General features: G+C 40.4%; 1 protein-coding gene across 1 annotated transcript; it reads left to right on the forward strand.

Annotated features, from left to right (window-relative positions):
• Nucleotides 1-38,997: 38,997 nt before the first annotated feature.
• On the forward strand, nt 38,998-47,784 carry LOC137291202 (ceramide kinase-like). Its single transcript, XM_067822491.1, has 10 exons — nt 38,998-39,166; nt 40,782-40,982; nt 42,125-42,253; nt 43,503-43,566; nt 44,260-44,405; nt 44,677-44,751; nt 44,982-45,128; nt 45,412-45,671; nt 46,254-46,420; nt 46,894-47,784. The coding sequence occupies exons 1-10, from the start codon at nt 39,061-39,063 to the stop codon at nt 46,952-46,954; spliced, it is 1,356 nt and encodes a 451-aa protein (XP_067678592.1). The 5' UTR covers nt 38,998-39,060; the 3' UTR covers nt 46,955-47,784.
• Nucleotides 47,785-72,089: the final 24,305 nt, after the last annotated feature.

Raw genomic sequence — 72,089 nt, forward strand, 5'->3', positions numbered from 1 at the left:
CAGGCAGTGGTCAAGTATTGCCAAACAGTGTCAGGCATGTGATATCATGATAATGCCAACTGGGTGAGTGCCGGGGGATATCAGTGAGGAGGCGGGATATGCTTCCCCATTTCGTGAACACCTGGTGTCATATTCGTTCGTAATATTTGTTACTATTTCACCGTTAGTCTGTCTCGCCATCCCTCAGCCACTACTTCTCCTTATGCCGAGCCTTGCTAGCTAACTAAATAAAGCAAGGCTAGCTTTCCTTAGGATGTGAAGCTCAGGTGTCCCTAGTTTTGCTTTTCAATTCATATGGGTTTGTTTCTTACCATCAAAATTGTTCTCTTGTCTATTTGATATAATCTATATACTTTCATCAAGTTCATATAGCCACAACACGTTCTCAGGGCTGGCCCAAATGAAAACATCAGCTCAACTTGCAGGGTGTGGTGACCGCTTAACTTTGTATCAAAGCCCCCAGCGGTCCCCGCCATGTTGGACCCACGATAACCCCGCCTCCCTTTTCGTTTTCTGTCAGACAACAAAAGTTGACCTGTTACACTGGTATTCTTGGGGTACGAGGTGTTGGTTTCAGCACACACATGGTACCTCCCAACGTTGTTGCACCGAGGGGGTGGCGAGATAAAGATCAAACAACGAAGAAGCTGCTACGAAGGAGGTCGCCCTGGATAATCCCCCGCCACACAAAGTAGCAAGGGTATCGCATTACGGCCATATTTAGCATTTATATTGGGTAATTTAATTATGGGGATATTCAAAAGGTCAAGCATGATATCCGTGGCTCTGCATTACTAGCACATACTCTTTTATGATTTGGGTTAGAGGGCGACCGAGGGAGGAAGGTGCCCGTCAAAATTATCGTTGTTTTAAGACATATGAGTGTCTTCGACTGCCAGCTTCTTTTGGTTGAATTGTAATGATTAACGTGTCAGAGATGGTATGTAATAGGTAGATAGTCTCCACTTCAGACAGGGTTGTGTGGTAGCCATTTGGTCTGGGCTTTGGCTCGTCGCGCCCATGACCTGTGTTCGAGCCCTATCATGAGTACAGTATGTGTAACCCATTAATGGTGGGCACGGGTCATTTGAATTAAATTATTAAATTAATTTCCATCGATTACTAACACTACTAATCGAATTCAGATGAAAGGACTAACATTTTTCCGAGCCGGTGTCATTGCAAAAGACGTAGTTTAAAATACACTAAAGGTAACTTTGACAGTATGTCCCCGGTTATACAACGGCGTCTTTGCTCCAAGACCGTCGAGTTCCACGATGAAGGGTCTGTAATGTGGTTTGGAATCGCTGCACATGCGAGTGTCTGTGATGACGCTCCATTGAGTCCCCTTGTTGTTATAGACTTAGTCTGTCTCACAGTCCCTCGACCACATTATGTTCCCCACAGCCTAGCCATGCAGCGCTACGTTCCTGAAAAAAGCAAGTCTAGAATTCCTCAAGTTCAGGCTGAAACTTGCGTCTCACCGGGGTTCCTTTTCAATGTTACAATCACAATTACATACTAGTATTCGTTAGTCTATTATACACTAAACGTATGCACATTGTGATAATGGTGAAGTGAAATATCAGAACAAAATACCCAATATTCAACCTAATATTGACATTTCAACGTCACGCACACAACATATGGTGCTCACCCACTTGGGATAAGGACACTGTTTGGGCGGATGGCATCGTCAGTATGAATCAGTCAGTATGAACATACTGCCCCATGTAAGGAGGTGTTGTGGGCACATTGTGCTTGTCAGTAAAGTGTAGGTCACTCACATACTCATGCACTGACACAATGCTTTTCACTAAACTGTTGAAAACGTTACGAGGATGTGTCACGACAGCTGCTCTTCTGTGTTTACGTGGAAGAATTTCACTACGAGATGATGGTGCGGATAGAACTAGCGACTACATCTTGGGCCTGTACGAATTATGCCATTGATGAAGGTGGACATATATAATTGAAAATATATAAATATTATTCCCTCAAAGTGCGTTTTTGAGAAGATCTGAGACAACACGACAATTTACGCCGTGATGAGAAGAGACACAGACAATTTACTTTGGAATGTATGAGGTACCCTGACTATTTACTTCAGCAGGTATAAGGTACCCTCACCATTTACTTCAGAAGATATGACAATTTACTTCAGAAAATATGAGGTGCCCTGACAATTTACTTCAGAAAGTATGGGGTGCCCTGACAATTTACTTCAGAGGGTATGAAGTGCCCTGACAATTTACTTCGGAAGACACGAGATACCCTGACAATTTACCTCAGAAAGTACGAAATACCCCGACAATTTACTTCTGAAGGTATGAGGTACCCTGATAATTTTCGTCAGAACGTGTGCGACATCATGACAATTTACTTCAAAACGTATACGATATCATGACTATTTTGTTTAGAAACTATGTGACATCATGACTATTTACTTTAGAACATATGCCACATCATGACAATTAACTTGAGAAAGTATGCGATGTCATGACAATTTACTGGAAGTTTGGAATGAAGTTTATATACTCCTGACAGTTGCCTTTAACAGGCATTTGATTCTCTGACAAAAGATGTCAGCACTTGAGGCACTTGACTTCAGAAGGTATATATGGGCTGCTTTGAGTATTGTCTTCATGAGATTGTGACAATTAACTTAAGAACATAACCTGCCAACTGTATAAAACTATACTAGCAGTAAATATGATACGAGACGTGATAGAAATTGACCAGGGCTCGTGTTCTCCGCGAGCTACATGACACAATCATGAACCATTGCTATACTGAACAGCAAAAGAAACGCAAGTTTAAAAAAACACCCAAACAAATCTCTTAAAAGTAAGCGTTCATGTGTACGTCTTCTATTTAAAAGCAAGAGTTGCGCTTCTTTTACTGCTCAGTATATTTTCACTGTGAACAATGGGTTCAGAATAAGCCACTATAGTACCTGCCATTGCACGGCCAGCATTACAGCACAGAACACTCCGGGGTATCATCTACACGACAGTACGCGTCCTTCACCCCAGGGTCGGTCTGGACTCCCTCACCCCAGGCCCTCACCCCTACCCATCTCACTCTTGCTGCGGCTTCCAGCTGTCAAACACGGCAGTCTTCCCTTGTAATGAAATATTTTGACACGGTGAGCTCTTCTCTTTGAAAGATGTTTTAAAAGGAATTAACAACCCTTACAGCGAAACTAGAATTCTGAATAAAATTGTAAATTGGTGTTGGGTTTCTACCTGATTTACATCTTTTATTGTAGTTACCTAACAAAGTGCGCAGGTGTGAATCGCTTTGTTACTGTGCTTAGACACACTTTGACAAGCTTTTATTGTGTTCCATAAACTCACTACCCGATTCTGTATCATTCCTAATTTTACAACAACCGGACTCCTCGCCGAGTCACGTGACTGTAACAAAAGCAAAGATCATGGTTCAGAAGGTTTCACACAGAAAAGTGTAAGATGTCTTTTGTATTCCTGCTCGTGTTGGAGATGAAGACGGGTTCTGTGAAATGACCATGTTTAGATGTTTGCAGCGCCAGTGAATTAGGGTGTTAAAGCTCCGAATAGGTAGAACGCTCCACCAGATTTCAACACAGATTTGCATCAGACAAAGTACTTAGATGCTTTCGTGGATCGTTTCCAGAATTGCTGAAGTTAACTTGAAACACAATACATATTCTTAAGTGTATATTAGCTGGGTTAAAACCTGAATTTGGGCCTGTATGTATCTACAAAGGACGCTCAACGCTGTGAGCACTGACAACAATTGCATCCATTTTTTCGCTAAATCTTAGTTGACGTTTATCTCCTCTCAATCTGAAACCTGTCGCGGATATCGTTTCTCATGCACGCGTTTTTATTCCAAAAAGGCATTTTTAAAAAAACCCAGCTTGTTGATTGAAAACGACCGAATGTCAGAGGACGTATACAAGTGTAGGAAATCCTTGGTGTAATTGTACTGTGAAAATAAGGCAGTTATTGTTCGGTTACACGTTCATCTATAAAAAAGAAAAGTAGCTTCATTCATGTTGCATGATTTATGTTCTTAACGTGTACATTTAGCCATTAAGGTGATGTATGTGCACTTACCGTGATTTTGATAACAGGAAATCTTGCATACCAGGTCATGCTGAACGTAATATGTCATAATTGCTTGACGTTTGCTTTTCTTATGTTATTTGATTTTCCAAGAAAAAAATCTAGAAAATTAAAGAAATATGGCCTTTTTAGCGAAACATAATAAAACTTTTCTTCTGGAATCCATGACAAAAAACGTATGTCTATAAAATAAACTATGCAATCACAACGTCTTTAGATAAACTACTGGCACGTTGTCATCTCAGATTGTTCTTCAGATTGTATGCGATTGTTTGTTGGTTTAGCCCTCAGATTGTCTTCAGTTGTTTCTTGTTTTCATCTTCAGATTGTTCTTCTAGTCTTCAGATCCTATTTCGACGTTTGTTGTTTAACATCTTCAGATTATATTCGGTTGTTTAACATCTTCAGATTGTATTTGGTTGTTTAACATCTTCAGATTGTATTCGGTTGTTTGTTGTTTAAGATGCGGGTTCGAATCCCAGATGGGACTCAACCAAAACAGTACTAGAATTTGTACTTTACTAAGAAAGTGAAATCCCAAATATGACATATGTTGCATTTTACCACTTTGTAAATGGCATCGTGTAATCACTGCACATTTTACACAATCCCACTGCTGGGTAATTTTTCGAAAAATCCGCTTGAATGCAAGGTTGCTGTCAAATTTCATAATGACCAGAAATTCAGCCTCCCAGTGATGGCCATGTGCTGTCCGTTCAGCTGACAACGACATGCCATGTGAAGCTATGTCGCCGCAAATCGCCCGTCGCCGTCCATACTCTTTTCACATACTCGACTTCTCCTTGAAATGGCTTGGTGGATGCAGCTGTGTTTTTCTGTGGATTTTAGTGTAATCAGGTTAAGGTGTAAGACTGTCACTCCCAAGAACCAGGTTCGATTCCCGACTTACGTACACTGTGAATAGTACCAACTGTTTCACGCGGTGTAGTTCTCTCACCCATGCTACTGGAAGTTGCCATTGAACGTAACAACAAACATGACTTATCAAGACTATCCCATCAGACCAAGACACGGGTTCGATTCCCCACTTAGGTAAAATGTGTGAAGTCCATTTCTGGTGTCCCCCGCCGTCATGTTGCTGGAATATTGCTAAAAGCGGCGTAAAACCAAACTCACTCACTCACTGACTATCGCACAATGGCTGTGTAAGACTGAGGACGAATGTGTAGTTTGAATGTCGTGGCTATACTGATATGAGTGTGTGATGTATTGAGTGAGTAGAATTTGATGCTACTTGGAGCAATCTTTCAACAATATGATATACTGCAACCATCACTTGTGTAGCAAACCGAGCCTTGGCCTTAGCATAATGAGCGAACACTTTAACTGCTGTGCTACCCCATCACCCAAGTGTTAGATAACACTTGAGAAAAAATATGTACGAGCCCAGTCGTCGTCAGCTCAGTGTGTCGCTTGTATCAGAGTCGGAAACGAGAGAGTGAGTTACGTTTTACGCCGCACTCAGCAATATTTCAGCTATCTGGCGGAGAGTCGGATACGCCCAAGGCTATTCAGTGTCAGTTAATGCTCTTTTGTTTCTTCACTAACCCATGCTTGTCATACGAGGTGACTAACGGCATCTAGTCCCCAGGCTCGCTGATGTGGTTGACACATGTGATCGTATCCCAACTGAGTAGACCGATGCTCATGCTGACAATCAGTGGAATCTGTGGTCCGGAACTCATTACTAACAGGCCGCCGCCAGATTGCTGTAGCATTGATGAGCGCGGCGTGAAACTAAATTCACTCTGTTTCTGTTTCCTTTTGAGATTCGGAAATCCGGAGCTGGCTGAAATGGAGACATTGTGTTTACGTTGAGCGACGTGTTTTTCGGAGACACATGTCCAATGTGTCACGTCTTAGTTTGATTAAAACGTCAACGAATGCTGTTTAGCAAATGTCGCTAGAAACTAAGGAAATGCTGTTGCGATGATTTGTCAATACAGCGTTCACGTTTGGGAGGATATACTGCCCAGGTAATTGTCTCTCCATCTCTACTGGCATCAGATGTCAGTGATGGGCCGAGGTGACATGTGATGATAAACTCCAGCGTCCATTGATGTGGTCACGCGCCCGGTGTAAACGGTCCTGGTTGCGTGTTGGCTCAAGGAGGGGTGGTGCACAACCTGACCTCAGATGACACTCGGAGGTCAGAGGTTACAGCTTGGGCTGACCCTCTTTGGGTCATGTTTTGACAGGAAGTGTCAATTTTGGTTGCACGCAACGTAGGTCAGCTTGACATTTGCCATTTATCTTTGTCAGTAACGTTAAAGTGATGCTGCTGTATCGGAGACGTTGCACTGTGTTGTACTGCTATTGCTGCTGTTACTACTCCACTGCTTCAGCTTGTCACCACTCCATTGCTTCAACTGCTGTTACTACTCCACTGCTACAGCTGCTGTCGCTACTCCACTGCTACAGCTGCCGTTACAACCCCACTGCTGCAGCTGCTGTTCCCAGCCCACTGCTACAGCTGCTGTCACTACTCCACTGCTACAGCTGCTGTTACTACTCCACTGCTTCAGCTTGTCACCACTCCACTGCTTCAACTGCTGTTACTACTCCACTGCTACAGCTGCTGTTACTACTCCACTGCTTCATCTTGTCACCACTCCACTGCTTCAACTGCTGTTACTACTCCACTGCTACAGCTGCTGTGGCTACTCCACTGCTACAGCTGCCGTTACAACCCCACTGCTGCAGCTGCTGTTACCTGCCCACTGCTACAGCTGCTGTCACTACTCCACTGCTACAGCTGCTGTCACTTTCCATTACTACAGCTGCTGTTACTACTACTAATGCTAGGCTTGTGTAATTGTACGTCTCCATCAGCAGCACAGAACGTAGAGTTGATTGTATCTTAGAGTTGATTGTATCTGCCTTGTTGCTCACAGTGTTGACCATTGTATTGTCAAACCTAGATATTTAGGGGCCAAGATTTATGAGATAAGATATTGCCCTCTTCTATCAACGGCACCAATGTCATGTTGTAAAGCTATATAAAATACTTTAAGCGGTGTCTTTTGTGATTGTTCTGGTATCAGCTTTAGTCTTATCTTTGTGAAAGCACACTTCGTCACAATGACATAGCAAATTAGCAGTTGAGATTTCACGAGGTAAGAAAATACATAAACCCGAATTAGGGTAAAGCGTTTAGAATTAGTAAACGCCTAGGTTTTGATCGGTCCCGAAGATCTTCAAACGACATCTATACAATTAATTGTTAATTAAACTTACGACAAGGATATGGTGAATGAGTGAGTGAGTTAGGTTTACGCCGCAATCAGCAATATTCCGGCTATATATGGCGGCAGTCGGTAAATAACTGAACCTGGACCAGACAATCCAGTGAGCAAACTAAAACCTACGAGCACGGGTATAATAGTGAAACGTTCGAGCACGGATATGACAGTAAATCCCGCAAGCATAGATATGATGGTGAAACCAAGGAGCACGGATATGATGGTGAAACCAAGAAACACGGGTATGATGGTGAGACCAAGGAGCATGGGTATAATGGTGAAACCAAGGAGTACGGGTATGATGGTGAAACCAAGGGGCATGCGTATAATGGTGAAATCAAGGAGAACGGGTATGATGGTGAGACCAAGGAGCATGGGTATAATGGTGAAACCATGGAGTACGGGTATGATGGTGAAACCAAGGGGCATGCGTATAATGGTGAAATCAAGGAGAACGGACATGGTGGTGAAACCAAGGAGCATGGGTATAATGGTGAAACCAAGGAGCATGGGTATAATGGTGAAACCAAGGAGCATGGGTATAATGGTGAAACCATGGAGTACGGGTATGATGGTGAAACCAAGGGGCATGCGTGTAATGGTGAAACCATGGAGTACGGGTTACCGTATAATGTTAACATCTACGGATATGGCCCATGACCACGAATATGTTGGAAGTGCAGGGTTCATAGTCAGGACGAATCCGGATTCGAAGACATCCACCACATCCTGGTTCATGCTAACGGAAGGACACGTGACCTAAAGAAAGGATTTTATGGGGGAAACAATGGTCGGGTAGTGCAGTAACTTTCTCGGTGCTGCTTGACCTCGTAACACTACAGCCGTCCAAGTAGGTACAAGTAATAAACACAGTTCAAAAAGTGTGATTAAAGTACTGTATACTATACTTATTAAAACTGCCATCAATCTAATGCAGGGGGTATAAATTTGATCAATGGGGGAAAAGATTTATAAACGCTGTCCAAAGGGCAATTATAAGTAAACAGAGCAGATTATAAACACTTTACTTTGTGAAACATCTGAATTTATGGCAGGTCCCTTAATATAGTTTTGGGGATTATGGTCACTTAGAAAGAAAGATTAAATTATTATCTGGCTTGTCATAAATCATTCAGTAAGAACTGAATACAAGCCCTAAGTGCAAACCAATACTGATTTAATTTAACACGACAATGCTTCTATACGGACATGCACGGACCTTTACAAAGGTCGTGCTTTTAAATACGTACTTATTATTGAACAGATTTTTGTGAAGTGTTCATTTTAAAAGAGGAAGTCGTGGGGTTAAGAACTACCACAAATACCTACAGTAGAGATACATATCAAGCGACACTGGTACTTTATGTGTCATACAAATAAAGACTGGGAGTCATCCTAAATCTATTTGGTTTAAACTTGCCATATATGTTAAAATAGGAAACACTCATTTCATATGTGAACCGTAAATCAGTACATTATTTATTCGAAAGTGCTTAGCAATGAATTCTTCTAAGCCTCTTAAAACCCTCATTTAGGAGATAAACGCACTGTGTTGGGATATTAGCTTGAGGTTTCAACTGATTATTTTAGAGACTATAAATTCTGCATAACATTTATCTATTTTCCCAACATAGTACGCATATCCCCTAATTCTACCATAACCGATTTAAAATCTACCTCCTTCCTACCGCGTCAATTAGCGGTGAAACGGTATAAAAACAGATGAGCGTCAATCCAAAATTGATACCGTCTGATTTTTCTGAACAACCAATCAGAATCTAGTATTTTCTTGAGTCATGGTAGAATACTAAATAGAATAATTCTAATGATTGATTTCAACATACATAGTTTTCGCTATGCTTTATTGTGTTCTAAATAGATTGAACAATAGCGATATACAAGATATCATCCTGAAGGACATTCTTTTTAAAAGTTTAAAAGTCAAAGACTCCTTCAGAAATTGTCTGTCATGCAAGCCCTGAATCAACATATCCAATGCAGCCCATGCTACTCTTGAATATGTGGCAAGTAGATTATATGTAGATTATCTCAGAATCATTTTCTGAAAATAAAGTCTCTAAACTTCTTTTATTATATTTTAGGATTATAATATAAAAAAAAAACTCTGTCTGTAAAATATGTTCAACATCAAAGACTACATGTTAGTCTGCCTCAGAAGAGCATGTAAAGAATAGCAAGACGTGTTTCTGTAAATATTTCCCTCAACTGTATTCACAATATATTCCAAACAAATGCGCTACAAAGAATTTTTCAGTGTGTAATTTTGTATACTGCATTAACTTAAACCCTCTACTCCATATTAAACAGATTGTCGTTATATTCCCAACTTACAGGAGTAAATAAACGATGAACAAACAAAGATCATGAATGCAGATTTGTTCACTGTCTCCTGTTTACCAGATAGTTCGCACTTCTGTCATGTGAAAATATATGCAAACTTTGCTGACAGAGGATTGAATAGATATGAAGACATATGAACAAGCAGCGATTGTTGCGTGAACCCTGTCTGAAACCCGCTGTCTGAACAGCCTGTTTATACCAGTGCTCCTTAGATAATGTCGTAGATACCCTCTTGTCAGAACGGAAACAGTTAAGGAGAGACTACTTTTTACATTCTACAGCTCTTGAAAACTTTCCTGTAAACATAAAACCTCTTTTATCCCCACACACGATGATGCGAGATCCGTCGCGTATTTGACATGAGTTGGAGAAAGAAAAACATAAAATATCTACCTTACTTGTAATAAAATCTCTTCTTGATAAACACCGCAGCGAAGACTGAATAAACCTGTTTGCTGACAATTTGCATTTTAATAAGTAAACACTACAATCACTTTCAGCGTCAAATTTGACAAGGCTCGTGTCGCTTTTATAACCACGTTTAAAGACGCGATGAGATTGAATCTTGCCACTTGTAACCTGATTTAGTGCATCAAAATCTGATTGTAAGCCTGATTGTATGCAGATCATGAGTCATGAAGGGAGCATTGTTGTAAGTACAGCTAATAAATATTTGGAGGTAATACGATCCCCAGCTACTGCCTCGCTTGTATAATTTGCGAGCCCATGGCATGTACATCCGATACGGTATACCGCGATGGCAGATGGGTATTTTCAGTAAACACTTTCAAACTTACAGATAAATCTTTGTCTTGCAATTGGACTATTATTTCTTCGCCATATCTTCACTTACAGTAGATGGGCAAATTAGCATATTGAGTCACATGAATTGTGACACAGAAGTGATAAAGCACAACTTTAGCGGATATATAAGGAAACAGATAATGGGGAAAAAAATAAACTGTCTGTCGTTTTATTGAGTTCGGTGGGTACGGTGCTTACTTCCTCTATCCATGGAGACGCCAGCGTTGACAACGTTGTCTCCGACAAGATTCAAGGATACAGTAGTGCGGATGAACCCAACGCTTGACAAGATTCGCTGATTCAATCTTGGACAGTAGAACCCGGGAGTCCAGGGTTACTGTAGACCAGCAGCACCCAGTGCTTGACGGGATTGCTGGGTTACTGTAGGGCAATAGCACCCGAGTCTTGACTGGACTCCAGTGTTAATATAGACAAGTGGTACCCAAAGCTTGACGGGACTCTGGGGTAACTATATGCCAATAGCACCCGACGCTTGACGGGATTCTGAGGTTACACAGTAGCGGGACGGGATTCCGGAGTTACTGTCGGGCAGTAGCACCCAACTCTTGACGAGATTGCTGGGTTACCGTAGAGTAGTAGTACCCAACACTTGGTGGGGTTGTTGGGTTACTGTAGGGCAATAGCGCCAAACGCTTGATGGGATTGCTGTTATATTTGTAGGGCAGTAGTGCCCAACGCTTGATGACATTGCTGGGTTACTATAGGGCAGTAGTACCAACGCTTGACGGGATTGCTGGGTTACCATTCAGCAGTAGTACCCATCACTTGATGGGTCTGCTGGGTTACCGTTCAGCAGTAGCACCCAACGCCTGATGGAACCCCCATGGACAAAACGGTGGAGGGTTGAATTATGATGACAGGCATCAACTTAGTTGAGTCGAAGACCTTCACTTCAGTTGATATCCTCTAACGACAAGCGCATACGTTGTTGAAGACCAGCCCTAAACCAGATTCTTGGTCCACAATGCATTCACTTGCACTGACCTTGCACTGATTTCAGAGGCAACCTGGTGGTATTTTTTCACAAAATATTTAAACAGATATTTATTTGCAGAATATTTTGTAGGCTGAAATAGATAGTATGTATACTATATGTTCACAAGTGCTTGCGTGCAGGCGTATGTAATACATATTAGCTTCTCATCACTCGGTGTAGTCACTCAAGTGTGATACCAATACCACCACGTGTAAGTGATTTGTAGTCGTGGTATCGGTATAGGTGCGCATTGCAGATCAGTTACACCTACAGAAGCTGCAGTAGTAGCAGTAGGAGTAGTAGTGGTAGTAGTAGTAGTAGCAGCAGCAGCAGCAGCAGTAGTAGTAGAACAGACACACGCTCGCGCACGTACACACACTAAACCGTAGTTTAAAAACAATGCAAAATATATCACATTAGCTGTTGCCGTGCCGGTTGCACTGGCAATGATGCAGTAGTTGGGCCATCGTGTTAGCTGACGTAGTTCTTGCGGGTTACACACGCAGGGGGAGCCGTACTACACGTTCCACACAACACCTGTCAATGAATCAACAGTCAAAAGTCAGACATCCCACACGTGTTACTCGTCCTGACACAAGGTGTGCCCATCATTTGATAGATGGTGCAACTCATCACTAGATACAGGTGAAGCACAACAAGCCCTGTACAGCCAGGTAATCCTTTGTCTCCCACCCGAGCAGGAAGACATTGATGCAACAAATGTGTTTCATTCATCACAACCTTGGTCGTAACAGACGGCGACGTTTGATTGTTTCGCCCCCGAGTGGGTGTAAATTTGACAAATCGTTCGTGCACGGTCGGCTACTTGAAGTCCCCCTCCAGACATATCTCCATCGTGTTGGGATTGTGTTAAGCACAGGGATGAGAATGGAAATTTTCATTTACAGCTGAAAACTAGTCGGGGGTCTGGGGGCCACCGGCCCCCAGCCAGGTCCAGGGCGAAGCCCCCCGGAAGCTCCTGGGATTTTGGCATTTTACACACTAAATATGGCTTCTAAAATCAATATTAACACTGTATATATATTTAGACGTTTCAGAAAAATGACCCTGGGGATGTAAAAAAACGCGGATTTCCGCGGATCCGCGGAAATTTCTCATCCCTGTAAGCATCGGGGAGTGATCTTTCTTCTTTATTCAGAATGTTGTGTTGGGGTGTTCTAGTCTGTCATACAGACTCTGAAATAAACACATCCATGAAAACCCATGCAAGTCTAGATTGCATGGCAAGTCTAGATTTCCACAGCTTCAGGAAATTGAAGAAAGTCTCAGGGCTCCTGTTTATTATGTTGTATATTTTCTTTTATTGTGAACTGTTTTCTGTAAAATATGTTCATTTCAGAGACTATGCCTGTATTTATGGAATCTAATATTATGTATGGGTGAATACGTATGTACTCCGTCACAGTGTTTTCACTCATGCAACACAGGATGCTAGCCCGTGTAAATCATGTGACGCTCTACATACCTGAATGGCTAATCATCTTTCGAGTGTATGTGTCGTGAGACCTATACCTTTAGGGTCTGACAATTGTTTTCAGGAAAACAAGTTCTTCGAAATGATACTTTGATGAAGAAAATCGCTTGCTGGATTTGCAGTTTGTCATGGAAGATTGGTCTCTCTCTATTTTTAAATTTGGGTTAGGGAGAAGACTGGGTGTGTGAGAAATTTTGGAGTAGTAAGCCAAATGCACTTTATACACCTTCCCATATATTCAAGCAGAACCGTCAATATGACAATATACCAAAACATCGATCGATAGATCGATCAATGGTATAGCCGTCCAAAAAACAGCACTCAAAGGCGCCTCATAGTCTGTCGTACAGGCCCTGAAGTAAATTGATCCAAGAAAGCCCATGCAAGTTTAGAAAATGTGGCAAGCCTAGATTCCTCTAGCGTCAGGAGTCTCTGGGTTCTATTTCCTTCTATTATTATTTTTTATTTTGAACTTTTTTTCAGTAAAATATGTTCATTTCAGAGGCTAGCTATTAGTCTAAGACGCCTAATTACAAGTAATTAAGAATGACGGCATCGCTATTTATATCCACCTATACAAGTGATACCCCTGATACCCCTTTTTGGTGCCCATATCCACGTGTCCTCATATCAGAGGACAGCATATGTCCTCACTTTCCAATGATGCAAGGAAAACAATGTCAGTCACCTACATCATTGCCTTAAGACGATCACAACGGCCAAGTCCGACCTAAATAGCCCCTGAACCAATCCAAACAGTTATGCCGTCGGTTGACCTTGTCACGGATTTGATTAAACGCTCCCGAGTCCACACACACTGTTTAGGAACGGTTTAGCAGATAAATGCTAGAATGAGTGGAGCAAAGAAAATATCTCCTTCGTCCCCGCGTTCCAAATCTTTTCTTTCATTACGCTTAATCCTTCGGTCTTTGGTTAAGATTTGATCTCTGTCTTTTAAAGGTATCAGATTCTTACCAAAACAAGTTTCCATTACAAAAGGAGCGAAATAAAAAAAATACATCGCCATTTTGAAAGTTTGTGGTCACAAAAAGATGTAATTGAGCTAAAGATGATAATCTTAAAACTGTCGTTGTGGTTGATGTGGAAATGTTGTTCCATTGAGCCGATGGTTTTACATATGCATCGTGAAGCGAAGAATGTGGATATCGCTGTCTCGTCATCTCGCCCACTGTTTTATTTTCCTATGAAGGTTCTATTTCAGTTTCGTTTTTTAAAGTCAAAACATGTGTTCCCCGCGATTTGTATAAGTGGAACTTGCGTTTGTAAGGTAAGACATTCACAATCAAGTTGTGGTTGCTGATGTTTCAACAACAAACGCAGGAAAAGCATTAAATGTCTGTTACAGGTGGACATGATATAAATAACTCACATTATGTGAAATTGGAAATTTAACAGTTTAGACCGTATGCTACCACATATGTCTTTTATAGACACCTTTTGAAGCAGCGTCATGTTGTAATTATGTGACAATTACCTCTTGCCCCCCTTTCAGAGAGCTGTCGTAGAGCTATGACCGTCGTAAGTCTATCTTACGGTATAGGAGGTACGCTAAGGTGCTTTGTGCTTTGTGAAACGGGGCCCTGGACGGTATACAAAGAGACCCTGTAAATCCGAAAACTGCCAGGCAAATCAAAATCTGTCGGAATAGCGGATCACCTGTTCTGAATATTTGTTCATATGAGTACATGTGAACAAAGGCATTGTTATTTGTATAATGTTAGCCTTGCTTCAAGGCTGTACTGGATGCTAAGCCCATGCATATTTAGTAATGCTATTCTGTAAAGAGGCATAAGTGGACACAGGGACACCCGTTTGGTATTTACATTTTTAGAAACTACAATTTAAACTGTTGATTATCACATTAGAGACTTGTGCAAGGCTAGTAAAATAACTTGTTTATAGGCACCATGCAATATAACTTATCAAAAGAAGTTCCATCAACATACATGTATTGTTCAAGAACGACATTAAACAGCAATTAAACCTGTACTGTTTATGCACACTGAACATGCTTCATTACAAATATATTTTATATAAAATTACGTTAATGTTGATATACACTGATACCTCCCCATTGGACACTCAACATTCTGAGCGGCTGTGAATGTCATGCAGTTTAAAAGTCCTATGTAACTATCAGCAATCATGTTTCATGTCATCAATTGATGTGGACGATTCTACAGGACGCCTTATTGCTTAATATCCACCTGTTAGTTGGGCGTTGACTATCAGTCTACATCCCTTTTTTTCAGTATTTAGGTACTTTTCTATTGGGAATTAAGCTGTCCAACTTGTGGCCATTCCTATAAGTGGGAACTGAACTATAGATTTAGATGTGATGATCAGAGGCTTAGTAAACGTGCTACTTGTCATATCTTCAGGCAGGGAAAGAGGGTGTCTTCTTAATGTACACTGACGCCTTGAAATACCGGAACCATTTACGTTTCATATTGTTATGTGGTTTATTTGTCTTTATTCAGGTAAGCGAGGTTTAATTGCTAAATTATGGATGTCTTGTGTTAAAATATAGACTTATAAGGGTCGTCCTGGCAGAAATATCACCACAATAGCACAAAATATATACGTTTTGTGTTTGTGAATTAACGTCAAATATAGTTCATATATGTATTTGCATTGGGCGTGGAAGAATTTCCCAGTTAATATTGGTTATTTCTATAGGAGGGTGATTCCTTAACTGCGTAGTGCATGTGAGGCTATCTGCGACTGTGTGTGGTACTACAGCATCCGTGTCTTGAAAATAACTTGATAAGACGCTCACTGCCACGATAAACTGGACAGCATGTGTGAATACAGCGTGGGTTATCGGGTTTCCGAGTAAGTGCCTTCATATAATAGTTTTATCGCGTTAGTGGTGCATGATTCGAAGCGATGCAATGTACTGACTGTCGGGGCCGTGAACTTTGGAAGACATTTCCATGTAAATATGAATGAGTGTGCTTTTACTCCTTAATAAACAATTTCACGCCATAGTAAACAATCCCGATACGTCAATCACATCTGTAGTGGTGACAGTCAATTTATTGAAAGCACATCAGTGATTCACAGCATAGCATTCACACACAGATACACAGCCAGACACAGGCAGACAGACACACACACACAAACCTCAACCAAACAAAACAAACAACAACAACAACAAAAAACCATCAACAAAAAACAAAAAACCCAAACAAACAGAAACAATAAAAAACAAACAAAAACCACAACAACAACAAAAGACACACAAAAATGAAACCGAAGTGACGCCAATGGTTTGCACCTGCAGGATGAGAAGGTGTAGCTCTGTCATTATAGAACATAAGCCTGGTTTTGTTGTCAGTGGAAATGTATGCTCAGATCCAGCTAGGGTGCAGTCGTAACGCAGTGACGTAAATGTGCCTCCCTTGCTCTTAAGAGTTTTCTTGCTTGTGTATTGGGCACTTGTGTTCTCGTATGTGTATACGTGAGCAGGTGTATGCGTGAGATACGTTGTGACGTATGCGTGCTTTCACACGTGTGAAACTGTGTGATGTGCAAGTGCTTCCAAGTTACATCATTGAATGTTAAGGTGATTAGGAAGATATAACTGCGTTTAAAACTTGAGAGTGTACTTTAGTTCGTGTGAGATATAAATGCATATGATTCATTTGCTTTGTGTGTGCGCGTACGTGCGTGAGCACCTACAAGAGACGAAAACGTGTGTATCCATTACTGTGTGTGCTTGTGTATGTGTGTCGATTGAGAGTGGGGTGGGACACGGGGGGGTGGGGGGTGGGGGGGGGAGGCGAGACGAGCTGGTATGTGTCCCTATGCCTGAGTGTAGTCGTCGTTCCTGTTTATTAACGTGTGTGTGACAGCGTGCGTGTGCGTGTGCGTGTGCGTGTGCGTATATGTGCTTGAAGGGATTACATGCAGACGTATACGATACGGCCTTGTATCTGTATCAGGAGATGAGTGTTCTCGTGTGTTCATGTGCATGTTTGAGATGCGTTTGTAAGTTGAAGTTGTACGAACCCGTTTACTGTTAACGCCCCATTACTCGATTCTCTACACCATGGCTATTATGCATATACATGTTTGTCAACAACAGGACCCCCCACAGTCTCAGCCAGACCCCTGTGATCAGTATGTAAACGTATGAGTGTCTCATTACGGTGGAAAATGCAATTCTAAATCTCATCACATACGCTTTGTGATATATAAAGCAATTTCCTTCCCTGTAATCATAACTGATCAAGTCACTTTACTCCTCTGCAACAAGATCCGGTAATTTTCCAGGGATATTCATAGCTTGAAGAAAAAACTGAAGAAGTATCGCTATAAGTTTTTTTGCTAATCCACATAATCACAAAGGTTTCTAACAAAGGATGTTGAATTAAGACACACAGGGTCTTTTCTTGTTCCTCAGCAGCGTGTCAACACAGCGGTCCTGTCTGAGTATCTCATTCTGCCTGGCATATACCCCATGGTGATCCTGTATGCGTTGTCGTAGCATCTCTTATATGTCATCAATTAGATTACAAACGAGATGAGGGGCTACAATGCCCCTCACGCCGCTGTTAGGTGAACGTTCATAGGATTCTTTATACCTGGGGATATACTGTTAGACTGGGGAGCTTTATTCAACATCGCCGCGTTGACGAAATCTGACCCCCTTCATCAGCCGTGTAGACACAGGGGCCCGGGGGTCAGGACACAAGCAGGTCGGCTCCACATCCCCGGGGGGTTGTTGGGGGTAGACGCGGTGTCAGATGTCCAGGGACGCTATATGGATCCATGGATTAAGATATTGGGCTCCGGTGTCGCTGTACAACGTGACTCATAGCGGTCACTAGGTTCGCAGGACACTCACTGGTGGTCAACCCCGGACAGTGGATAACGCTTTTCTGACGCTGGCAGAAAAACCCACGCTCAAAACATTTTAGCCTTTTTTATTAGAATATTAGTTGAATATCACAGTATTTTGATGTGGCAAGCTTACGATCTTCACCGGTTCAATACCCCCCTACCCCACCCCTCCCCAAAAAAACTACTGATTACCGTAATTTAAGATGATTTAGGAGTTTATCCCCATAAAACAATTTTTAGCAACGCACGTGATAATTAATTTTCAGTGAAGTTGTGATTACATGTTTTTCTAAAAAGCAACCATAACGATTTATAGCTGTTCTAAAATGCCTTATATCAGGTGCCATATCGTGATGATTTATGTCAATCATCGTCGATCAGTGTCTCTGGTACCAATCAGGATCTCGGAGCATATACACTTTAAGCTTACTTTTCGGTAGGAGGTAGCAGTATATTTCAGTATCAGAAACTTGAGAAACATACTGTTTGCATGAGTAGTCGGGTGGGTATGATACGGATAAACTTTTCTGTAAAATGTAGCACTATATATCACAGCCTGGTTGCCTGGGTCTGATGCGTCTGCGCTAACGCTCCGATACTGACAGAGGCAACCACTGCCGAATGGCGGCCTTCAGTGCAGAGAGACGCGCCATACATTCACTATAAGAAAACCCGAGAAAGGGTGGTTAGCATTTTCATCGATATTATGGCAAAGACTACGTCACCAGAACAACGGCCATCGTTACTTTCATTATTGGAACACGTTATTTGAGCAGTTACGAAACACGAAAATCATTGTTACATGGGCGATATGTAATCAGTGTCACACCTCTATTTTCATCACCGGCATGTACTTTAATCTTTCGTGTCAGCTCGCTATTACGACGAACTCGTACACATAAAACATGGATCTGAACGATCACACTTATTAAATATAGTTAGCATCTTCACTTGAGCACATTTGATGACGTGTAATTCGTTGATTTGGCCCCATTTTCTCCTTTATGTCTGTTGGCAACAATATGTAATAAATAATAATTAGATCTAATAATTTGAAACGCATAAATGATTCATTCAACATCGTTTTTTAATAACACTATATGTGCTTTCATATATACACTGGCCCAAAAAAAGAAACGCATAGGTGAAAATCCAATGTTATGAGAGATGATTTATTAACTTAAATTGCACAAAAAGTAATGGAACTTGAGCAATGATAATTCACACGGGTATTAACAAATGTGTGTCAAGACATATACAATCATTCACAGTGGTATTAAGCGTCTCTATTTCCCATGGCATAGTGAGAAAGTCAGTATCTGCATCGCCTGGGCATTGACTGTATAAGACGTCGTATCCGCCTTTGTGGAATTCTTCTCCACTCATCTCGCAACGCATTCACCAACTGTAGACGTGTCTGTGGCTGCGGCTGTCGACGTCGTAACCGTTTACCCAACTGGTCCCATAAATGTTCAATTGGGTTCAAATCCGGCGATTTTGAGGGCCATGGAAGAACTGTAATGTTGTTGTTGGCAAGGAAATCCGTGGTAATGCGTGCTGTGTGCGGTCTTGCATTGTCGTGCTGGAAAATTTCCCTTCTAGCGTCAATTGTAGGAACAACATGACGGTTCAGAATTTCATCCCGGTAGCGTACAGCATTGAGATTCCCTTGCACATGCACCAACTGTGTCCTGCCGTTCACAGATATGCCTCCCCACATCATTACACCTCCACCACCGTGTCTGTTGACCTCACGAACGCACTGTCGAGCATATCTCTCATTTCGACGTCTGTAAACACGCATCCTTCCATCATGTCTGTACAGCAGAAAACGTGACTCATCGCTGAACCAGATTCTCCTCCAATTCAAGAGGTTCCATGCCCGAACGTTCCTGCACCACTGAAGACGTGCACGACGGTGATGGGGATGCAGAACAGGTCCTGCATGAGGTCGCATAGGTCGAATTCCATGCTCTCTTAAGCGATTCCTGATGGTTTGTGGAGAGACTCTACGCAGCCCAGGAACGTGATCAGCGGTATACGTAGCAGTGACGGCCCGATTACGCAGATGAAGCACCCGGATGTAGCGGTCTTGTGCTGGAGTTGTCACCCTTGGTCTCCCACTCCTTGGACGGTCTCTGGTCGAGTTGTGTTGCGTGTATCGTTGCCAGAGACCGGAAATCGTGCTCTGCCTCACATTCAGACGTCTGGCAACTGATGACTGACTTTCCCCAGCTTCCAGACGTCCAATGGCTCTATTTCTGTTTTCTTCATTTAACCTTGGCATTTTTCGCGTCGCATAGAAAGAAATTCGAAGAATGAATCGCAACAGGACCTGTCCCCTTTTATAGCCATCATAATCAAGATTGAGATCCTGCATTTGCACGTGCATAATGCTTTCAGATTTTCCCACGTGCAGATTATACAAAGCGTTTTCAAGGTGCTGTGGTGTGGCGAATAATCACCAGAGGTTGTGTTTGTTTGTCTGTTTTGGTTGTATTGACTATAAAAACACTTAATATTTACATTAATTGTCATTCCATTCCATATTTTCCGAAAAAATCTACTTTAAAAATGAGATTTCAGCTATGCGTTTCTTTTTTGGGTCAGTGTATATGAATAATAATAGAAGAATGTGGCCTTTTTATTATTTGTATTCATTTGGTATGTATCATTTCAGTATATTATTGGGCTGATCATATTGATGCATTGGGCATTGATCTCAAAAGGTTTAACAACAGTCATGTCATGGTAACATCTGGGTGATGCTACCAGGAAGCTGATTACACATTCGAGTATTATATGTAGCAGTGAATATATCCCATTACCCAACCCATACATGGCCACAGGTTTGTGTATAATAGTGAAATGGACACATCATGAAATATCAAAAAAATTAAAAGGTTCTTAGCTTTTAGCTTGTTTTGTAAGAACCCATTCATAAAAGGAAGGTCGCCTTGTCTAAAAGACACTGATATATAACACTCCCAGATGGAGTTCCTGTTTGTTAAAGACGTGTTTAGTAAAACACAGTTATCAATATTTCATAATGTGTCCTGTTACATAAAAACATTGTAGTTAATCTGCGGTTGGAGATGGGTGGGGAATGGGGTACATTCAATGTTGGAACCTCTTGCTATTAAAATCAAAATAAACAGACAGTTTAATACAGACAATGTTGGAGTGCATGACACATGCATGCCATAAAGGAATTTATTCCATTTCCCTTGGCTGTTTATAATGAATATAGACATACGTTATACACTTAAGCTTCTTCTGAAAAGAACCATGGATAGTCTTGAGTGCATAGGGACAGGGAAAGTAAAATTCTTTTCCACATTTAACAGTGATTTAAACTGCTGTTAACAGAAGGAATCATACAGACAATTGATAGAACTGCATCATGATTGTTGGAGGTTGTGAAATGATCTTTGTTTCAAATGGTGAATAATTATCTTCACACCTTGTGCTAATCACACATGTTCAAATTCAAATCTAAACGGAATATTTTTAATGAGCAGCCCATGCTGTATAACACTGGCGAGTTTGCTTTCCTTTGACATCTGTGCAATGCCATAACATCCTTTTTACTGTGTGCATCAAGAGTAATTTGTGCTTTAGTCCAAGCAAGATTAGGTGTCAACATACTACCCAATATCTATATAAAATACAACTTCCAGATACACACCATAAGACTTGGATCTTTTAAAAATAAAATTACAATTGTAAACTGGTCAAGAAGTACTGAACAAATTACTCAAAATTTGAAAGCAAAATCACTGGTGGTGATTAAAATTATGTATGCATGAACTGATGTAAAGTATAATAAAGTAAAGCAAAAGTCCATAGCAGCATTTGACCAAACTGGTTAACCAATACCTGACGGAATAACTGCTGATGTCAGATTTGTAACAGATGTATTCTAATAACACCAGGGTTTTCATGCCCAAAATAATCAATGTACAACAAATGTATACACTTCAAGTCATAAAAACTACAGTTCGCAATATTGGAATGTTCATCAGTCTAGAAAGTTCTTCCCATATATGTATGCCAATAATTAATGTTTTAACATACCACGTTCTTCTGTATATTCAGTGTAGGAATATAAAGTACCAAATCTATTGTTTTTAGCTGTATAGGTGTGTGTATTTTTGTATAGTGATCATTTGATTCACCCTGTTTATTATAACTGTTGTTGTGTCTACTTCAGGACAGTCATATCCAAATATTTCTACAGACCAAAAACTATGTAGCCAGGCTATATGATATTTAGTTCAATCTTGATCTTTATCACTGCCGCAGAGTACATTGTTTTGTCAGCTACCTTGTTCCTCTTTGTCACTTCCATTAATTACTGTATATGACATTTATGGCCTTTTTTGGTCATCCCCCTTGGCTGTGTCTGTTATCACATCAACTGTAAAAGGAAGTACTATTGTTTCTCTATCTGTCCATTGTTGAATCTTTGCTTGTCCATTGTTGTTAAAAACTGTATGTATATATGTACTCACATCTATACTGAATGTGAGTGTGAGCGTGGAGTCCGGCATCCCGAATGTCTGTGTAGAGACGACCGCGAGCAGGATTATGCCGCTCGCAGCAAGGGCCCGATGCTGTCGCATATATTCTGCTCCAAACATAGCAGACCAAACGCCAAAACACTAATATGAGAAGTTAATTTAGGTTAGATATATTGGGAACCGATGACGTGTCAACCAAGACAGCGAGTCTGACCACCTGATCCCGTTAGTCGCCCCTTACGACAAGCATAGTCGCTTTTTATGGCAAGCATGGGTTGCTGAAGGCCTAGTCTACCTCGGGAAATTCACGGGTCTATAGGGCGACAGCACAGTAGTAGGATATATATATATATATTTATATATATATATCTCGATATCTCCAGGGAGGACAATCAGAAAAGATGGAAGTCTTCCCACTATGGCGAAACAAATGCAAACAGGTATGGTTCAGACAAAGCACGGATGAGAAGATCTAACATCGGATTCAAACCCAACATCACCCTGGCACGACTGACAAAATATTAAGCATGTCAAGCATACACTGATATCGATTAGAAGTCCATACCGCTCACAGGTCAAGGGAGTTATCGGATTTGAAGTTTCGTTACTTGTATACTGATGTCGTTTTTGTCGTTGTTAAATCGGAATTTTGGTTAGGTACACCGACAGTTATATTCTTGCACTGTCTTAGTAACTAAAATACCACTAGAAACATTGGATTATTGATCAAACTGTGTTTCATATACTTGGCGACAGAGGACACTTACAAAGAAAGAGCAATTATTGTAATGGAAAGAGTTTAATGCTACTGTGCCCGGAGTCAGACCACTGAGGAGATCACTGAGACCCCACTTACATGGTGTCAAGGTGACATGATACGACTTTTCAGCTGTACTTTTAGCGCTGCCCTACCAATCTAGCGACCATTCTCTCTCTGCTCCCTGCTTTCTCTGTCGCGAGGGAAGGTGGCGGGATCGATTCCCGGCCGCGTCATACCAAAGACGCTGTTTGTCCGTCTGGCTCGGCATTAATGGGTATAAAAAGGACTGATCAGCTCGAAGTCTGAGCGGAGCATTCATGCTAAACTATGGCATCTCAGTGAGCTAGGACCAAAACACAAAATCCGACGTTAAACCCAACTTCACCTAACTCTTATCTCTCTCTCTCCCCCTCTCCCCCCCTCCCCATCTGTCCCCCTCTCTCCCTCTGTCCCCCTCTCTCCCTCTCTCTGTGTCCTCCCCTCTCTCCTCTTTCTCCCTCCCTCTCTTTCCCCTCTCCCTTCTCTCTCTTCCTGTCACCTCTTTCTTTCTTTCCCTCTGCTCCCCTTCTCTCTCTCTCTCTCTCTCTCTCTCTCTCTCTCTCTCTCTCTCTGTGCGTGTGTCTCTGTCTCTCTCCCAGTTGTGTATCAACCTGTTTTGATACGTTTGATCTGGGAATACACTCGGATTAGACTCTCTATTGATTGTAGATTAGAACTGACACAATGGCAGGTGCCCCGGGGCTGCTCTTGTGGAGGTCGAACATGCATATTATTGAAACATTATAACAGAAATAATTCCCATTCGGATTTATACGTCGATAAATGAGCTACGTAGGCCTACGGCGATTCATGTTACCAACAGCAAGCACCACAGCGTGTCATCCAACATGATATACAGGGAGTCATTATGTTTTACAACAACATCGCCAGATCAACAGGGCTAATGTCTATATTCAAAAGTATCTGAACCTGTCTCAAGCCAGGCTGATTTATGCAAATCTGTATCCATATTCAGAAATAGGAGGCATGACAAACATCACGCAGGTGGTCATGGCAACAGAAGCTTTTTGATCTTGAACTTAAGTCCTGGTGATGATCAAAGTCAAGCTGTTTATGGAGCATTTCTATATACTCAGTGCAGGACTTATGTCAATCTAACAATTAATGATTACTGTTTATAAGGAGAAATATAGTAACATGTTGCAATGACTCAGGGGTTACTATTTTTGGCCAACAGTCTATATTTGTTTCACTTCTATGAGAGGCATTGTTAGAAGCTATAACGATGAAGGAATTAGAAACGCAACTTTGTTATTTTTGGTCATGTTTATTAAAGCAGAAGACAAACATGATCGCTTACTTTAATGAGATTTCATAGTTTCGAAACTTGAAGTTTTTTTCTGTTCAGTAGATATAACATTAAAGGGCTGATAATAACGGTGTGCCTTAGAGAGAAACTAGAGCTTGCCCATTCAACAGTTACCGTAGAAACAGTATATAACATGATCTGTAGGCTAAACCGATGACGTGAATATGATACGGAAGCGTTTTATACTACCGGTAGGAGGGATTAACAATAATGCTCTGCATATTTGATATAGGTAGATATATTCACGGATTATCTTTCCGACTGGGATCGTTGACCGAGCGCCGATTTCACTTGTTCCATGTAGTGACCGGTACTATCGTGTCTTAGTACGTCACAAATGGTCACGAGGGGAGGTGGGATGGTTATGTGACCCGGGTGGGATCGGTCGGGTAGTGATCGTACTGTCTGGTCCGATATATGACAGGACAGCCTGGTTGACCAGCGTGACCAGTCGTGGTGTATTGTGTAGTGTTGATCCCTGACCCTGGGAGGTGGGAGCGGATAAGCTCTAGATACAATCGTTTTGAATATAAGCACCATTTAACTTCTGTACCGAGACGTTTTTGTGTGTAAAGAGAGGATGTGAATTCATCTGTGCTTCCACCGCTGGGCGTCGTGCCAAGAGATATCGATGTCAGATTGGCCATATTATACCTGTCACTGCTACGGCTTCAAATGAATAGTTTTTCTAAAACATTTTAACACATTTTCCCCAATGAAAACCTGCGTAATTGATTTCGTGATTGGGTTTACATGGCGTCTGAAGATACGAGCGCTGGCGGTCATGCTGGCTTTTCAAACATTTAATAACTAAAAGGAACATGACTTGCAAGATTCCTATCATCACCATAACATTCTTGCGACAGATTTCGATAAGGCTAAGCATTCGTGCCATACCTTTAACACTGTTCCATCATATGATTTGATTTTAACACTATTATAACTTTGATCTTTGATCTAATATTACATGCATATGCATAGTGCCATACACAGAACATGAATACGCAATTGCAAATGTGTTAAACATTAGTGTCCATGTGAAATCAGTATCAACTCTATCCCTTTTTCAAATAATGTTTGATTAATTTGAGATTTCTTTATGAAATATTGTTTGTTTAAGGTATAGTTTGCAGGGAATTGAATTGAATTGAATTCCTTCATTAGCATATTACATATATTCTGGAACAACCATATTGGTATACGGCACAGGTATTTAGAATTTTATGTGAATTTTTTTAAAACTTAAGAAGAGCAGAAAGATTCCTTAAGTTATAGTAACAAAGAGCATCTGAGCCTCGTCTTATCAATGACATGTGATAAGAGCATTCAGTTAATCATCAGTTCTTGTTGTCTTGTTGCCAGATTTGTTAATACTGGAAAGGCGAGTCATGTTTAGTGTGTCATCTTATACACTTCATATCAACTACTGGTTTGTAATTCTCAATGATTTACTAGTCACCATTGATGATTAAGGTGAAAAAAACATCATTTTATCATTCCCCTGGCGTTCCCCTGGATATGATTATTGCCGAATGTCGGTGATACGTTATCTTGATTGTGATTACAGTCGAGCGCCGTTGTGTCGAATTCTGATAACTCGACATCTCGGGTGTCTCGATATAATATCTCAGTCCCTGCGAAATCCTTCATAACCTATCATTATTATTCAAGCTCTTTTAACTCGGATGTCTCATACGGATGTCTCGACATTTCGTATGTCTCGATATAATTTCATCGGTACACATTGCAGCGTTAGCCACCAAAACAGAATAAGTACCAGAGACAAGCAAGTGTTGGCTATTGTCCATAGCGTAAGATGTCTCTCCGGCTTCGGGCAAGCAGGCACAGTTGGGTGATATACAAGGGATTCTACTGCATTGTAAATTCAAGGATCATCAGTTGAATCGTTAATCTTAATGTCAAAACCACAATTCAGACGCGGTGTAGTATCTTTTTCGTTTTATATCTTCACTTCAATATTTCATTTTGGAGTCATATTCATGAGTTGTCAGTGTATTACTTGGATACCTTTGGTTTAAGACTGACTGACTATGGGTTTACGCCGCTCTTAGCAATATTCCAACAAGATCACATCGGGGACATACAAAATAGGTTTCATACATTGTACCCATGTGGGGAATCGAACCCGAGTGTTCAGCGTGAGAAGTCAACGTTTTAACCACTGAGCTACCCCGCGACCTCTTTAAGTTATTAACACTTCCCAAAGATTTCATCATGTCGAATAGGAAACGCGCAATTATTTTCGATATCAGATTTTGTCTTTTTTTGTTTTTATGCAATTAATAATTATAATGCAATTAATAATTATACAAAAAGACGCGCGGGAAAATATCAATGTGCACAAAATATATACTTGCATTCATACCTGCAAAAACGTCGACCTCTCTCTGAAACAGAAACAAAAGGGACGTTTTATTCCGACAATCTTACCTCGAGGGCCGCTGTTTGGTGGTAACGAAATTCATAACTTGTTCCATAGATCATATTCATATTGCAAAACCTAGTCCCTTCCTGGTATTACAGACAATTGTGTCGTCTGCAACAACCAAGGGAGACTACTCTAAATTACATGTGTAATTGCTCTCCGCTACCAAGCGCATTTGTGACCATTTAGTGCCATTCGGAGACAAGCCGAGTGGAAACTAATGCCTGTCTCGAAGGCTTCATATTCGCGAAGGAACGTAACTACTTCGAACAAGAACGATACATAATAATCGATATTACAGCAACGCACCCGTTTACGGGGTTAAAAGTAGTGAATGTCTGCCTGTATTTTGTCAACATGTGTAAGAGGTAAAGTGTGCAATAATTGTGTGGAAATTATAATTCTGGAACAAGAAGATTAAGAAATTTAACAAGAATGTGTTTTTCGGTTATTTCAAGAATGAATTAAGAGAAACAATTATGACATTGTCATTTCAGTGCTTGAAACTACAAGTTTTTAAAACACGTCTTTTTACATTTTCTTGGCCGAATTTGTGCTTTCAGGGACTATTTTAACAAAGAGTGTAAGGTTTTTATGAAGTTTGGTATTTACAAACTGTCTAGAGAAATTTATCCGTTGACAAAGCATCTTTGTATAGCAACGGATGTGAAACTTCATTTACATGTCAGTGGTACCAGGAATACTTTATATCGATAATTAATACACCAGATTGGTGCCCGACAAAATCATATTTATTATATTATAAACTAAAAGCTATCACTCGGTAAACATATCCACACTCAGTTAAGCGGACATAAGTTTTAACGGCATTTCACGCAGTAAATGATTCTATTGAATACTTTTGACATGAAAAGTGAATAATATGGATGGTCAGAAAACATTAAGCCATCTCATCCTAGTTACATGTCCAGTTACAAGTTCTAATATTTTAGTTCAACTTATGTTTATATCTAGTCTCTACTAGAACAATAGAATGAAAAACTACTATCGTAGTCGGTGACTGTCAATAACCTCTCTGCAATACAATATGATGCATTAAAAGTTGATTAAATGCGAAATAAATGTTTTGTAAAAAGTGCTGAGTTCATTACTAGCATATATTTTTCAAGTGGCGGTGTAGTATGCAAAACATCTGACCGTGAATGGCGTGTTTGGAAGCCACGTCTGGTTATAGCGCAAGTGAACGGATGCTGTAGTTGAGTGAGACGTTTCCTGAATGTGACGAAAGACACGCGTATATCAACAGTCACCTAAATACAGCCATACAACAAATGACCTTATATGATATAACACGTATCTAAAACAAACCCATTTTGAAAAAGAATAATTCTAACACTCAGGATTATGTTATTGGATTATGCCCACATTCTTTTGGTCATTCTCATTGGCCATTGCCATTAAGACGCATGACGGTCTTCGAGAGCTGCGTTGTACGGTACGGCAACATACAATTGGTGACGAATGCAGCGTAGACGTTTTGTGATTGGCTAATGATGCTCTTCAGATATCCTGGTATAGATCCATAGTTCCTGGTGTGAGACGACATAGGGTAATGTTGAAAATTTACTTATTGGGATCGCCTCACCTATTCCGTGTTTTCCAGTCGGTGTGATTATACTTGTACACACATAAATATTGCTAATTAATGTGACATTTCCGTGGTGCTCTGCATAAAGCGCTTGTTCAGAGAGTGATTCCCGGCCGCGACATACCGTGACCCATTAAGCATGGTAAACTGTGGCTTGTAGTGAATGAATGAGGGACTGGGTTTACTTTTATGCAATATTTCATTAATTACACGGAGGTTGACACCAAATGGACCTCACACATTTTCCACATGTGGGGAATCAAACTCTGGTCTTCGGCGTAATGAGCGAATGCTTTATCCACTAGACTAGCCCACCTCCCCCTTGGAATCTCAGTGTGTCAGCACTAAATAAGCGATTTCATGCCTCTTTTAACAACTGTTCGGTTACCACAACTGAGAGTATGGTTTTAGACTGCTTTTAACAATATTGCAGCGTTATAACAGCGGGGACACCACAATTTGGACTAAGGTATGTAGGGAGTCGATCCCGGGTCTTAGGTTTGAAAAGCGAACACTTAACCACTAGGCTACTTCGTCTTCTTTTGTGAATTTCAAAGTCAGTCGACTCAATATTAGAGAAGAACTGGAAGTGTTGCAGGTCTGAGACGTGGATAACAGGAAATTCAAAAGAACAGGTATGATGCCAGCGAGCCAAGAATCCTTTATTGACTGACTCTGGAAACTGAATCCAAGTGGACGCTGGTACACCTGCAGGACGCATCTCTGTACAACGAAACACGACATCTTTTCATAAAGGTAAACATTTCTCTCTAAAACTGATATGAAATGAAATGAAATATGAATAAATTAAAGAGCGTTTCTTCCGAAATCCCATGTTCCACACGATTGCTGTGCGGGTAACTGTACAGCATTAAAGGTTGATCGTGATGTGTTGATGGGGTTGATGGAATCCTTCAGGTAATCAAACAGAACCACCGAGGAAGGTCGTTGTCCTGAAGCCGAGTGTTAAGACCTGCGTAACAAAGATAGGTGGACAGTTGTTGACCCCAGTGTAGGAGACAAACATACCAACACGTGAATATAGACATTCTCACCTGTAAATGTAAACATTCTTACCTGTGAGTGTAAACATAACGGGGAGCAAACAAGCACAAAAGTCTGCTCATATACCTTTGATCAACATAGTTTAAGCTGTTGATACAAGATTAAGTATGGGATGATATGCACATGGTAAAATGTATTTGGTTTGGAGTTTCGGGAAACATTTCAGTTATAATATGATGAGATATAACTAGCAGTGGTTTAAAATGGTTTACATGAATATAGACCAAACTTACAGCGATAACAGCTTCTTTTATTCGTGAAAGCGATGTTTCTATACACATTCTTGTGCTGTTGTCACGCAGAAATGTTATCCATAAAGTTGGGTCTATATTGTAGTTCTCAACTTCTGAATGCCACTCAAAGGTTCACATGAAGGTGAGACTTCACCGAGTCTCGCCCCGTGATCAACAACATGAACATTAATCTACGTAGCTGTAATTCGATATTTGTCAACCAGGCTAGCAAGACTACCCATCCGATCCCGTTAGTCGCCTCTAAAAACTTTTTAATTTTCAAAATATTTCATGATGTGTCCATTTCACTATTATACACAAACCTGTGGCTATGTATGGGTTGGGTAATGGGGTATATTCACTGCTACATATAATACCCGAATGTGTAATCAGCTTCCTAGTAGCATCACCCAGATGTTACCATACCGTGACTATTGTTAAACCTTTTAAGATCAATGCCCATTGCATCAATATGATCAGCTCAGTGTTATATTGAAATGATACATACCAAATAAATACAAATAATAACTGGGCCATATTCTCCTATTATTATTCTATATTTGAAAGCACATACAGTGTTATAAAAAACGTTGTTTGAATGAATCACGTATGCGTTTCAAATTATTAGATCCAATTATTATTTATTACATATTGTGATAAAAATCATTTTCGAGTTACTTTTACTGGGCGTTCAGTTTGTTCCCAACACACATTAAGGGAGAAAATGGCGCCAATGAAATTTGCTCAAATGAAGAACTGATGCTAACTATTTTTAATAAGTGTGATCGTTCAGATCCATGTTTTATGTGTACGATTTCTTGGTAATAGCGAGATGACACGAAATATTAAAGCACATGTCAGTGATGAAAATAGGGGTGTGACATTGATTGCATATCGCCCACGTAACGATGATTTTCGTGTTTCGTAACTGCTTAAATAACGTGTTCCAACAATGAAAGTAACGATGGTCGTTGTTCTGGTGAGGTAGACTTTGCCATAGTATCTATGAAAATGCTATGAAAAAATTCTAACCACCCGTTCTCGGGTTTTCCTATAGTATATGTATGGCGCGTCTCCCTGCACTGAAGGTCACCATTCAGTAGTGGTTGCCTGGGTCAGTGTCGGAGCGTTAGCGCAGGCGCATGAGGCTCAGGGAACCAGGCTGGACTTTGGCTAGTAATAGTTCCATTATCTTATCATGTTGCGCGAACCAAAATGTCAGTGGGAATAAGGATGAAATATGACGAAACTGTTTCTATATATAACCACTGACCAATGATCACGCGCTGTTGCAAGTCACTCCAGGCCCATTCAGATCAATTTCAATACACATGCGGCACAAAGGATGCCGACGTTGCATCATCGATGTGTATAGAATATATTCATGTGGAGACATGGTCTTGTGACATGGAACAAGAAACTGCTGACTGGTTGGGATTTCCCATCTGCAGAGTTGTGCAATGCTGTTTCATTATCTTTGTAGACGAGTGTGTATAGATTGTTTTATGAAGCAACGATGGGACTCTTGAAATATAAACAAAATGACAGAAACAAAAATAACCATTTAATTTAAAGAGAGCCTCGGCGAGATGCGAGATTCTGTTTTGAGACATTATCATCAACCTGGGAAGAATCAGGATGGCTTCGAGTCGCTGTTTGCCAGTTCCAAATGGGCCGGGCGGAAGGAAGGATGGTGCAAATTAGAGACTGTGGGACAGACTTTAGTAACAAGTCAAAATATGACCTCGATAAACAAACAAATGTACTACGGAACGTTTCAAGAAGAACGGTGGCATTTTGGTAGCCGGTACATACATACAACGAAGTCATTGATGTGTGCGTAAAGATGCAACGTCAAAGAAACGGGCACCAAGATTTATATATGCAATATTTTGTTATCGACCAGAATATAATTCAAATGACTCCCCCTTTTTAAACAGAAAAAAAGAGATTTTTAGAGTTTCATTTTTGTAAAAAATAAATGTAATGAATGAATTATTTGAAAGCAATCTCTTCTAAAACGGTTATGCCATGTCATTCTAATGTTTATGAACATTGGACAGATCAAATATATATATGCATAGTTGCACATTTTTTCTGATCAACGTTAGGTCGGCGATATTCAGCTATGTCGTGGCAGTCTGTTAATAATCTGCAGGAACCTGTGACTGAAAGCATGAGCAACAAGACACGTACATGAGCAGTCACATCTCGGGATCTGAGTGAGTGAGTGTGGTTTTACGCCGCTTTTAGCACTATCACGGCGGCGACACCAGCAATGGGACTCGAACCTGAGTGTTCGGCGTGACGAGCGAACGCTTTAACAATCAGCCTACCCCGCAGCCAGGATGAAAACCGACATCTTTACTTTGGTCGGCTTTTGCGAGAAGTTTCAGGAATATCGCCAGAGATGAATTACGTCAGATTTCTTCTCCTGACTACGGCTTCCAGGAATGGTGACAGTGAACACTTACTCCCCACCATGTCCGTGGAGGTTGGAGGTTATATGGCTGAAATAATGCCGAGGTGGCGTTTTATTCACTTTCTCTTAACTTTTCAAGACTTTGGACTAATCCCGGGTATCAGGCAGTGAAATCGCGATGTCTCCACTGATACGACTTTAAGATGCTGAATTGGAGATGAAAGTGCGTGTTATCTGTGTTATATCCTATGTGTTTTTCTGTCCAGGTTTAGCTTTTATTTAACAGAGTGCAGTGGAGGTTTATCAACAGTCATGACGATGTAGAAGTTTTAATGAATTGTTCGCGAATATATTTGTAGGTTTGGGCTTTCTATTTGCCAACCATTTCTGTGTACACGGATTTGTTTCAGTATCCAAATTGTTCATTTGAATATACATATATATTTTTAGGTAAACAATTAAGTATTATAAAGTCATATTTACTCAAATGCCATATGTGTCAACTAGCTCGGTGAGCCTGACCACCCGATCCCGTTAGTCGCCTCTTACGACTAACATGGGTTAGTGAAGATCAATTCTAACGTGGATCTTCACGGGTTTTAGGTGTGTGAGAGAGGTGGGTAAAGTACAGGTACGGTACACATGCTGTTGGCCTCAGGATTACATCACATTTCACTAATCCCCCATTTAATGTAAGTATGTATTGTTCATGTCCCTCTCCCTTCGTTATTTATGATTAAATTTAAGCGACTCTCTTTTTCCCTGCGTCACCCCCGTTATGTGATCGGGGCCCCTCCCTGGTAAAAACTGACCAGTCCCTTGTTTGAATAATCCGCATCATTCGAAAGACTGAAAAAAGCAAGTCATCATTCTTAGCTATAAAGATCGCTCCCAAACCATTTGGTCAACACAGCTACTATATACTGGGTTATTGTGACCCACATCTATTTCCCCTCGCCGCACCTGTCTATTGCATCAGTTGGTGAAACTTACAACTGTGCGATACCACAGTCAGCATGTTCTCCGCGGAAGGCCGGCCCCTGGGATGTATGTTCTGGGATGTTCTGGTGATGATATGGTCCGAGTGAACTGACCGTGGTTATCATGTGGTGTATTTCAATCTTCTTATGAAACAACAGGGCCACTGCTTGTAGCACAAACACCTCTATCCTATCTTAACACAACTTAAGACATGCCCCGCACATATAGGACAGCGAAAATGCGGCATATAAAATCTTTACGAAACGTATTATCGACAAAAGGATTCTAACTGTAATCATGAACGTTTATGGGTCACCATCAAACAGTGATATTAAACAAGCGGTAGCGTGTACTGTTCCAGCTGTGACACACATCACAAACACATGCAAACGCATGTCAAGTGTAATCCTAACAATGCATGACACTAGTCCAAATAGGGCCAATGCCCACATAAGTTGTCATACCTCATAGATGTCCACATGCATATGGACCAGTAGCAATATCACGGTCAATATCCGGGTTAGAATTGATCTTCAGTCCAAGCTTGCATAAAGAGGCTCCTAACTGGATCGGTTGGTCAGGTTCGCTGACTTGGTTGACACATGTCACCGTATGCAATTGCGTTGATCGATGCTCATGCTGTTAATCAGTGGATTGTGTGGTCCACATTCGTTATTTACAGGCCGCCGCCATATACATGGAACACTGCTGAGTGCGGCGTAAATCTACATTCTGTCACTCACAGTAAATGCATACATGCTTACGATATCTGTATGGATAAGGTTTTTGTGTTATACGCGAATTTCATAAGCTCCCCCAAGTACAGAGTTAAGCGCTAACCATGTTCAACATGTAACGAACTCGATGGGCATGACTGCCATTGCTTTGGATATCTACCATAAAAAACACAGAAGACACCTTTAAAGTCTTACATAAATGTCTATGCGACATCTTCAACAATTACGTCTATTTATTGTAATCAAAAGTCACCACAAAAAGTACCCTATCTACATTATCACAGTCTAATCCTCCGTATACAAAAAAGTATCTGTCGCCAAAAACGACCCAGTAGGTAAAACGATGAAACACGAGCGCTGTCAAAACTCATACCAGCGAGATTAAGATGGTTTGGTGGAACGTATCAAGTTCTAACACTTGTTAAGTTTGATGGGGGTCGTATTTCAACCGCTCCGGCTATGGATATGTAAATACACAGTACATTGTGACTTCGGGTCACGGAGGGCATCTACCCGCATGCGCAGCACGTGATTGTTTACATGCCTCTCTTACTGTGGTTTCAGACTGTTAAACACAGCGTTGAGGTGATAAAAGCACATGTCCCATATCTCGAAATTCCACGTAAAAGTGATAACATCCTATTTTTAAAGTTAAAGCGCGTCCACTCTTTAAACATGGCTGAAAATATTTATAGATAACAGAAAGGGGGCTTTTCTGAACGTTTATTACAGAATATATATTTTGAAACAAATCACCTCTAAACAAGCACATAAAATACAGTTAAACAAACCGATGAACAAATTACTATACATCACGGCTGATATTTTACCATGTTTGTCATTTATTTGTAAATATTGTAACCCAGCTATTTTTTCAAAATATGCACTGGCGCTAAGTCGACATTTCAAAAAGTCACCAAAATAATTGACACTATTATACAGAACTGGTAATTGGTGTCTTAGGTTATCTTTGACACATCAAAACATACACTTTGGCATTTTATCCACAAAATTAAATTTCAAGCATGTAATGGTTCATTGGGTGCTAATTACCGTATTACCACGACGAATTAAACCAATGCATTAGTGCATGAATATTCACAAGGTCAAATTTTCTTTTTACTAAATGTTTCAGTAGAGTGTGATGGTAGACATAAACAAAGTGCAGTCCTTTTAGTTTTTAGTTACACACAAAAAGAACGCAGCATACATTCGTCTCCTCATTTAACAATGACATTTATGTGTTTTCCATTACTATCGCTAAATACCTCATACTACGACACGACATATCAATAAACACCATTTTAGATTCCAAAAGCGTTCCTGTTTTCATATTGTAATTTATCATTTGGAACAAGATATAAACCATTACATAATTCTTTCTATAACTTAGGCTGGAGGCGTAGATGTAGTGGTTCAAAACTCGTGTTCATCAGGAATAAATATCTTTATTCAGATAATATGTATAAATTACCAATTTAATAATGTATACAGAAATAAGATTCAAAACAAGGACACGTGGTTACGTCAGTGTTTACAAAATGCCGTTTCGAAATGGGACGTGTGTGGCTTGTGGGTTAAGGGCAGATAAAATTAGTTGCAATGATTCAGCAGAAATAAGTAAACACGACCACCTGAACGCCCGTCCAACTACATCGATATTTGAAACGTGGATGGCTAACATCTGCCTTCGGTGATGCTACTGTAAAGTGTTTTGTCCTCGTGGGTTGAAATGTAGTTATATAAAAGAAAAATAAACAGTTCTGAGATCTGACGAATTCACCACGTTGGCAAGTTTCAATGCACCTGTTAAAAGTGAGTACGGAATGAATTTCGTACGATTTTGAGTCACTCTCGTAACTGCGACAGATGCGTAGGAATTCGTCGTTTCCACCATGAATAAAATACTTCCGTCGTAAAGTTAGATGCCGAGATTTGATTCATATGTACTTAAACGAATTTTTCAACTCCTTTGGGAGAGTAACGTTCTTGACGTGAATGTTCTTGAATTTCTTTTCCATTGCATCATGCTAAAGACACGTTTTGTTATTATCCAATTCTTTTCAAGTCGACCCCTGAATTCAAAAAGCTTTACAGATGAATCGCTGCTTGGCACGTGAAACATGTCTCCGAGATTTGCTTATGTGATAGTATTATTTGTTTATTGTTTTTCAGTCTATAATATCTCAAGTAAGAAACAAACGACGAATATGTTGCAAGTATAACACTGTTTCTTGCACTGTTGATGTGTTTTGTTTTTCTCACACCAAGAAATCTATATTGATCATGTCGGCTTGGAGAAGGACAAGAATATCCCACAGGCATTTCTTTTGTTTACCATTAATAGATACAGGGGTCTATTTTTATCAGCGGAATCTTACATCGACTGCAGAGGCCCTACTTACACATTGTTGCGCCTAGGTCTGCAAGTAGGCACGTGCACACTCTGCTAATGGACGGGCAATGTTTCAGGTACCTGAAGAAAATGACTTCCGGTGTGAAATTATAGGATCATAGATTGTTTTTAGCCTATACATGTAGATCTGTGCAGTGTAAGAACGCTTTTATTTCGGTAGCATCTTCTGACTGTAGCCAACATTGATCTCTGACACTTATCTTTTACCATTTTACCTTAGATGGTAATTAATGTGTGCACGCGCACATCGCCATCGAAAAACAACCAACCAACCAAACAATAAAACATTGAGAAATCACGCTCAAAACTACAAATATTGGTACATATGCCATCTTATTGCACTTACGCACGTTAAACTCTCCAGTTACCTGTCAAGGTTTTGGCAGGAAATATGTAACAACCCGTATCTAGAAACTTAATTGTGCTTACCTATTCATTATCTACTTCAGTATGTTTTGCGTTGAGTTTGTGTGATCAAACTGTGTGGCTTTAATTGGCTGTCAGGTTACAAAACAATTCATTTATGCTCAGAAAGAAATTGCTCGCTTGGTTATGATCGGCGACGTATGTAATACTTTATACTTCGAAGTGTGTCGTCAAAATAAATTAATATGTTTGATAGAAATAGAAGCATGTTCATTCAACGTATACATTTAATACACCCTCAGTGTTGGTCACAGCACATTTAAAACCCTCTACTATGTCGTAAACAATATATTCGATCAACATTCATGTTTAAAATAGCACAGTCTTTACAGTCTTCTATGATCGAAAAAGCACATTCATAGATATCCCATTTACAGGTTTTAAATATCGTCTCCAAGACTAATAATAGCAACAACAAATATACCAGCTTCTTCTACAGTCGTCTTTCAAAATGCGCCAATGCTGAAGGTGCAACAATAAACACGCCGTTCACAGCATCCTCGGCAGCGTATTCCCTTTTGACGTGGGCCATTACCGCGTTACTGGATCTTTCATTGCCGTTTTAAAAAACCCTCCAAGTACATTTATACACTTACATAGTACCGACTCGTAATCCGTGTAGAGCGTGCTGTCTGGGGCTTGTGACGTTGCATACAGCAGCTTGCGCCTTACTCCGAGTGATCGTTTGTTGACCGCCAGCACAACCTGTGACGGGAGGAAACGTTAAATTAGTCAACACGGAAGTCAAGTTTAGCGTCCCCCTGCATCCAGAGCTGTTGCGCACTTAATGAAGGATGCTGGTTCTCCTACCGGAGATGTACATGCTGCTACGTGGTTTCAATACAGCGGGGAAAGCTTGCGGTTCATTCAAGGGGCTTGCTCCTGATGAGTTCATGATGAAGGAATTTAGAAACGCGGATATGTTTACGGTCGATATTATCATTGTCTCAATAAAATTGGAAAATCGGTGTAAGAAAATAGGTGTTAGAGAGTGTACGTCCTCAGAGTTTTTTTTAACATTTCGGAAATTATTACACTGGGGCACCTGAGAAAACAAGTCACACAGGCTAACCATGTGAGAATCAAACCCTTGGCTTCCGAAAATTGGTAAAATTCGGCACGAATAACACTGATTTCAAGGTTCAAAATGAAATATGAATTGAAATTGTTATGTAAAGCAATGCATGTGAGGCTGAATATCTCCAAGTCATCTTGTCAACAACATCGATATCGTAAATACTTATCTCATTTAATGAACAAAACATAAACCTGAAATTCTTATGTATAAATGTTTCATTTTGCTTCATGGTATATTTGTAATCAAATGTGTTTCGTTTCATCGATATCTTACGATGATGAAAAGAGAAAAGGGTTTCGTGTATAAAACACAACACACAATCACCGGTAAAAAGCTATTCCAACTCCAGAACACAAACACCCTCCTCAAAAAGAAAATTCACTTAAAAAAAATAACACACATGAGAACGAAAATAACAACAAACGAATGTGACGAAAGCCCCTTACACCTCCCCACCCCCCAAACCTCAAAATACCACCTCACACAGAATTCACATGCGAACGATCTAGATGCTTGCGTTGGTATGTATTACACATAGACGGGCAAGTCACGCTGCTGCCTGATCTGAATGCTGAAGTCAAATTTCTCGCCTACTAATGCTTAATCACAAAACATAATTGCATGCTTCAGTTTCCAAGCAGTGCTACTCCCGTCTCTGATGCGAATGATGCGGCGAATACAGGCCAATAATTCACATGACCAGCCCTCGTCTCACACCCGATTGTCACTGCCTACCAACTATAGGAAATACCTCACATATAATCTTGACAGATAAAACCACGTATCTGTCAACGCTCCAATTTTATTTCCGATGCGGCAACTTCCATAGCGAGTCTTGAGTCATTATCTACAGGTGTGAAGCGCTCACACCGTCTCAGCATGGCGAGTAGGCTCACCGTCTCGATAAACTCGCTTTGATTCACAAGACCCTACACGCTCGAGTTAGAACGGTTCTGATTGGCTGGAAATAATATGACCGTCGCGTCACAGCTACGTATAAAAGGTAGGAAGGGAATTCCCTGAACACATTGCACATTGCTTTAGTGCGGAGAGCGGTAAGGATTTTATTACTGAACTTGGCCAAATCTGACAAGATGGAATTGATAAAGGATGGACGTTGTGTTGAAGTGGAATTAACGGAAACAACAATGACTTACAGAAGTCGGAGGACTAGTTGTACCAGCAGTGTCGAGGAAGTTGGTAAGTCGATAATTATTTATTTAGGTGTTTGAAATAAATTAAAATATTTATCTACTCTCTGTGCAGACCTGTCGCATAGGTGTAACATTTCTTTTAAGTTTACAAATATTATTATGCTTTATAAGGGTATATTTCGTTTTAGACTTTATTTTATGATTTGCATATATTTGTTTCGTAAGCGTGAAATTAAAATGCGAATTCTATTCGAGGGTAGGTTTCATGCATGTAGGTACCATGTCAACAGATGAAAACGGCAGCAATGTTCCCTGAAACTATTTTCTGAAGTGGGTATTTCTGAGTATTATGTACTGATGCATCACTGAAGTTCTTTAACAATACTAAATTATTTATGCTCCGGTAAGGACATGAACTTGTCATTGTCTTCATGTGCGCAGAGCACCTAGCGCACTTACTCGTAGTCTGTACACGTCTATGTTTGAAACACATCAAAAGAAACGTACATACCCGCTCGACTGCAACTTGTGTTTGTATACAATGACGATATATATACACACATACATTTGATTTCTTTATGTAGAAATGTAAACACTAAAAGAAATACGAGCAGGTGATGTTTGAAATCTATACTCAATAAAAGTATGGGGTCAATAGTTTTGGAAAAGAAGTCATTGTACAGTTACATGAATCCCAGTACAAGCAATTTAGTGCCGTGACTGACAAAAGATGTCAAGCATAGTTAAGCCTGTATGCGACTATCACACATAACGGAATGTTTGTGGTGTGATCAAAGTATCGATTAATCTTGCACCGGTTCCCAGCTGATTGCAATAGTCAACTGATACATATTGTTTTCCGCACTGGGTTGTTTCGCGGATTTCTTGACAATACATTTTGGTAAATGTTTGATACGCTGAAGTGAGTTTGTAAGTTATAATTGCGGCATCTCTCGTAATGTTGCAGTCAAGTTAAATAACAGTTTGTTAGAATATGAGGATATGATGTCACGTGTTGTGCACTTCAAACAGTGTATAATTTAGTTTATAGAACGTTGATATTTATAAATGTTTTAGTCGTTAGTTACCCTGAAGGCTAATGGCTTAATGTGAATGTAGACAGATACGTGTGTTATCTGTCGCACAATACATGATGCAATAGTAACAGGTGTGTCTCCCTTAAGTATATGCAAGTCCTTTGTGTGTGTGCGTGTTTGAATAGGTGGAATAGTGTAACCTCGACAATCCCGACATCTCACTTCGTGGTCGAGTACTGTTATACGTCTTCGTCCAATAACAGAACTTGCAATTCCATTCTGAAAGTGGCCAGATATGCAACAAATGCCACTTGAAGGATCGCTCTTCCTAGCAGTTACTTGCGATGGCGATGAGCTGCCAAATTCAAAGAGTATGGGTTCGAACCCCGGACTCTTTACGTCATAAAGAAGGTGTAATCCAAATATAACATATATTGAATAGCAGAAAACTGTAGTATTTTAGCAGTACATTCGAATTGACGGCAAAAGATGGGGTTTATACAGAGCATCACTGTATCTTCACATGCGTCTGTGACGTACATCTGGTGTACCGGTGTAGGTAGAGCTGATGTGATACAAATAGGAACGGGGACAGCGGTTGATACAGTGAATGTTTTCTTACAGACGTGATGGCCTTGGACAAGATTCTGTCCCTGAAGATGGAACCGTCGGAGACAAATAACAATGCTGGACACAGGAAACAGTTTACTGTGTGCTTCGCTCGTGACGTGGACAAAACAAATATGAGAGTTGACAAGGCTACGTTCAAAGGCACGGAGAGGATTTGCGACAAAATACTAGCACAGCTTGAGCCCCTGTTGGCAGGTGAGGAGCATTAGTCAATCTCCGCTTAAAATCAAATTTGGTCATGTGATCAGCTTTCTGTGTGAAATAGTCTCCCTAGTTCTTTGGGCTTGGAAGATCAGCTCGGCTTGACGAGAAGAAGTAATGTGTTTGATGACTTAGTTTTTCAGTGTTATCTTACACCAGCGTGCATCCAGGTGCCCGGAGACGGATTGTTCTGCATTCCCGGGCTTGTTAATGTAGCTTTTACCTTTTTACAGATATAACTCAATTTTATTGACTTTCAAATTTTGAAGTGAATTTCAACCGTGGTCCCATCTTATGCATTCCTTTATTCAAATCGATTTTTACTGAAACGCCTTTGGGTGTTTCATGTTTTCTCATTAAGAACTCATTTTTTTCTGTATTCTCCGGAAAATCTGCTTTACTTCAAATGTTAGGGAGGCTCGCAATCGGCTATGTTGTCAGCACATGAACGCATGATACACCACCCATATCTTTCATCTAGATTTCATAGACGTTTCAAATTACCTTTTCAATTCATTTTTTGTCAAACATATTCACGTCAAAATGTAACACCTTATATTCAATACTGAAAAGGCACGTCGCGTTCGTTCGGTTTCTGAATGTATCGACAGGCACACTGAAGCCTCATAAGACACTGCGTCAACTCGACAACCCGTGCTCATTGCACTGACATACTGGTCTATTTCAAAGGCAACAGGGACTTCTTAATAGCTTCGAGTAATACATCTCGTGTTCATTTCACTCCTGAGGGTGTCACTGTGCGATTATTTAAGTACATGACCAGAATGTATGGTAATGCTTATGATATTGGATGTCGTTAAGCTGTAGGAAATGCGTTCCCTCAGCTTGACATAACCCAGTTCATCCTTGAGCATGCGTTTTACTATCAATCCACTAAACACTCAACACGCAAGCAACAAAAGCATGTCTTACTCCTTCATGCGGTTAACAGGATGCTGGGGATATTCAAAATTCTGAACTAGAGATTTAATGAAAAGGGGATTCGATATAGAAACTTCAAATAAATTGCTAAAGAAGATTTTACACGGCGGCGCCTAAGCTATCACAATGACAATACACTATTAAGAGCTGTGCCACACTTGAACGCGCCCCTATAGCTCCGTGTTGTGTTTCAGCGAAGAGACGACCGAAGCAGCTTTTGGTGATAGTGAACCCCAACAGCGGCCGGCGACAAGCAAAGAAAATATTTCACAGGAAGGTTGAGCCATTTTTTCAACTGGTGGGCATCACGTGCAAGGTTATAGGTCAGTCAGTGCTTTGATTTTCTTCATTTGATACACAAACTTGTATTTATATATACCATCTGAACTTTGTTTTAAATCACTAACACAAATAGTGTATATACAATGCATTTTGATAACTGCATACTGAAAAAATTGGGAAGATAAGCACAGGAATTCCGTGAGAATGGTTTTGTTAATAACTCAGTTATTATAATTCAAATATTTTTTATATTTTATATTTTTGCCTGTAAGCATGGGTTAATATATACCAATTACATATAAAAGTTGACTCATGGATGTTATTTTTTTGTTTGCTGTAAAACGCTGTCTTCAGCAATATTCCAGCTATGTGGCGTAATCCCGATGTTAATGAGTTCTGCTGATTAAGAATAGCTGACATTGCAAATAATACCGATTCATACAGACTCGTTGTTCACGATCTTCACGCACATGTTGTCTATGAAAGGCTCTTTCGTCAATTTCCCAATGACATTACATGGGCAATCATTCTACTCTATAACAACGGTAAATACCTGACAAAGGACAGACAGACATCAGTTGTTCCAATATCGTATCAGACAGGTGTATATCATTCATTAATGGATTTTTGACCCTTTTTCTACCAGTCACTCCGCTTAATTGCATTCTGATATTTATCAAAGAGTGACGTCCTTTGAAGGCGTGTAGTACCCCGATCAGGTCGTGAGGTCATTCACGGACAATAAGCATACCAGCCAAGATGGGAGATACGTTTATTTGGAGCAGATTTGATATGCGTGTATTCACGAGCCGTGACTGATACAGACGGGATAGGGATACATGATACAAGAATGTCCTGATACTGTCTTTGTATTTGGGTAGATTACTGGATGGTACACACTACCTTCTGCTAATGGTGATATACGCTGGGATTGACTTTTTGTATGTGGAAGTATTTGTACAGCTATTGTAACTGAGGGGCAATTAAACAAATATCATTCATGCACTTAGAAGTAGCTGAGAGAGAGAGAGAGAGAGAGAGAGAGAGAGAGAGAGAGAGGGGGGGGGGCACTCATGAAGGTCTTGGTGCAAGGTTACGTGTTATGATTATGAAAAAACCTTGCCTTGCACCTAAAATATGCGGAAGAATATGAATATAACATTACGTACAGTACCACAAATCTGAGAGACAATTAGCTGCTACGATTCGCCTCCCTGGGGCGTACAGCTCATGCATTGTGAATTTCATAACATGACGTGTTAATTTCATTATCTGTCATGTTGATTTCAGTTACCGAGCGACCAAAGCAGGCACAGGAAATCCTTCAGAGTCATGATCTGACAGACATCGATGGGTAAGTCGGAGCTTATTTTCCGTCACGATTTGAAAGAAAAGTTTGACATACATGTATATGGCTTTGTAAGCGATGAGAATGACGACATCGTTGCCATCGACACAAACATCTGCATGATGCGACGTGTGTTCATTGGTGCATAGAAGGAAATGAATGTCTTGTAGAATTCACACTTCATCTGACAGTTGTTACAGTCCTATAAATGTATCATTCAGTTGGAATTCGTGATATGACTCATAATTAATGGACACTGCACTCTGGTTTAATACACGTTTTAGTACAGGATCAATGCAGTATGGTTGCAAATACTAGGATCATGCTGTAAAGTGGTTTTGGCTTGTAATCTTTCTGTGACTGAACCGTTTAATCATCCTGTTTCAACTTTACTTAAATGCAGTGTAATTAAAGGATAGCCATACGTTTTTTAAACTCGAGATTATGAAATACACGAACAAGCTTACTACAATGGATTACACATCTCGCCTTAAGAAGTCGGTTTGTTTGTTTGAAGCATTAAACATACCACCACACAACAGCTACTTCTGAGTGAACATGGCCCTATTTACATTTCCGAGTAACGAGTCCTCAAACAGAAACGCCCGGGATTTGAGGTTTCCGGATTATCGGGAATTCTCTGTACATTTGATATCGTTCATGGAATTATCTACAAAACCAACGTGCTTGTCTTTGCAGAGTCGTCACTGTCGGCGGAGACGGTCTGTACTGTGAATGCCTGAGTGGTCTGGTGATGCGCGCCCAGAAAGACGCCGGCATCGATTACAACGACCCCGACGCTGAAGTCGTTCCTAGTAAAGTGCCCATCGGCATCATCCCTGCTGGTGAGAATCCTCTATCAACACAATGCCCTTGTTGAACTTGTCTTATCAACGTCCTCATCCCCATTTCATACAGTAGTTATCTATAGAGCTTTCTTTAGAATGAATGCATCTCTACACTGGCATTGATTATCCTCGGCTATTTCAGTTTGTAACTGCACCCAAATCTGCAGCTATAATGCTAATATTACCATTGAACATCTTATTCAATGTATATTCTCTGTTGAGTTAGCACTGTTATCTTTGATATTAACCACGTGTTTGTCCTGTGCAGGATCCGGGGATTATGTGGTCCAGTATCTCCACGGTACCCGTGACGTCATGACAGCTGCTATCCACATTGCACTTGGTAAGTACTGTAATCTTACAACATGTAAAAATGATACTAATATACGAGACATCTAACTTGTAGGTGAATGATATACAGCATGTGACTTCATATAAATGATTATGTTGACAGATAAATAACTTTCGTTGTTATACCCAAAGCCTAAATTATATATTGATTTAGGTTAGAGTCAAAAGTTGAATGTGTTTAGGCGATCAATTTTAATCTTTTTTAATTCTGTTTTATTTTAGGTAAAAGTGGCCCGGTAAACGCGGTCAGCGTTCACCAAGAACGACAACTCTCGGCGTATTCCGGCTTGTTGCTGGGTTTCGGCTTGTTCGGCGACATCATGAACGACTGCGAGAAATTTCGATGGATGGGGTCGTCCAGATTCAACAGTAAGTGTCCAGAACAACCCTTCTTTAGAAAATGTGTCAATTTCGGATATACCTCTGTCAGCCTCCGGAAGTGACGTCAGTATTGTCTTAATACGTAATTACCACTTATCACAAAATCTCTAAGAGAACAATGGGTTCGTACGAGGGCGAATAAATATCAAATGAATAGATATTCTGCTTAATCGATGTTTTTTTTTTTTGTAAGGCCAACTCATTCAGAAATGTGTCGTATTCCGTTATGGTCAAAGCAACATTAGTTCTACATGTCCTCCTTTTCTTCCAGTCATCCCGATGGGGACTGTGTTGCGTCGTCGGATGTTTGACGTAGAGGTAGAGTACCTCCCTGACGGCGGCTCAGAGTGGGAACAGACGGAAGGGAAGTTGTACGGGGTGGACACTTACGTCATCACGAGAAAACCGAAGCAGGAGAAGATGGTGCCGTGTTTTGGCGACACCGCCCTCACCTTGTTCTTGACCAGCAAATGCAGTCTGGCCAAACACGTCCAGCAACTCACCAAGGTCCAGGACCATAAGACGGGATGTGTAAGTACAACTATACACACTTTGCATCATGCATTTAACCCTAGATTCAGTGTTTCTGTCTATTTTCCCTTTTATCTTTCAATATTTTCCCCACCAGTCCATCGTCTTACCTCTTCTTACACGCGAAGATTCATGATAGAATCTGCGATCGTGAAACATGCTGACTTGATTAATGCATGTCGTGGAATACGCGTAAATCGATGCTAATGTCTGTCATCTGATTGTCTGGTCCAAAGTCGATTACTGACATACAGCTGGAATATTGCTGAGTGCGGTGTTGAACAACAGAAAAGCAAAATATTCTGACGCATTTGTAAACTGTCAGCCTGTTGTTACTGCCTGTGTATAAGAATACCCGTGTGATTTACCACCTTTTCGGCAGTGTGCCACTTAATGTAGTTTAGTCACACGCACTCGTTGTCACTCATTTCAAGTCTCCTCATTTCACACCTGCTAAGGTCTAAGTCTGGATTCCATCAATCCCAAATCTAAATTTACATCCCATTCATTTGATTTCCTTTACCACCAAAATAACACCCCATCAACTGAAATGAATATATCCTTATCTTCTAACCATTACAGTTTGACTACGAGTTCGTGGATCAGCACAGAGTTCAAGGTTATAGAGTGACCTTTCCAAGGGCAACTCTGACGTCAACGGAAGACGGGGAGACGACATTAGCAGAGAAATACTACATTAATTGTGACGGCGAAGTCATTTGTCTGTCAAAACCCCAGTTCGAAGTCAGGTGAGCATTGTGGCATACATTTGTATTTTGAAAAAAGTTCAGTGTGTAATGGGTTTTAACAGCTTTAAAGGTTTTTCACGCACTAAGTCAGTCCTGACCGCTTAAATCCTTTGAAATGTCAATACATTTGTCTGCACAGAAGACAGGGGTGTCAGTGGCATTTCGGTTTTGTCGTTGTAGCTTTCTGAATATCTATTTGCAAATGGTCGACATGCATACTGTCAAGTCACAATAGAGAAAGAGTTTTGTAACTTACAACATTCCAACAATATCACATTGGTGGACAGTGGGACTGGGCTCCACACATTGTACATGTCTGGTGATATCGATATGGATACTTGTCTTTCAGCGTGACGATAGGACGGTTTATCAGCTAAGTTACCATATCGCCCATTAAATTTGAACTGTATCACTATACAATAGACATCAGATCAATTACATTTTCTTATGTCACTATTTCTTCATACTTGCAGACTCCATCGGAATGCCGTCCCATTATTTGGCAGTGTCCGCAACGTCTTACAGTGCTGGTAGGCGACGTGCTACCGGGATGAATTACCCGGATGTTGATATAACGTCATAGACGTCGTCTCTCCGTCCGCTTCAGGCGTTAACATCCAACTGTACAGAGACAGATTTTCGGGGATGCGTGCGCAGACAGTATACCAGAGATTTCTACATGACGTCACATAACATGACACCCATACGTCATATGACGTTTCTTACAGCTTGGGCTGCACGTGTAAATCTCATTTCTCCAAAGAACGGAATGGATAATTCAAGATGCGTTTAGCGCCTCTTCTTGAATGTGGGATGGCAGTCGATCGGTGCTGTGTAACCAACCGAATTCTGGACGGTGCTGTGATCTGGCCGGGTCAGTAGACTGACCAAAGGTAGACGCTACTAAACAGTATATAGGACAGTCTTCATTCAGGTTGTGACCTTGTAGCAGGTATGAGCATTTAACAATGTCCACCGTGCCTGTTAAAGCAGAACTCACGCATCCTAGGTGGTAGTGATAAAAAGCCTTTGAAAACGGGACCGTATTAAATAACAGATCTGATACAAAAGTCAATGGTTTTTTTGTGCACTTGTCAAAGTTCGTTTTTGATAGTACAATCAAATCGAAAAGGAATGTTTGAGTATTGTTTTTTCTGGCTGTGCTCCACACAGGTATTGATGACAGGATGACTCCAGATGAGAGTGACGTGAGGCAGGGTGGCATTGCTATTGACGTATTGTTGAGTTGGCCAGTTCAGGTGTACATAGACGAAGGAGCTGAGCCAACTAGGGACAAACCTGTATTATTGTTGATCTCTTTTTGTTGTTATATTTTGTAATAAAATATATTAAGTTAAAAAAAATATGATTTGTTGTCAATGACGATATAAAGACACTGGCTTTACAACACTTTAAAGAGCGCTATTGATATTGTACGAGGCTGGTTATTCTTTACAGTTAATGATTTAAAGATAACAAACAAGGGCTCAAATTAGCCATTAAATCATTACTACACACAGTAATGAATTACAGTAAAGCAAAAAAAGTTACGAAATTATAAGATTAAGATTTTATCATCAATCCTCGAGCAAATTGTAGTGGATGAATCTAACCGATTTTATAGGTTTGTTTGTTTATCAGTGTTACCCGCAGTGAGGAGCGAAATCCGATGCGTTTTCCTGTATTAAACACTGTAGCGGAACTTTCCGTGCAATAGGACTTTGAAACGTCAGTATTGTCAATACGGGCGCGGCAACAGTCGATCCTTTCCGCAACCAATCACATCTTCTGACTGCTTTATTTCCACGAATATGAAGTAGAGTAATACCTACTAATCGGCTAAAGTACAAACGTGTTGTGTAAAACAACGCGCTACCATCAACTAGGCATGAGACACAGCTGTTCTCTCCGTCCTTCTTTTTACATAGTCACTTCATGTCGGCTCATTCCCCTACCACTCACGCCTATATTTACCTGTGTAATTTTACTCTGATATGTGTATGAGTGACACAGATAGGACGTTTCATTGACAAGTTCACTGTCAATGCTGTTTTGTGACGGAATATTGGCTTAACGCATTAGGACGTGGCCTATATCAATTACAGAAATTTAGGTTACTCGAACACACCCTTCCTGAGTTATATAATCAATGATTCGTGTTTTGATTGTTGCTAGTGGCATGGGACAACGAGGTGAATAGAGAATGCCCTTCGCACTAAATTCTTGTCTTATGACGTCTCACTCATCTAATATCTGAATCGCTTATCTTGCTATTTTGTTATCAATGCATGCCTTTGTATGGTGTCTAAAGTCAGTGATAGGCCACGCTAACACATTTCTCGAACACCGGCAATAATTGATATATTGTGCTGAATTGATAGCAAGTAATTATACACTATACGGATATATGAACATTAATCGATTTGTGAATAAGAAGCCACATGACAATATATGTTGTTTCGTTTCATTACATGCCATGTGCACGTCTTCTCGCATTATTTGCACTTTTGGATGTTACCCATCAGTGACGATAATGACTACGCAGAGCCGACCAGGTTTGAGATTTAGGTGTGTGAATGTTGTTCAGGTTGGAGTATAAGGTAATAGAAACTATTACTTTACCTGCATTGTTTTCGTATGTGATGAAAAACAACATTTACAGGTGGCCTAGCAGCTGATGCAAGATAGCGAGGCAAATTGTTTGTCGTCGTATCATGTTGCAACAGTTTGTGTATTTACACTTATACATGCATTGTAATCTTCCCATTACATCTTTTCATCGAATTCTTTCGCCTCCACTGCACATTTCACGAAATATGTGATGAGTGAAAGATAATGTTAATTTTTACAACGTTCTGTATCAATCACCACATGATCTCCGTGATGTGCTTGTGACTTGATAGTCCCCGGTGAGTGGACAGGCGTGAAGCGACAGATGGTTACCTTTGATCTCGAGACATATCTTTACATCGTTTGTAATATCAAACCATGTGAAATATGTCGAGGACTGAAGTACGTCCGTTTTACGAAGGGATATCTCTATGTTTTATTATCTGGTTATGAGTGTAGCGTGCTTGATACGAGGGTACCCTTCACTCACTCATGACGTATGTTTAGTTGTCTCTATGTACATCGAATACCTACTCAAATAACATGAATACGATAAAGAGGTTAATAAGTCAATACCAATGAACCAATTCGATGTTAAGTTGGCACCATCAGGTGTTTATGAAAGCGTGACATTCTTAGGGACCGTTCATGATATATGGCTAGGGAGATTTAAGATGATTTTTATGGAAACGCATTTATAATGCCCCCCCCCCCCTCCCTCAAACCTGTGTAACGAACATGTGCCCTCCCTTCCCTCTTCAAGTCATGTACAAAATCAATGCCCATCCTTCCAATAATTTCTTAGTATGATTTTGGTTTTTTAGTTTAAAATTGCTCACCCCCTACCTCCTCACACACATGCGTTCAGACTTGATGGCCACCTAGTTCACAACAAAATGAGTTCCCCCACTCTCCAAAATCATCTGGACTCCTCCCAGTTACAACCTAGCTATAAATTATGAACGATCGTGAATGCAATACAAAATTACTGAAATGTCCGTATCATATTTCCTGATGACGACATTTCCAATCGAGACAGGTACTCTACTATCAGTCAACTACACTGGTATCCTTGACCCGTTGTAGTTAAAAATAAAAGTCGTAACTGCTTTTGTAAACAATGATGACACCATTATACAGCATATGCCAAGTGACTCGTCCTTTTCAAGCTGTAAAAGACAGCCGTAAGACTTTTAATGTTGTTATAAGATCTTTAACTCCTCATACTTCAGTGAAGTGTTTTTGTAGAGACGTGGAGGGCATATTCAAAACTTCTGATGCAACCCATTTCATCTTGCACCATATGTTTCCGTTGATCGTGATTAGCTGTGTTCAGCGTTTATGAACACTCATTATCGTTACTATGATTCATAAACACATGCTCATGATAAAGTCGGAAACGTAAATCGACTTTGCTTTAATGTCGATATGTCCAATGATCAGGATAACACTTTTGTCGCTTTTATTTATTTCGATTTTGGTGTTAAGATTTTTAAAGCAAATTTACATTTGCACTTAACGTGTCGACTGGTTGGACCCAGAAACGACTGGAAAAGAATTCCGCAGTCGACTCCTTGTATAAAGAACTGCAACTGATTTGATGTTATTAAGGGTTCGTTATTTCCTGAAGCATGTATATGTTTAGTGCAGCTACAGCTATCGTGGTTATTCGAGATCGAAATGAGTCGGTATATTTTTGACAAGATCAAAGTAAGAGAAAGCAGTACATTCCAAATTCACAATTGCTATGAATCAATGTTTATGTCCACGATCGAGTTACAATGCATATTCGATATCGCAACCGTTCATTGTAAGTCTTAAACTTTAGATCTCATCATTTTTGGAGACACACGATTTGAAGACATGAAACAAGACTGTAAGATGACATGAGGTCTCCAGTTCAAACTCATGATATAACGGGGTGGTTTGATGGATCCTAAGGACCCCGTTATAACCTCTACATTACTGTTGTGAGCACGACCAGCCTGCCTTCATTGTATTTTCACTATAGAGGTAAATGACCGTCTTGGACCAACAACGCACAAAGGCACATGCAATTTTAAACAGCAGGCACGGCATATTGGTGAGGGAAAATTACTAATCAATAGTCGGATTGCACACAGGTGACAGACATGGAAAGTCAGAGGTTAAAATAAGTCTGTTACAATATTAGACTACAGAGCGGGTGATAGTTAGATGTCAGGTAATAATAAAACTTCAGTAAGAGTTGATTGTGGGGGCTCTGGATGTCGTGAACTACCCCTGTAGCCGTCATCACCAGTAACTCCAGCACCACTACCCCTGACTATCACTACCACCTACACTACCATCACTACCATGAACACTACTGTGACCAACGCTGTTATTACCACTAACCTCACTACCGTTGCCATCACTACCACTGCCACTACCATGACATCACTGATATTACCAGTAATCCCACTAACGTTACCATCACTGATACTACTGTTACTACCACTACCACAACCTTGCCATCTCTACTGTTATCACTAATCCCACTACCTTAACCATCACTACCATTAACACTACCATCACAACCGCTATCACTCCTACTATCATGACCATCGCAAACATTACCACCAATCCCACTACCGTGGTCATCGCTACTACCATCACTCCTCCAAACACCACCACCACTGCCACCAACACTACCATGACCAATACTACTGTTGCCACAACCTCTACTACCACTATCCTGACCATCACCACCGCTATCACTACCACGCACTACTGTTGCCCCAACCCCCACTACCACAAACCTGGCCATCACTACCGCTATCACTACCACGCACTACTGTTGCCACAACCCCTACTACCACTAACCTGACCATCACTACGTCTAGCAATACTACTACCATGACCAACGCTAGTGTTGCCACAACCCCCACTACCACTAACTTGACCATGAAAAACACTACCACTGCCACTAACCGCACTACCATGCCCATCACTACCAAGCCCATTATTACCATTATTACTATTCCTTGGGAATTAACAACTCAAAGCGTCAGATATGTAACGAATATTACAGTCCAATCGTATCGGGTACACACTGGTTGCTGGATGAACAGTGGCATATTTCCACCACCCAAAAGAGACACTAAATGTAACACGCATCAACACAATGTCAGGAGTGCCTCGATACTTGTTCTTCATTTTCTTATTGAGAAAATCAATGTGTCAAACTTGATGTTTGAAATATTTGCAAACAGAAAATTTAATCAATATGTATTTTTCTCCTTGTAAGCAGCTGGCTAAAGATTAAATATATATATACACGTATATATACTGTTCCTCGTAACCAATATCTTATATATATATATATATATATATATATATATATATATATATATATATATATATATATATATATATATATATATATATATATATATATATATATATATATATAACCAATATATATATATGTATATATATATGTAACCAATATCTTATCCTAATCAGTAGTGGTAGAACTGAACAGTGTGATACCTCATTGTAGTCATAATTTTAACGCCGTGTTTGATTGTGGTGGAATTGAATGTAAGGCAATAAACAAAAAATATCAAAAACAGTTTATGTCGTTTTAATGGCGTATTCAGCCCTTTGTTGAATCTTAAAATAATATATATATATATATATATAGGTTACGAGGAACAGTATATATACGCGTGTGTGTGTGTGTGTGTGTGTGTGTGTGTGTGTGTGTATATATATATATATATATGACATAAAATGTACCCTTAACATGAAGTTGTAGACACATATCGTAATATTGATTGCTGTGCCGACACTATCAAATACCGATTTGGACTTTGACTTAAATAACCAAGTCAGATTTAGCCAAACATATATAGCATGCAGTGTGACTACTGTTAACACAATGGGCGGGGTGTGACTGCTGGGTAACCCCTAGATGGGTGTCTGAAAGGGGACAGTTTCGTCGCTGAGTCATGTCAGTGCAACATTTAAGAATCATATGAATTACCACCGTAACGTCAGACAACGATGATGAGTGGAATAAAAGAATTGTCGGATCCGTGACCTGCCCGACTGATCGAAGGCAATCGATATTTTATTCCATGGTCGAAAATAGACATGGATAAATTATTGATTTTATGGAGTAATTTTGCATTGTAGACAGGGGCGTGGACTAAAAACTTGAATCGATAAAGCGCATATGAGGTTATTTTAAGATTCAACAAAGGGCTGAATACGCCATTAAAACGACATAAACTGTTTTTGATATTTTTTGTTTATTGCCTTACATTCAATTCCACCACAATCAAACACGGCGTTAAAATTATGACTACAATGAGGTATCACACTGTTCAGTTCTACCACTACTGATTAGGATATTAGTTATCACAAACACAATACAACACAATACTCTCATAGTCATCAACATCTTTCAAATTCATATTAAAGACGCCAACCGGATCATATGAATCACACGTGATGGACGGAAATTACCGAAGTATTGCGAATGCAAATCGATGGAAGGAAGATAACTCTAAACCTGTTTTTCTTGTGTCGTCTGCAAAATCTAGCGATGGCTACGAAAAGCGTTACCTTGCATTCCAATGAATAAATTGTGACAAAACGTTCAGGCGTAGTCCTTGTGAGTATTAAGAGGGGGAATTACACCGCGGCGACTAAAACAATACCTGCGGAAAAAAAAGCTAGGTGCAAGATTCGAATCGTTTGATTCACTCAAGTTGGCAGAAGTGTACGATCCGATACCCTTGCTTCAAACGGTTCAGAATTAACATTGAGGTGTCCGGTAAGTTAAATACATTGTTCACTGGTCCCTCGGGGCCCATGGATTGATGTGCGGGGGATGGGGTGGGGGACACAAACAAACATCGAGGGTACTTCAACCCATACCCTCCTCGTGCCTTATAAAGTTCAACGCTTACGATTATATTCCATGAACCAATTATGGAGAACACGACCACCCAATTTATGTTGATTGCCTCTGTCGACAAACAATAAACACACACCCTTGTGTGGACCCTTTCATGTGTCGCACCTACGGTTGTCGCGAAATAAAAACTTAGTTCTGGGAAATTCGTCAATACTCATTATTTTCGGTTGTGTCGAACCATGTATAACTCGAAGTATTTACTAACTGCTCTCCAAGTTCGACATAGCAGCAGTACCCCTGTACCCAGGATGTAGAGTCAATGGATACGATGTTTGTTAGCAACGAGCTGAAACTTGCCTTCATACAGGACCAGTTGACGCAACTAGTAGCCTTGATCAGTACATATACCAGCCACCCAACTTACATATTCCCCGATCATTAGCATGTTGAGTGAAGCATATAAAAGTCATAACGAACGCACAATTCTCACACCACGTAAACTCACATGTACGAGTCATAACCATATTTTATGCAAAGCTTTTAAACCGCGTCTTAAGACATTTCTGCTCGACGTGTCTGTTTAGGTAAGACGTGACGTCGTTAATCAATTAATCAACGATGTACAAAGGTAAAGGCTTGGCGTTTGTTTCTTGTTACGGAGCAGCAAGCACAACATCGCCAGCATGAGGCTGATTACCCACCAGTAATCTTTACACACAATGCAAAGCCGGGGAGATTAAGTCCACTGTAGGGTCGTCGCCATGTTCTTTACATGCTCCGTGTTTGTTTGTTTGTTTGTTTAGACAGATAGTAGCTTCACGATTATCTCTCATCTTCGATCTTAAAGATTTTGCTTGAGAAATGATTGTGATTTAGACCGCAGTGAAACTTCGTCAATTCGAACTTTTTCAACTCGATAAATCGGTAAACTTTGTGGGGAATTCGTAGAGTAAAAAAAATGTCTTCTTTAAAGAAGACTGATTCACTAGACACAGTTGGGCTGAATTCTTCCCCTTTGGCGCACCAGGATCCTGTGATTATGATTCTTTGCTTGGTTTACAACTAAGACAAGTATTTGAGACAACCGGAGACGACGATCCACAGAGAACGTTGGTATATTAAGTAATACAGAAATGTTTAAATAAGGTCACAGCACGTATTTACCCCGTGTTTACTTGATAATCACAACTGTTATCCAGGATTATCGTTATGACAGCACGATTCCAGGATTAAAGTCTGGTAATATTGCCTATGTTATCGCACATCATTAAAACAATCAAATTGTTCAAACAAACATACTGAAAACCGAGGCCCCATAATCTCATACCTTTAAAAACCCTTTGTTAAAGATATCATTCTGTCGACATGAATAGCTCATGACATTCAACACATGATGTATGTTTTTCATTATACAACATCCCAAACAGCCCACAATGAAAAAATCACAGAACAATCTATTTCATATAGACATCACAGACGTAATGAACTGGAATCACCATTTGATCACCACACTATCCCAATAAGGCGTTCATTTCACGTCCAAAGCTACCATATATTATCCTTGGGTATGATTCATACGTGAACTGGTCTGGAGTGCATTTCGTGTGACCCATAGCTCTAACGGTAGTATTATTTTATCAATGGCAAGATTAGCGTTGATACCTATCACAATAGTTAAAATATAGGCTGGGCTTAACCTTTCGACTTCAGTGTGTATTTGGTTACAGTGTTTATAGTCCTTCTATTTCCCCAAACAAGAGCAATGGTTTTTGTACCGGTGGTGTTGTCAATTGCTGATATGTACTATTGACAGGTGAGTGTGATTGACACCGCTGTGTTGGTGACGGTGTTTATTCTTGTTTTGCACGTGCTACCATAACGCGCGGAGCAACTATACAAGGTCGTTTCTTTAGTGGAATAAAAGAATTGTCGGATCCGTGACCTGCCCGACTGATCGAAGGCAATCGATATTTTATTCCATGGTCGAAAATAGACATGGATAAATTATTGATTTTATGGAGTAATTTTGCATTGTAGACAGGGGCGTGGACTAAAAACTTGAATCGATAAAGCGCATATGAGGTTATTTTAAGATTCAACAAAGGGCTGAATACGCCATTAAAACGACATAAACTGTTTTTGATATTTTTTGTTTATTGCCTTACATTCAATTCCACCACAATCAAACACGGCGTTAAAATTATGACTACAATGAGGTATCACACTGTTCAGTTCTACCACTACTGATTAGGATATTAGTTATCACAAACACAATACAACACAATACTCTCATAGTCATCAACATCTTTCAAATTCATATTAAAGACGCCAACCGGATCATATGCAATATGCATCGCTAATTTTAACATGAAACCCATCATCATCATCATCATCATCACCATCATCATCATCATCATCATCACAACCACCACCACCATCACCATCACCATCACCATCACCATCACCATCACCGTCACCACCACCATCATCATCATCATAATCATCATCATCATCATCATCATCATCATCATCATCATCATCATCATCATCACCACCACCATCATCATCACCCTCACCACCATCATCACCATCACCATCACCACCATCATCATCATCACCATCACCACCACCATCATCGATATCATCACCATCACTGTCATCATCATCTGTATTAGTATGTGAGTAAGCATCATCAAGTTTATGCTTATGATAACGTTCGTATTTTGAAATATGCTGATTCGAAAATGTTGAATTTCTGCGTACTTGTATCGTCGCGTTAAACAGTAAGCAGGACCCGTCAAGGTAACGCTGATCAAATGCACTTGACTGCAGGGAAACTCTTCAAAAACATTTGTGATCTAATTCTTCTCCGACATGACCACGTATAACTACAGAGCATAAACACACATACAAAGATATTGGTATACACGACAGTGTTAGAAACGGAACATTCATGCACTTGGTATAACGAATATTGACTGTAACATATCTCCAACCTGGCATGGCATGAATTCTTGCACGAACACGTAGCACTGAGACCTATCATGAGCATATGGCATAGCCACGTATCATGAACACATACCATAAACACTTTGCCTGAACATTGTCATGAACATGCCATAAACATCGAGCAAAACACTTACACTGACACACACACACGCGCACGCGCATGCACACACACATACATACACATGTTCGTGTGGCGTTTCTTACATCTTTGAGTATTAGAACAGACTTTATCTACAAATCAAACAGGAAGAGATTCAGGGCAGGCGGACCTGTCTGAAGCCCACTAACAAGTTTATGGTCACAAGATACATGCTTATTTCATGCCTTGTTTGTTTAATGCTAATATGGACCATTGGAAAGACAAGTAACTGGGTTAATTATTTCCTGTTATTCTATAAACTCCAGGGAGTATTTTTTTATTGAAGTTCCCCACGGGGCAACGAGCAGTCCCAGTAATGATCCAGAAATTGTGGAACTCCTGTTGCCGATTCTCATACATTAACCATATCAACTTTCATTCATAAATATATCGCCCTCAGGCCATTTAGAAATATATTTTTACACCGTTAAGACCTGTTCCCTTCATAATAAGCAACAGTTTTGCCTCGAGTATCGCGCAAGCCGTCAACTGGATTGATTTGATTGCCTTTTTGCTTGAAGCATTTCCTTCAATGGAACGATAAGACTAGAACCGATAATGATAAGATGTGTAACGGTTTATATGAAGGGATAATGATAAGATGTGTAACGGTTTATATGAAGGGATAAGACCAGGACGTATAATGATGAGGCGAGTAACTGTTATATGAAAGGATAACACAAGGGCTGATCATGACACGATAGGTAACGGCAACTATAGATGAATGGATAACACTAGCGCTGATCATGATAAGATAGGTAACGGCAACTATATATGAATGGATAACACTAGGGCTGATCAAGAAAGATGTGTTAACGGATACGTTGGAGGCTGATCATAATAGGTCACGGTTCCCTATTTCGGAATTCTACTTTGAAATGGAGGCATAACAATTGATGATCAAAGGCTGCCAGACCTGTAAACAAACTCCTGTAAGTCACAAAGTGCAGTGATCAGGTACGTCACTGTCGGTCGAATTCTACCATCGACGACAACTTATCGATTGAACATCGTAAGACAGACAGTGATTAAAACGTCAGCAACCTGAACGACGACTACGCGACACTGACAACAACGGTTTCGCACCTGGTCTTGTGAAACACTTATGCACTGGTTCACCCTTATACTATGCACACATATACAACATGTGTCCCTCACATGAATATAAAACAATTTATCAGATGCGATTACTGGTTTTCTCTCTGGGTCAGGAATGTACATCATGCCAGTTGACGTGTATGAGGTATTACTGGAATTTTATTCGCATCCCACGCTGAAAGGAAACATATTTGCCCCAACCCTGTCCGGTATTAACGTCGCTATTGGAAACACTGGCCAGTGAGTACGTTCACTGAGTAGTACGTCTATATACCTGAGTTATGAATGGATGAACGTGCTAAAAATAGCGATCTTCCTTCAGGTATCTGTATATTTGGATAGGTAACCCTAATTTGGAGCTTTGATGTAAATAGCCCCTGGCTTAAATATAGGGTGTGTTTCTGATAAATCTCTCAGTGCGTAGGTGTGCGTTTGTTCAGTATCTTACAGAGATATGTTATTATATTAAGTTACAGCAATGTGAAATTGAATGTACAGTGAAACCCCTTTAACTCGGACGGCATACTTCGCTGCAAATCGTCCGGTGTTGACAGTGTCCGTATTCAGGAATCGTAACTATATATCAATCACATACTGCTTTTATCTCAGCATTCCTATCAGTATATTTTTAGCAGTCATTCACAATGCAAAAACTTTGAATAATTTATATACGAAAAAATAATTTCATAGGTCATTTGGTTCAAACTGGGAATTTAGGAAATGCAGCCTATCCATATATCTCCACTTTCATTATATGTGTTGAGACGAGAGTAAAATAGAAGAACAGACTCATTGTCACGATTTCTGTGAAAGGGACACAGTTTTATATTATATTACAGCCAAAACGTCCAACAGCTTCCTCGATTTCACTCAACGCATGTCATTATCGAGAAATGCGAAGTAACAAGACAATACTTAAATTCCACTCAAACAAACCCACCGAACCACATCGGCTTTCGACGTCTATTCAAACATGCCTAATAAATCCACAAGCATTTCCCCTCACTCGGGCCCTCAACTAAATAGACAACTTTATTCAGTTGAAAGATACAATCTCTTAAGTGAATGAATGTGAAGAATGTAGAACAGTGGGAGAGTACTCTAGCAGCTAATCAGCTGGGCTCAGGTACACTTGGCATGAGTCAGGTAATAGGCGGGTAGAAGGCGACACTGGGGGCTGGGATCGAGGATTAGGAATAATACATAGGTGTGTGTGTTAGTTAGGTATTGGGTATATCCGATGCTGTAGATAAGTTCTACTCGGGGACAGTTGCATTGTAGGAAGGAGAATACCACTGCCTCACCGCGAGGAACGTGTGTTCATTTGTCGTGATCGCCATTGTGTTTTAACATCTGGACCATCGTTTATCTTCTAGCTGTAAACTGCGCAAATGCTTCATGGTCGTTAACGTTATGTTGAAGCGGGTGTGACGAAGTTGTGCAGGCATTCGCGAAAGCATTATATATATGAAGGGTGTACCTGTAGCAGGAGAGCGGGACTCGTAATGGAGTTAATGTTACCGGTGTCCTCATAATTGTCTTTCAACGTAATGTTTTTACATTTGATTGCCCCTTCATTCCAGTGATTCATATATATTAGAATTTCATGATTTGCATACACGTAATTTATGCACTTGTTGAATTTTAATAAGCGGCACATATATGGTGCTGTGCCAGGGTTTTATTTTTAGATATTCATGTTTTAAAGCTGTGATGGTATTTTTTCGTATTTTCTATCTGTAAACTATCATTAATTTGCTCGTGTCTTGAATTTAACACTGCTTTGAGGAGTCCAGTAAAGTACGTTTATGACAAACACGCTAATAGCGGATACAACAAAACATTTGCTGTAACTTTTTATGCTTACGTTAAATCGCAAGTTTGGGGAATTGACAAGAGGCATGAGGATACTAATTACCCCCACACAACACCTGAGTAAAATAAACAAAGAAATAAACATTCACATGATCATTCAATAGTAATATCTTATAATTATAGTTACCAATCAGCTTTTATAGAACATAAGCCTGATTCGTAGATGTGTTATACATACTGCATTAATCAAGAAACACACTCAAAAGTATACAACGTAATGTCATTGTTAAATACTCTACACATCAAGAAAGAGGGTTTTTATACAATCTACATTGTGCACAGTTCTAAAACAGCATAGTATTCACAACGTAATACAATAGATAAAATTTACTAGCCTGCCGCCCCCCCTGATTTGTGACTGTCATCCGTATTATATACCAATTCACGTTTACAGATAAAATTCGCGATATCGTTGTTATAGTGAACTTGTCTTTTAGATGGACCAAGGTATCGATGGCCAGTCGTGAGTATGTCTCGAAGGTATTTGTCTCGTACCTGGCACGCACGTGATTTGACCAGCGTGAACTACAAACAGATACATGTATTGCACCTTAGTTCTGTTAGGTTTAGAGATACTGGTCGCGGATAAAGCCCGATGCTCGTTATCACTGTGACCCTTGACAGGTTTAACATTGAGGAACGTAGTAAGTTGGTCTGTAAATTTCCAGTTTTCAATAACACATACTGTTATACATTTTGTCCCATTTTGCCGTGTTAATACTTATAACAAACCACTTTTACGACGAAGGAAAATAAGTGATCCCTTTGAGTTCGTTTTTCCAGGGGGTGGTGGGCTAGCCCAGTTGTTAAAGCGTTCGCTCGTCTCGTTGAAGACCCAGGGGCCAGTGGGCACCACATGGGCACAATGTGTGAAGCCCATTTCTGGTGTCCTCACCACGATGGTATAGGAGGAATATTGCTACGGAACAAACTGCTTAAAGCCATACTGATTCGCCCACTCCTTATATTCGTGGTTTACTGCACTTGAGATGGTGTCAGCTTTACGGCAAAGAAACTCCCGTGTTACATCGGTCTTTCGTGTTTACCATCTCAGTAAAGTACAGGGAGGTGGACAGCCTAGTGGTTCGTCACGCCGAAGACCCAGTTCGATTCCCTACATGGGTACATTGTGTTCAGATTTTATCTCGTGTCCCCGCTGTGATATTGTTGGAATATTGCTGAAACCGGCATAAAGCTGAACTCACTCACTTTATTCACTCACTCAGTGACGTATTGGTGCTTGCCAGACCAAAGGCAGTAATTAGGGATATTCGAAGCAATGAACAGCGGATCCTGACGCGACTCAGCAACGAAATTCTTCACTTGGCTCTTTAAACCTGTACACTGATTTGTCGGCTATTTGTTGTGTGTTGTGTTTTTGTGATATGTTTATGTAATCTGGAAACAAAATTCAGTTAAAATATTCAAATTTTTGGAATCCGAAATTTTGGTTTAGTTTGTTTTGCCCGTCAGTGTAGATATAGTTGGCGGAATATATGTTTAAGTTGTTTTCATAATTAGATTGGAAAGAACGCAAATTAAGTGACCTTATTATTAGAGTTTTGCATTTATCAATTAAAATACAGTTAGTTTATTGCTTATATACATGTGCAAAGTAACAAGACTTTGTTAAAATAGCAATACTAAAATAATTTATCGGATTTCTTAGAAACAAGAAAGTTTGTGTATTTGTGAGAACGCGACCCCACGTACTGGGGTCAAGATACCTCAACAGACCATCTCCTGAAATGTATCAATCAGCTGGTGGGAGTGGGCGGTGCGGTGATATCGACACGTGTATATAGCTGTCAGTTTCTTCATTCCACACATAGCGTATGTTAGATGTACAAATGTCAGATAGCCCCATGACCAGAAGAAAGGGATCACGTGGCACACTTGATGCACCCCCAGGACAAAAGTATCAGGGTGCACACGTGTCTAGTCTCTAGGGGTGGGGGGCTGGTTGTTATCAGGATTTGTGTTCATCCTACGGTGTCGGCATGATTGATGTAATGTATTTCATTTCTTTTGAAATCAATACCACTCGGAGAACAGTAGTGCTGTGTTTGATTCAGTCATTGGGGCCTTTGTCCATCGTCTTATGTTTGTTGTTTATTGTTTTGATTTTAACGTCCTGGCCGCTACATAAAAACTAACACGTTATTCCCTGTTCTAGGAAGGTGGAGGTCAATGCTCAGAACAGTTTTGATGATGAAAGATAAAAAAGTAAACGAGGAAAACAAAATAATTTCTTTGTCTCGAACAGCTCTAATCACTGAATGTGTGCCGAGTTGTCCATTAGTCGAGACAAGAGCCCAACAGTTAATTTGTTTTAAAATATTATGTATATGAATTAAAAAGCAGTAAAAGGTGTTCATAATTTTTTTCCGTCGAGAATATGGTATGAATAGTGCTGTGCATAAAACAAAGTGCGTCATACTTTGACTTTCTTTTTAACACAAAAGTGAATGTACACGAGAGTGTCAGGCACTGACAGACCTTTCAACCTTATTTGACTGGCCTTAATTCAAGCTGCACGAGGTTTCACCCTGGGAACAGCGATACACCAGCATGAAGCCTCTACATGATACCACACGTTCTGAAGGCCTGACCAACACTGCAGTAACGAAATTCAGCATTTGTTCTGAAATATTTTTCCAAATACAAGGTTTGCTAGTTCTTTGCTAAAATCACAATAAAAACACCAATTCACACTCGTATCTTTAAACAATTGTAACGTTTGTGAACAAAGTTGGGAAGCAAACGGACTCAACAAAGTCACAAAATGAGGCGCAATCTGTTGTGCAGTCTCTGATGCAGGACAGACACCTGTGAGGGTAAGTTTGAATCCAAGATTTCTCCGGATTATGTTTCCAGGTTTGTCTGCACCAAACCTATGTTTACGTCTGAGACCTCCATCATTTTGAGCTTTCAATAAATCAACACACCTAGAAAATACTAAAATACTGTTACAGGTAACACGGCTACTTTATGTCCCGTTAACTAGATGGCTGTTGACATTCATATTCTTTACACTCAGAAAAGCGGGTTTTCCTTGAGTTATTTAAATAATATTCATTTCTGACGACTTAGATCAACTGACAAAAATGCGGGTCCATTGTTGTAGACAGTTACACAGCATTCAATGTTTTTGGAATAATTAACACTAATATTTTCAGATTTATACATTAGTGAGTATGGCCTCAGCAGCTTTTAACAATATTCCATTTATTATCACGGCGGGGGACATCAGAAATGGGCTTTACACATTGTACATACGTGGGGAATCGAACCCCGACCTTCGACGTGACGAGCGGATGCGTAAACTACTCGGCTATCCCATCGTTGCAATCCTTGCATTAAATGAAATCTGGCGGATCAGTTAATGTCGTAATTACTTACTTCCGATTTAAAAGATTAGAATGTCATATTAATATGAATATTATGATACTTACTAGTGGTTAGAATTTGGAAACGTAACCCAGTGAATGCCGAAAGAATATGACTTTCACGTATGGCCAAGAATGGTTTCAGCAACCAGAAGGAGTATCTGAAACTTGAACAGTCACTGCTAAACACATTCCCTCGGCAACTGGGAGGGCCATTCCACTGAGTCAAGGGCCGAGAAGGAACGTGCATCATTCGGACAATGTGTCAAGGTGACAACTAAGACACCAAACACACGTGATGTTGACTCTGAGAGTCGTCACAAATGCCTGACATGTCGCTAAGAGAACAAACGTCGCGGCAGGCAGTTGAAGTCGCCGCGCTATACAATTCTGATGCACATTCTTTGGGGCGTCACAATATCCCCCGTCAATTCCTAATGTATTGCCTGTGTGCTACTTGGATGATTTAGGTGCTGTCGCTTCTCGCTCGTGGTCTGTACTTGGTCTATATGACTCATCGTAATGCTGAGTTGGATCTGGCTGGGTCCTGCAGTGTATTGTGCATGAATATACAAACATGATTGAATTTCACGTGTGGTCGAAATTCCGCAGCCGTTGTTGTGAATAATTAGAGACTTAAAAACGAGGGACTGGGAATTACAGAAACCTGACATTTGAATAGTATTGCAGTTATATGAGGTGTCCGTTAATGTAGGGAGAAACATGAGATTGTGTAGGTAGTTTTGCGTGCAAATGTGGTTCGAACACGGGCCAATTGCGGAGTTCCAGCATCCATTTGCAAGAGATGGATAGATTTTACAGTCAGTTTTCATGGTCATAAAGAAAATGTATGGCACGTTAGTACTACACCCAATCCTGCCGTTCACATGTCTGAATTGAATCTCTTTGTGACGTCATGAATGAACAATACATGACGTCATACCATATTGTTCACAATAATGCTTGTTTGTTTGTTGGTTGGCTCCGCAACCAACACTGTTCCAGGTGCATGGCAACGGTCTGACCACACAAATCAGTGATCAACAGCATGAACATCGATCTGCGCAAATGGGAAGCATGGCATGTATTAACCAAGCCTGGCCACCAGGTCCCATTAGTGGCTTCTTACGACAAACACGGGATCCTGAAGATCAGTTCTAACCCGGATGTTAACGTTATGAGATTATAAGCCGCAGCTGAACAACTCTGACTGAGTCATCAACACTCGACCTGTCAGCCTTCATGGGGATACATGGTTATTACAGTAATCACTAGAATTAATCCGCGTCAGGATAGTTAAACGTCAAGGTGAAAGAAATGTATGGGATGTTAGTGGTTAAAAAGCAAGGTTCGATGCCCTCCGGGGGTACGCTCTGTGAAACCTATCACTTTGGTCTATGATCATTTCCGTGTTGATGAATCCGCGAGAACAATGTTCACAAACGTACTACATAATGATCTGGGATTTAAACCCACGATGGTAGTTCGGCACGACCAACTCTGCACAGCTAATAGTAACGGCTTTACAGAATTGCTGTGTTGTCCATGCTCCGAAATTGTATTAAGGCGGCATAAAACAATTGTCATTCCAGATCTGTCAGCATCACCATGACATGCTGTGGTTTGTGTATGCCTAAACTTTTATTGGTATTATACAGTAATCTGTAATGCATCTCATGGAGGAGACTGGAACATGTTCATATGTTGCTATGTTTGATACATGTATACATACATGTACAACACAGTGGACACTGTAGGAGTGAGGTCTTGAAAATGTCCACTTGATCTCTATAATGTTAGTGTTCCTGTCTTGGTTCGACACTCGCCAGGTCTGGTGCTGTAACCGTCTGGTGTTTAGTTTTGTCGGGGATGAGTTTTATCATTGGATGAGGGAGACTCTTTTTAGGTTTTATTGCAAACATGGTGTCTGAAGGGTGAGACACGAAGGAACGTCATGGTTACTGAATGTGTTGTTGTTAATCTTTTGCTGAATATACGAGTGAATGAGCTTTGAATGAGCGGTTGATTTCGTGGTCGAATGACCTGCTGTTTGAATGGTGGAATCTGTGCTTGAGTTTGGTTTCACGGATCTTTGAACATTACCTCAGAGAAACCACGGTCAATCAGCTTTTGCTGGGAGAAAGGTCGCTGTTTCAAACGTTTACCTCGTTATCAAAACATATGAACAGCGGATAGAATGCTGGCAGACATGGGCTGTAATCACACCGGATGTCGGATTCGAAGCCATGACGAGACGATTCTGGTACGCACAAGGCGCTCAACCCAGCAGCACCATCGACTCAACTAGCTGCGTCTGCAACCATTCCTTGATGTCAGTAAACATACAATGACAATAGTTTCACCACAAACATCGTGGAACAGACCTTCACTGCTACTTAGGTCCAGTCTATTCCCAGGTGCCACATCTTAACGTTGAAGAATGCCACGAAACGACCACTTGTACGGGAAAATGAGTCATCGGACTTGACAGCACCACCTCTGGGCAATAAATACTAAACTAAACTTCCCATCAGTAACATCAACCATGGACCTTTCCTAAGGTCCCGCCACAAATCTAACCTATAATATTTCAGAAACTGGATGTTTACCTCGAGGGTTGTGGAGGTGGAGAGCAAAGGTGTGTGTCTGTAAATGTCAGAGGTCAGAGACTAAAGGTAAAGTGGAAGGCGCATTTGGTCACCAGGTGTAGGTCTTGATTTTGACTGGGCCTGTTCTTAAGATCTTGATGCCTCGTGAACATGAATCATAAAGAGCTGGAACCGGCATAACACTGCCTGAGGGACAAACTAGTTCCGATGTGGTGTCTGACGTCGATTGATGACGTCAGATCGCATAAATTATACAATAAGCTTTGTTCATGGCTTTGATATTGTATAATGAGATACTCGTATGCCAACTGTTTTTTGTTGAAGATTAATCAAAATGTCACCTTACATGACCACGTCAGTATTAAAAAAGTTTTTTCTTTTAAAGCGAAGTAGCGTTTTAATGGTTTTACATTTCTCCAACCTAACGATATATCTTTCGAAATGGGGATTGTAATGTCAAATAATATATTATTAACATTATCTTCGAAACCATATGCTAATAAGCACCTTCACGGAGCACGTCATTCTGACGATGTTTGAAAAACAGCTGATGACATGCAACACTGGGCCTCAGGGCTGAACTAAGCGACTGCTAGTTTTTAAAAGAAGCAAAACTGGTTTCCTTTGTGGGGGACACAGTCAAACGGACGCCATGAATTACATAAAACAAAAACCCATATCGATTCAGGGTTACTGTATTTTGAAAAACATGGTGTAACTCCGTTAAAATAAGATCAAGGGCGATATTTTCTTTGTTTAGAGTACAAGACGAGTAATGGAAGAAGACTGTGAAAAAATAACGCTTTAATGTCAAAAAACATCTTACAGCATTTTTGTTGGGATTTAATTATATACTGTGAATAATCTTACCGGAGCCGCCGGTGTAAACGTTGTTACGACGTCAACGCGGCTGCAGATATTTCTAATCTGGGTATTGTGCAAGCTGAAGAAAGGAATGCGAGGCTATTAGCGCGTCTGACCATCTCGAGGGATGATTGTACGGTATGCGGAAGGTAAGAGAGCAGGGCACTGTGTGTACGTCTTTAAGTGGCTATATTTGGGAATGGCTGTTGCGTTGACGAGTTTTAAGAGGAGAGTGTTCTGTTGTGTAATTCACTTGCTGAAATAACTTTAAAGGTGCTTGCTCAGATTCTGGCAAATTATTTTTGTCATGAACAAAGTTGGTATTTGTGACAACTGAGTGAATGAGCGACGTGGTATACGCCACAGTCTCTTTAAACGGTATATGAGTGAATAAATCTGATATCACAGATATCAGTACGTGTCAGTGGGAGGAACACCGGTGCTAACACACCAAGAGTGAGTGACTGAGTTTAGTTTCACGCCGCACTCAAGTATATTCCTGCTTTATGGCGACGATTTGTAAATAATCATTTCTGGATCAGACAGTCAAGTAATCAACAGCATGAGCACTGATCTACGCAATTGGGATATGATGACATGTGTCAACAAGTCAGCGAGCCTGACCATCCGATCCCGTTAGTCGCCCCTTTCGATAAGTATGAGGTCAGCGAACCAAGAACACTTGCTAGGACGGAGCTTGGGCTCTAAGGCACGACCAACTAAATGTCATGATTAACTGACGCAAATGTGCTTGTCGGCCTGATGAGCGATTTAAATGTGAGTGCAAATGATTCATAGGAATCTGTGGAATTGGAACAATGGTGAGATTTGAGATGTGACGTCAAAAACATAGCCTAAACTGCAAGGTCAACCTCAAGTTAATAGAGTTGAAGAATTTATAAACTAGATGCATGATAATCGAATCAAATGTCTTAATAGTCTGAGCACAGGTGACTTGTTCATTTGTGTTTTAGATAAAACATTCTTCTTTGCGGGACATAGCTATGACTTGGACATAAATTGGGGGTTGGAAAACCAGAGGACGATGTAATGAAGATGGGTCCAGTCAATCAGGTAGAACGAGACACCATAAGTTGAGAAGCATAGCATGTCTGTTGGAGATATATAGCGGGGTTAGTGGGGAGGTTGGGGGTTGGGGGCTGCAAGAGTTGTATGATGCCCAGGGAGTTGAAATTGAAAAAATGCGATGTGCCGTTGAGATTGACATCCAATGATCGAGGGAAACACTAAGCGTCTTTGGACAGCTGAACTGGATATCGGCGATATACATATATTAGCATAACTGTGTCCCGATATCAAATAGGGGTATGATACACATTTAAATTACAACAGCAGTCTGTGATTCCTAGCCTTTAATTGATGTCGACGGAGTGATTCAAGTATTGGTTTGTGAGTGTCGTTTATTGATGACATATGTTGTATGGGAGAGTCGAGATTATGGAGAGTGTCATGAAAGAATGACACAGCGAAATAGTGGTAGGGGAATATTCACCACCTTAAAAAGTCTTATCTTTGAAATGAAACAAAGCCAGTTACACAGGTTTTGATGGAGTTCACAAGAGCCGTGGTTTGTAGCTACAGAAATATCTCATTTTTGCACGTACATGTACGTATGTGTGTGTGCGTGCGTGCGTGCGTGCGTGCGTGTATATATATACACTGCCAGACACTGTTTAAGATGTATGTGTGTGTGTGTGTGTGTCTGTATATATATATATATGCATGTGTGTGTATGTATGTATGTATGTATGTATGTATGTACATGTGTGTGTGTGTGCGTGTGTGTGTGTGTGTGTGTGTATGTGTGTGTGTATTATGTTCAGCTATAAACAGAGCTATAGTATGACGGTACCTGTTGTACAATTTGCGATAAGGTGTCGAAAGGAACTGATACCTGCTTCATTGTTCAGTATAGCCCTTCCTCGAAAATTCTACTTCATAGCATTTTGGAAACATAGTCATTCTCCATATCACGGATCTTTGTCCCATGTTGTTGACGGGCCTCCCAGCTAGGCAGCACGCACTTCTTTCAAGGGCCTCGTTGTCATGTTTAACCTCTACTGCCAAACAAAATATGGTGCGCAAGATGTCTAGTGTCTAGTAAAGTCGTATCTTCATGGGTGGCTTTTGGTTTAAGGAGCCTTCTCTGCAAGAGATCATTGCACATATACACTGGTTTGGCCATTTTCCAAAAATCAAATACATCTTCTGATTTGACTAAATCGTCAAAAGTTTGCTGAAATGACTCCATTTGCTGTAGATATACCCCCACTGCACCACGGAATGTGCACACTAAAACAACGACACTGTACAAGAGTTATAATATTATCCCCCCCACCCCCACCCCCATCTCCAACGCACACAGACACGCACACACGCATGCACACACACATCACTGTGCAATTCTTCGATTGGCTCCTCATTCAGCACTGACACATGACACACAAAGCTAGAATCAGAGTCAGGAGGTCCAGGGCTCGAATCTATATCCTAGCCAACCAAGAACTATTCATCTTGTCGCCATGCTGACCTGACCTACTGCACATGAAAGGGGACATTATTCTGTATTATGCAAGAGGGCCAACTGACGGACCGCTAATAACAGCGACGTAGATAAAGACCGTACGTAGGTTTCTGGTATGTAAGGTGGCTGCCAGACAAAGCAATGAGGCCAACCGGATATGTTATAAAGAGATCGTGGGTGGTGATGGGCAATATAACCATCTCGGCTGTCAACTAAACTGTCAGAACGATGGCATGTTGAATATAATTGTGAATGTGCAAATGTCTGTTTCGTGATGTTTTATCTGCAGCAATCAGCTCATCGCATTTTTTTCTGCACCGTCGGCGGTAAAACACAATGCAAAAGCTTAACAACCGACATTTGTACACAGTTAACAAGCTGTGCCTTTTAATTCAATCAAACGGCCAACGTGTCTATCCATGCATTATTATTCTGTACAGCGCAACATTTAGTTATTTATCCTTCTGTTGTTTCGTTTAGTTGCAGGCTAGTGATTATGCACATTTTGTTTGCATCTGTTCATATGTTGCCTGTTATTTATATTATCATAACAACACATTCCAATCCGTGGAGGTAAAAATATGCCACTTTATTAATCCGAACAAAGTACCCATTGTCGGGTTGATTTCATGTTTTACAGTACTATAAATTTGTATGGTTTTGTGTTCTTTTTATTCATAAGCAGCCTATCCATTTGTTCTATCTATTTCCTCATGAGTACAACGTGTGAAGCCCATTTCTGATGTCCGCTGTCGTGATATTGCTGAAATATTGCTAAAGCGGTGTAAAACTAAACTCACTCACACTCTCTATTCATATGCTTCTCTATTTCTCATATGTTCAATCTCTTCACATGGACGATGGCGTTCGCTTATCACACAGAAGAGCCGGTGTTGCCTTCCAGCATTAATGCAGTGTAGAGAGCATTGTCTGGTGTCCCCATTCGTGACAGTCCTGAGTGAGTGAGTGAGTGAGTGAGTGAGTGAGTGAGTTTAGGTTTAGCAATATTACAGCTATATGGTCTGAAAATAATCGAGTCTGGACCAGACAATCCAGTGATCAACAACATGAGTATCGATCTGCGCAATTGGGAACCGATGACATGTGTCAATCAAGTCAGCGAGCCTGACCACCCGATCCCGTTATAGTCGCTTCTTACGACAAACACAGTCGCCTTTTATGGCAAGCATGGGTTGCTGAAGGCCTATTCTACCTTAGACCTTCACGGGTCAACAGTCCTGAAGTAGTGGTAAGAGGGGAGTCAAACCGCACTCACTGACTCCCTTATGCGTAATTCTCTACGTTAATGTGAGAATACAAGGAGTTAAACATGTCCTAATAGAACTATCCATTGTCATCAAGTCCGCAGTTGTCTTATCTTATTGGTTTTTTTTAAAAATTAGATGCTCGCAGATGCAATTTCCTGCTGTCTGAAGGTAAATTAACTCCATTTTTTGTAATTTCAAATTTTGTTTGTTTCCCTGCTACGTTTCATCAGTTATTTCATGTTTCTTTCAAAAAAGTTTCTTTGTTCAAATTTGTAGCATCTGTACATAATTATCTGAACTAAACTATATAAATATGTTGAGACATATCTGTATATATGCAAAACAAGTGGTTTGTTTGGCTTAAGTATTAATATACAATAGTTCTATTATTAAATTGACAGTCCAGAAATTGCTCGTACAATTTACATCAAACCATACATTATTGAATGCAATGCTTTTTTAAATTACGTCTTTTGTTCGTTATTCATCATTAGGCACAATACGCTTTCACTGTATAGGGTTCCGGGTAGTTTACGTCATTGCCCTGAATTCCTTATCTTGTTTATCAACGTTTGTTGTAATCATGTGCAATTAGGTGTATCATTTTGGTTCCGATCGTCTGTCAGATAAGCTGTCCGCAATACTGTCATCATCAACTGAGGTGTGGATTTCATGGTTGCGGTGAGGGTGTATGACACTCAAAGGATGTTATATCAATACTTTCATATACAAGAAATAATCTACAAAAACATTCTAGTGTGACTGGGCTCTACCTACGACTCTCATCAAAATGATGGTACCGCACTTAGAGAATACCGTATAGCATTGGTCTCTCAAACTATGGTGGTAGTATGGGACCAAATGGACTTGAAGGTCAGGCTAGGTTCATTGATTGTCACCGTCGTTACTGGCGTCGATCGATGTTCATGATATCAACCACTCAATTTGTTCTGCTCGATTATTTCTAGACAGACGCCATGTACTTGGCGTATTGCTGGTGTTGAAAACAGAAACAGTAGTGGAGTTATAATTCATAATGGGCGAGTTGGATATAGCTACAGGTTATAATTATATGTCATGGTATCTGGTCGTGTGTACCTAATCATTACAAATATTATATATTTCGGTGTCACTGGGAGCACGCCATCCTGTCCCGCGATGTTCTCTTTAGTCATTTATCACACTATCTACAGCTTGTCGCAAAACAGTGCGTATCGTCGATTTACACAATAATCACACCACCATGTCAACCTGCGCTATTACTAAAGGAATGTTTTTGATAATGTGATGATTATTAAAAATATTCTTTGAAGTGAAGAAAATACGCAATCTTCAAACAAAACAATTACGACTTAAAGAACTGGTTTTGGTGACG

This window comes from Haliotis asinina, chromosome 7 (assembly GCF_037392515.1).
Source record: "Haliotis asinina isolate JCU_RB_2024 chromosome 7, JCU_Hal_asi_v2, whole genome shotgun sequence".
NCBI classification, from domain to species: Eukaryota; Metazoa; Mollusca; class Gastropoda; order Lepetellida; family Haliotidae; genus Haliotis; species Haliotis asinina.

Excerpts from the sequence above, each read along its gene's own strand:
- LOC137291202 (XM_067822491.1), top strand. The coding sequence starts at position 39,061 with ATGGAATTGATAAAGGATGGACGTTGTGTTGAAGTGGAATTAACGGAA. Across the intron at positions 42,254-43,502 it reads CATCACGTGCAAGGTTATAG|TTACCGAGCGACCAAAGCAG; the intron begins GTCAGTCAGTGC and ends TGTTGATTTCAG. Across the intron at positions 43,567-44,259 it reads GATCTGACAGACATCGATGG|AGTCGTCACTGTCGGCGGAG; the intron begins GTAAGTCGGAGC and ends TTGTCTTTGCAG.